The 72,089-nt window shown below is 49.6% G+C and overlaps 2 protein-coding genes across 4 annotated transcripts; one reads left to right on the top strand and one right to left on the bottom strand.

Moving 5' to 3' along the window:
* Positions 1–24,676: 24,676 nt before the first annotated feature.
* LOC144612296 (interferon-induced protein with tetratricopeptide repeats 5-like) lies at positions 24,677–42,413 on the bottom strand. Of its 3 annotated transcripts, XM_078431877.1 has the most exons (4): positions 42,173–42,413; positions 41,839–41,933; positions 36,988–37,511; positions 24,677–27,440 (listed from the first exon to the last, which is right to left on the bottom strand). In XM_078431877.1, the coding sequence occupies exons 3-4, from the start codon at positions 36,999–37,001 to the stop codon at positions 25,973–25,975; spliced, it is 1,482 nt and encodes a 493-aa protein (XP_078288003.1). In that variant the 5' UTR covers positions 37,002–37,511; positions 41,839–41,933; positions 42,173–42,413; the 3' UTR covers positions 24,677–25,972. The 3 variants fall into 3 exon arrangements, with proteins under 3 accessions (XP_078288003.1, XP_078288001.1, XP_078288002.1); XM_078431875.1 differs by lacking the exon at positions 36,988–37,511; XM_078431876.1 differs by lacking the exons at positions 41,839–41,933; positions 42,173–42,413 and having other exon boundaries at positions 36,988–38,507.
* An 8,588-nt stretch (positions 42,414–51,001) lies between these two features.
* LOC144612311 (tumor protein p63-regulated gene 1-like protein) lies at positions 51,002–57,150 on the top strand. Its single transcript, XM_078431890.1, has 5 exons — positions 51,002–51,611; positions 52,198–52,286; positions 53,331–53,507; positions 56,016–56,166; positions 56,956–57,150. The coding sequence occupies exons 1-5, from the start codon at positions 51,375–51,377 to the stop codon at positions 57,148–57,150; spliced, it is 849 nt and encodes a 282-aa protein (XP_078288016.1). The 5' UTR covers positions 51,002–51,374.
* The last annotated feature ends 14,939 nt before the right edge of the window (positions 57,151–72,089 follow it).

The following is a 72,089-nucleotide window of genomic DNA, read 5'->3' as shown; positions in this document are numbered from 1 at the left end:
GTGCTGCTGGACATAAATAATCCCACGTCACACGTTTCCTCTTATTAAATTCCACTGGTTATCATTTCAGTGTTAAACTGAAAATGCTGCAAACATTCAGCAGGTGAGGCAGCACTAGTGGAGAGAGAAGCAAAGCTTTGTTCAAAAACCCTCCATTCGGTGTAGAAAAGGGACCAAAAAAAAAGTTTCAAGCCGTAGAGAAATCGAAGTAATGGATGGCACATGGGGAATATCTCTGATAGGGCAAGACCAGCGTCACCATATGGATCAGTTGCAGGTGAGATCTGGTCAGTGTTTAATGTGACTATAGGGAGAATACACACCAATGGTACAAAGGCTGTGAGATCAGGGCAGTAAGAGAGTGAAAATAAAAAGGGACATGTAAAATCACAAATGCAGGGCATTGGGATATGTCCAGCAGGTCAGCCTGCGCTAATGGAGGGAGGAAATCTGAGCCAACATTGCAGGTCGATGACGTACAGGAGAAATGGCCAGTTCTGGTGCATGCAGAGAATATGAGGGACCTGATGTTGTAGAGTTCAATACTGAGTCCAGCCGACCTCATCATGCTGAGACAGAAGATGAGCAGTTCTGTTGAAGCACGGGCCTCTATATTACAGCGCAGGAGGGCACAGAAAAGGTCAGAGGAGACGGGGAATTAAAATGTTGGGCAACTGGAAACACAGGGTCACCATTGAAAATAGGTGCTCCTCAAACTGATCATTAAATCTGCACATTGTTTTCTCCAGTGTAAGGGAGACCATATTGTTGAAGCCAAGGTATGTGGTGCAACATTCATAGTGTAATGTCCGCAGTTGTTTGGTGCTGACTCGGGTTGAGTGCAGGGTGGTTCAAGGCCATGAAGGCTGGTGGAAGAAACTTCTCTTGGATCCGGAGATCACAATTCTCAGTTTCTTGTACCACCGTCTCAATAATAAGAGATACGAGTGTTGTGGGTGTTTGATGGAGGTAGTTTCCCTCTTAAGGTTTCTAACCCGTTCTAATACGTGACAAGAGGTGTAAATAATACTCCAGACGACATTTAGCCTGGTTCAATGCATGTTTGGGACTACTTTGACAAATTTTCATCCAATTCCTCTCTCTCTCCCTCCCTCAATTCCACTATTCCTCGTGTGACCCTCCTCTCTTCCCTCCCTCCTCCACTCCCCCTCTACCGCCCACCGTCCCTCTCTCCCTCTTTAACCCCTCTATCATCTTCCCTCCGTGTGACCCTCCTGTCCTCCCTCACTCCCCTACTCTCCCACCCTCCTTCCGTGTGCCCCCCCTCCATCCTCCCTCTCCGCTCCCTTTCCCATCCCCGTGAGTGTGTGAGACACAGGACTGTGCGGAGGGTGCTTCACTCTGCGCGTGCGCTTGTATGCGCTCGTGTGAGTGTGTATGTGCATGAGTGAGTGCGTGCGTGTGCTCTTTCACGCGCGTGTGAATGTGCGTGTGTGTGTGCGTGCATGAGTGCGTGCGTGCGCGCTTGTGTGCGCGTGTGAGTGCGTGAGTTCGTGAGTGTGTGCGTGAGTGCGTTTGTATGTGCGTGCGTGCTCGTGCATATGCATGAGTGCGTGCGTGCGCGCTTGTATGCACGTGTGTGCACGTGTGACTGTGTGTGCTTGTGTTTTGCTTCAAAATTAAACAGTCGGTGTGAATGAATGAATGATGCTTCATCATCATTTGTGACATGTCACCGTGACATTCTTTGTTTTGCCTACAATATACAAAATATGCAAAGAGTATAGGGCGCCGACAAAGTTACAATGTGTTCAATGTTGTTGGCAATGGTCCCTCTATGTTCTCGGCGGCGTGTCCTCCACCGACGTCCGGTACCCACCCCGGGCCCATCCGATGTTTCAAGTCGGGACCCTATTTCAGACTTCAGAAGGTCCCTTCTCCGTCCCCTCTTCACAGGGTCCCCCTTGGTTCTCGGCAGCCCACCCACGCCAGGTCTTCCCTTGTTCAAACTGGTGAAAAGAAGGTTTATCAATGCGAAAAATTACCAGATGTTGGTAAGTCTTTGGGGTTGGAAGGACGACGCTGTCTCCTTTTTAATGGGAAGGAACAGCAGATGCTGCTTCACTCCAAACATGCTGAAGTTACTCAGTGGATCAGGCAGCATCTCTGGAGAAACGCAACAGGTGAGGTTTCGGGGAACCTTTTCTTCTGGCACTTTATCGTCTCAAGTTTCTCACCAAATACCCCTCCCCACCTCTATCTTTCAATCTAATGAGGAATTCCAATCCCAAACGTCCATCATTCCTTTTCTCCAGAGATACTGCCTGATCCAGTTCTCCAACATTTTTTGACTGGCTCCTTGCAGTTTGCTGCAAGAACATTATCTTATTTCATCTCCTGATATAGACGTGTCTAAAACCGCGAGGATAATAACTGCATCAAGAGGAAGGAATCTGGAAGCAGTTTATTTCTCATTCTGTCTATTTGTGTTTAGATTGGATAACAATAAACTGGGCGATTTAAGAGTGAAGCTGGTGTCCACAGATCTGAGGAATCCGACTTGTAAAATACAGAAACTGGTGTAAGTACCAGACTGTGAGAGATTATGTTACAGTCACTGGGGGTCTGACACAGAACATTAATAGTTCTGCATCTACACCTCACGCCGCCTTGGCAAGGCCACCAGCATAATCAAGGGCGAGGCTCACCCCGGCCATTTCCTCTTCTCCACTCTCCCATCGGGCAAGGCGTATGAACCTCCAGATTCAGGAACAGTTTCTTCCCTGCCGTTATCAGGCCACTGAACCATCCGACCAACAACTGGAGATCAGTCCTAGGCAACTATCTAGATCATTGGAGACCCTCGGACTATCTTTGACCGGACTTTACTGGACTTTATCTTGCACTAAATGTTATTCCCTTTATCACGTATCTCCCTTTATCACTGTGGATGGCTGGATTGTATCATGTGTTGTCTTTCCGCTGATTGGTCAGCACGAAAAAAGCTTTTCACTGTACCTCTGTGCACGTGACCATAACCTAACATCAACTTGTGGGTGGCGAACACAGCAATTCTCTGAGTTCACCATTTCCGATCTCCCTGAGTTTCTTACTCTCATCTTCCCTCATTTACAGGTTGGAATCCAATGGGCTCTCAGATTCCTCTGATGAGAATCCTGTCTCTGTTCTCAGTACAAGCCACTCACTGAAGGACTTAGATCTTGGTGGTAATAAAGTGAGAGATTCAGGAGTGAAGCTGCTCTTGGTGGCTTTGCGGAGCCCACACTATAAAATGCAGAAACTGGGGTAAGTACCCAACTGTGTGACATGGTACTTACAGTCACTCGGTGCCTGGCACTGAATATTGATATGATCAAGTAACTGTGTTACTGGTTAACACTGGGGATTTACACTGTCTTCTGTCTCTGGGTGTCCCTGGTTCTTTCTGATCCCCTTGTTTGGTGCCAATGGTCTCGGGGATTCTTGCGCCGAGGAACTCGTCTCCGTTCTCAGTGTGATTTCCTCACTGACGGATCTGAGCCTGCGATCAAGCTGCTTCACAGACAAATCAATCCATGCCCTCCGGCACCTCATACTGACCCACCAGAATCTACAGCGGGTCTAGTGAGTGTTTGTAATGCAATGCTTCCATGGTTCAATGGTGCTTTTATTGTCACGAATACAAACTGCAAATGTCCAGTGAAATTATTTTCTTACAAACATTCCAGTAAAGTATTTGCATATCCAAGCACATCCCCGATTCGCAAGTGTAGAGAAGTAGTCCACAGCACCATCATGCAAGAGGCGCCATGTTTTATCGCCATTTCAAAAGTCGAGTCCGCGCTCTGGTTGTGATCAGCGATACCCTTTCCAGGCATGCCCCATCGGGCCTCTAGCCTTCGCCTTTTTGGACATTTGGATCGACCAGAGAACTGAGGTCCCTCTCCTTGCCCATCCACCTTTATTCGCCGGGGTGGGCACCTCCCACAGCCGACATTAGGGGCGCGGTAGGTCAAACGCTGGTTCCCTTTCCTTTCCAACCGGCCTCGCTCCTCGTGTCTGTCGTCGTCGCCGGCTTGATTCTCCAGGGACCAGCAGGCGCCGCCTCGGCGGGCTCCCATTCTAGGCTGTTTACTGTAATAAAATATGCTGCCTGAGAACCATGATCGATCCTAACTACGGATGCTGTCTGTACGGAGTTTGGAGGTTCTCCAAGACACTGTGTGGGGTTTCTCCTGTTTCCAAATATACAGGAGAAGATGTTAGAAATCCAAAGTGCCAAATGTCAACTTGCTCCCGGTGGTGATCGGAGGCTTATGCACTCACCTATGCTCCTCCGATGTTGACAAAGGCTAGGCAGACACGTCATTGGGGTTATCAAGTGGGCACCTACTTTCATCGACGTTTCGCTGATTCGACCCACGACATCTCCAGTAGTCTCAGCAGTGCATTCTGGCGTCCCAGATCGGTCGTCTGATTGAATGGTGCCAGAACAAAACCATTTCTCTGAAATACAGTCAAACCAAAGAGCTGAATGTTGATATTGGAAACATACGGCTGAAGATTTACAAACCTGGCTTCAGCGATGTGTCCCTGTTGGAGTGAGTCAATACCTGCAGGTTCCTGGGCGTGCATATCTCTGAAGATCTGATCAAGATCCAGCACATTGATGCAATCATTAAAAAAATGTCCTCGGACATAGTGATTGACTTCAGGAATTGAAGCGACACACATACCCCAGTTTGCAGTGATGGCGCCGAAGTAAAGATGGTAGAAAACTTCAAGTTCCGAGGAGTCAAAATCGCCAACAAATTCTCCTGGGTCACCCATATTGGAGCAACAAACAAGAAAGCACACCAACGCCTCTACTTCCTTGGAAGCCTTAGGAAGTTAGGCATGTCCCCAACAACTGTCACCAACTTCTCCAGATGCACTGTAGAAAGCTTTTGATCAGGATGCATGACAGGTTGGTTTGGGAATAGCTCCATCCAAGACCGCAAGAAATTGCCGCGAATTGTGGACGTAACCCAGACCATCGCACAAACCAACCTCCCTTCGACTGACTCCATTTATACCTCACACTGCCTCGGCAAGACCAACAGCATCATGAAGATCGAGTTACACCCTGGCCATTCCCTCTTCTCCCCCTCTCCCATCAGGCAAAATGTATAGAGGCGGCACGGTGGCGCAGCGGTAGAGTTGCTGCTTTACAGCGAATGCAGCTCTGGAGACTCAGGTTCGATCCTGACTACGGGTGCTGCACTGTAAGGAGTTTGTACGTTCTCCCCGTGACCTGCGTGGGTTTTCTCCGAGATCTTCGGTTTCCTCCCACACTCCAAAGACGTACAGGTATGTAGGTTAATTGGCTGGGTAAATGTAAAAATTGTCCCTAGTGTGGGTGTAGGATAGTGTTAATGTGCGGGGATCGCTGGGCGGCACGGACTTGGAGGGCCGAAAAGGCCTTTTTCCGGCTGTATATATATGATATGATATGATATGATATGATATGATAAGTGTGAAAACCCTCAGCTCCAGATTCCTTCCCAGCTGCACAGTCCATCCACGATCGGCATTCCCAAGCCTTGTCGCTCTCTAATAAAACAACATTAACAGAAGCATTGGACAATAATTGAAATGAGAAGAAAACGATGTATTGTGTCACAAACATTCCCCGGGTCACGCACTGACCGAACCCCCATCCCATCCTACGCTGCCACGGGAAGGCCAGCAGCATAATCAAGGATGAGTTCTAGCCTGGCCACTCCCTCTTCTCTCCTCTCCCATCAGGCAAAAGGAAGAGAAGCGTGAAAACACGCACCTCCAGATTCACCGCCAGTATCTTCCCAGCTGTTATCAGGCAACTGGTTCATCCAACCACAACCAGAGAGCAGTGCGGAACTACTATCTACCTTTTTGATGTCCCACGGATTATCCATGGTCGGACTTTGCCAGCTTTAAATTGCACTAACGGTTATTTCCTTATCGTGCATCTTTTCACTGGAAATGCGGCTTCACCAGCCACATAACTTCCCAATTTCTACACAATACCCTCACTGATGAAGGCCACGTTCCAAAAGTCTTTTCACCCCCCTATTAAACCGTCACCCCACTTTTGGAGAATTATGTTCTTGCATTTGTAGACCCCTTTGCTCTACAAGATTTATTAAGGCCCTTCCACCCACTCTCCAGGTACTTTCTTCAACAACCGTAGGACATGCATCATCAGGCCCTATACATCCTTCCTCGTCTCCATCCAGGAACCCCGACAGTCCTTTCAGGTGAGGCAGAGATTCACTTGCACCTCCTCCAACGTCATCTACGGTCTTCGTTGCTCTCGGTGTGAACACCTAAATATTGGTGAGACCGAGTACAGTCTGGGCGAGTGATTCTCTGAACACGTATGCTCCGACCGTCTTGGCCTTTACAATATCCCGATTGCCAAACACTTAAACTCCTCTTACCATTCCCACACTGCCCTTGCAGTCCTGGGAATCCTCCGCTGTCAGAGTGAAGCCATACGCAAGTTGAAGGAACAGTACCTCATATGTCGCTGGCTTATCAACCAGCGGAAGGAATTTCTTTTCTTAACTTCAAGTAGCCATCTCCCCCCCCCCCCCGTCGCCAAACTTGTGTCTCTCCGTCCACCCCGCCACCCTCACGGTCCTACTAGTTTCACTGTTCGTATCTCTTCGTTGTCCTCTCCTCCATAGCCAACAATGACCCATCGTGGGCTCCTAGGTTATCAGTGCCGGCTCTGATTTGTTCTGTAGCTTTTTACACCTTTAGTTTCCTTCTTCTATGACTCCCAATCGGAAGAAGGATCTCAACCCGAAACGTCACCTATTCCTGTTCTCCAGAGATGCTGCCTGATCCGCTGAGTTACTACAGCCTTTTGTGTCTATCTTACGTGAATACTCTGCACTGGTTTCACCCCTCAAAATGCAACACCTCACATTTATCTCAACCCATTTTCCATTACTCGACTCACTCGATCAGCCGTTCAAGTCCCGGCTTTAATTATTTTACCTTCAGTCTCTATGATACCTATTTTAATGTCTTCTCGAGCCCTGGCAACGTCCTTGCTAAATCTGTGCATCATTTCCAGCTGACGAGGATATTGTACACGTATTTAGAAATAAACTGGTGAAACAGACGCTGCTGAATTGGCAGTGTCTGAAGGGTGCGGGCAGTCTAAGTGTATCTACTCAATGATGGCCAGCAATTCTGCTCGTAAGACGTACACTGCTGAGTTGGTGATCTAATAGTAGTACCGGGGAAGGTTATACCAGACGGACCACACTCAGGAAGGCGGGTGGACAATGTTACCACGGGAGGGGTATATCAGGCGGACCGCATTCAAGAGGAAGGGTTGAACAACTGATCCCACAGCGGAGTTTGAGTTTAGTTTCAGTTGAGTTTAATTTATTGTCACGTGTACCGAGGTACAGTGAAAAGCTTTTTTTGCGTCCTAACCAGTCAGTGGAAAGATAATATAACAGGTATAACAGAGCTTTATTTGTCATTCGGTACCGAAGTACCGAACGAAACTACATAGCAGTCATAGAAAAAAAGAACACAAGACACATAACCCCAACACAAACGTCCATCACAGTGACTCCAAACACCCCCTCACTGTGATGGACGCAACAAAACTTCCACTCTCTTCCCCACGCCCACGGACAGACAGCTCGTCCCCGACCGACCCGCACAGTCCCCGCGGCCGAATCGCACCGGGCGCTGAAACGTCTCGCGGCCGAACCGGGCGATGACATTACACGATTACATTCGAGCCATCCGCAGTGTGCAGATAAAATATAAAGGGAATACCATGGATAACATTTAGTGCAAGGCAAGGTCCAGCGAAGTCCGATCAAACATAGTCCGAGGGACACCAAAGATATAAATAGCAGTTCAGGACTGCTCTCTAGTCGTTGGTAGGATGTTTCAGTTGCCTGATAACAGCTGGGAACAAACTGTCCCTGAATCTGGAGGTGTGTGTTTTTACACTTCCCTACCTTTTGCCTGATGGGAGAGGAGAGAAGAGGCGGGAGGGGGGGTAAGGGTAGTGTGCGACTTGTCCTTGATTGTGTTGCTGGCCTTGCCGAGGTAGCGTGACGTTTAAATGGAGTCATTGAAAGGGAGGTTGATTTGCGTGATGGTCTGGGCTGCATCCACGATTTCTTGAGGTCTTGTCGTGGTCAAACCATGTCGTGACGCATTCCGCTAGAAGAAACTCAGTCCCACTATAATGTGACCCGGTCTTGGGCAGACTCCGCACTGATCTCAGGAGGGAGCTTACACCAGACCGGTTCCACTACGAAGGGAAATAGGCTGATGGGCGACGAGGCGAACATTATTACACTGACCGCTGTGCACTGCGGAGCGAGATGCAGTGGTTGGTCCAATGGCGCTGTTCACTCCGACTGCCGCGACCACGGAGGGAGACAGGAGGGGGAGGTAAGGTGACGACGAGAGGTGATGATGGGAGGGGAAGAGGAAGCGGAGAGAGGGAGCAGAGGATGGAAAAAAAGAGGAGAGGGGGAGCAGATGAGAGTCGGAGGAGATAAGGAGGTGGGAAGCAGGGAGTGGTTTTGCCGAGTGGGGACAGACGGAGGGGGGGGGGTATAACGAGAGCAGTGAGGAGCGAAGATCAGCGGGGAAGAGGAGGAGGTGAGAGGAGAGGCAGGATGGAGAAGCGGGAGGAGGTGAAAGGGAGTATAGGAGGAGGAAGGAAAGGGGAGGTGGGGCGATTGTGGAAATCGGAACGATTTCGCCGTGACGGGCATGCGGTCATCCGTCCGCACTGACACTTGTAAGATGGTGGATCTGGTGAAAGTGCTGGTGGCCCAAGCGCAGAGACTACGGACGCCTCTGGTTTCCGCTCAGGCCGAGGATTTAGTCATGGCCCGAATCACTGATGTGACCGGATATTTCACCGCGCTCATCACCTGCTCCCTGAACTTGGACTGGGTCACCGCGTAAATAAATGTGTTCGTGCAGCAGTTGAGATCACTCAGCAAAGTCCCGACATAGTTAAAGATCCATTCAGAATCAGTCCGATATATTCCCCTTCCAGCGATCTGATAACAGAAGAAGTTTACAATAGCCGTCAGCCACAGGAGGATGAAGCTGCCGGAGATGGTGAAGAGTAAAACCATAGACCTCCTCCTACTCTCCATCTCCGGGTCACTGCGGTTCTCCTGCTTGCTCTGACCCCTCAGCCCCTTACGGACCCGACTTGCCACTAAAATGTGCCGGACTGTCAGAGCATTGAGTAGCAGGATCACAGCGAAAGGGAGGAGCGGAGTTAACACCGTATCAAACCAGTCATATGCCACCCAGCCCGGTTCAGTGAAATAACTGGCTTTCACTAGACAGAACCACGGTACATTGTCGAATATACGTGATGGTTCCATAATGAAGTAGAAGGGGATGTTTTTCAGACAGAGCAGAACACCAATTGTTGCGAGAAGCAAGGCAGCAGTTTTCTTGGTACAATATTTTGTTTTCAGTTTCTGGCAACAAATTGCGACAAACCGGTCAAAGGTGAAAGCGACGGTGAACCAGACAGAACAATGTATCGCGACAGACTTCAGTACAAAGCCAACACTGCACACCGGGGTAAAGGACAGGAAATTCCACGGAAAGTAATGAACTCTGATCCTATAGAAAATGACCTTTGTGAAGATGGTGAGTAGATCGGCCGCTGCCATGGCCACCAGGTAGCGAGTGGTGCAGGTGGAGAGGCCGCACTTTCCCCGGGACAGGATCACAATCGCCAACAAATTCACTGCAAAGAGAAAAGAGAACGGACATTGGGCGTCACTGAACACGTTCTCTGGGACTGAACACCGGCTCGATTACCTGCTAAACAATCTGGAATATTGGAGTGGGTGCGAAGTACAACTTTTATCGGTCTCAATTTCAGGTGGCACATCAGTAGAGTTGCTGCCTCACAGCGCCAGAGATCCGGGTTCGATCCTCACTAAGGGTGCTGTCACGACGTCGTTTATACGTTCTCCTGTGATCGCGTGGGTTTTCGACGGGTGCTCCAGCTTCCTCCCACAATCCAAAGACGCACACGTTTGTAGGTTAATTGTCTTTGGTAAAAATGTAAATTTTCCTTTGTTTATAGGAAAGTGCGGGGTTATCGGTGGTCGGCGCGGACTCGCTGGGTCCAAGGGCCTGTTTTCGCGCTGCATCTCTAAACTAATCCCATTATCTCTGTACAGAAGGAAAGCAAGACGTTACGCCTAAACTATTACCGTCCAGTGGCCTTGACATCCATCATCATGAAATGTTTTCAGAGGCTAGTTATGGAAAGGATTAAATCCAGTCTACCCAGCGATCTTGGCCCACTACAGTTCGCCTACCCACAACACGTCCATGGCCTATCGGCCATCACTCATGCTCCACACTCATCCCTTAAAAAAGTAGATAAGAGAAACACCAACGTCAGACTCCTATTCATAGACTACAACTCTGCACTTAATACCCTTTTACAATCCAAGCGTATCACCAAATTCGTTGAACTTGTTGTCAGCAAACAACTCAGCAATTGGACCCTCGACTTCGCGATCAATAGACCCCAATCAGTGAGGATAGGGAACATTTCAACCTATCTGATAATCCTCATGGATGTGTTCTCACCCCTTTCTGAACTCCTTGTACACACACATCTGTGCAGCCATGTGCAAATCTAATTCAACTTTCAAATTCGTAGACAAGGCCACCGGATGTTGCGTACCGAATGTGAAATTGTGATAAGATGGAATACCGGAAGGAGATATACAACCTTGTGTCCTGGTGTCGAGCCAACATCCTTTATCTCAATGTCAGCAAGACAAAGGAGATAGTGCTCGACTTCGGAAAGCAAAGCGTATACATACGACAGGTTGCATTCATGGTGCCGAAGTGGAGATGGTTGAAAACTCATATTCCTTGGAGTCAATATCACCAACAACTTCTCCTGGACCACCCACATTGAAGCAACGGCCAAGAACGCACACCAACTTCCTTAGAAGGCTGAGGTAGTTCGGCATGCCGGCTACAACTCTTATTAACGTCTGCTGATAGATGCACCATAGAAAGCATCTTAACAGGATGCATTACAGCTTAGTTTCGGAGTAACTCCATCCAAGGCTGCAGGAAATTGCAGCCAATTGTGGACGCAGCCTAGACCATCGCACAAAGCAACCCCCTTCCATTGACTCCATTTATATTTCACGCTGCCGCGGCAAGGCTAGCAGCATAATCAAGGATGAGTCACGTCCTGGCCACTCCCTCTTCTCCTCTCTCCTATCAGGCAAAATTTATAGAAGTGTGGAAACACACATTTCCAGATTCAGGGACAGTTTCTTCCCAGCTGTTATCAGACTACTGAATCATCCTCCAACAGCCGGACTGCAGCCCTGAACTACAATGTACCACATTGGTGACCCTCAGACTATCTTTGATCGGAGTTACACTCAAGGTTATTCCCTTATCATGTATCTGTAAATGGCTCGATTGTAATCGTGAATTGCCTTTTGCTGTCTGGATAGCATTAAACAAAAGCTTTTCACTGTACCTTGGTATACGTGACAATAAACTAAACTGAATTGAACTAAACTGAACTCAGACACAGTTCTAACTCTGTCCATCTTACCTACTTCAGGGGAGGGAAAAAAAGAGACGATGGGCTAGCTAAATGTCGGGAGAGAACGAGCAGCCAGCCGCTGCCATAGGTTGAATGGTCTTTACAATCGTTAATCCTGCTCACAAACTCCATCGTGGCCGAATTTATAGACTTAACTGTGACCCGTTTAGTTTAACCAGGATCTGGGAACTCAGCATCTGACGAGATCGAGGAAGTTTCCATAGGGAAGGGAGGGATAGGACATTATCCAACTGCCCCATTACTTAAATCATTCCACAGCGAGTTGAGCTCGGTAACAAAACATACTGGTACATGCGCGGGCACTAGTCCAGGTGCACAGATACAGATTATGACCTTTGGGCAGTGAAATCCGACTGTGACAGGCCCCATCTCTAAACGCATCCGTACGTCGGGGTGTTCACTCTGATTAACAACTGAAAAATTAACTCCACAATGTAATCCCCACCCCATCCCCTCACGAACTCCCCCCCCCACCCCCCCCCCCCCGAACACACCACTTTCGTACCAGTTACACATTCCCGGAGAGCTGTCTCTCCCGATCTCTGGGACAACTCTCGTTAATGCTTTGGACATTAGAGGTACAGCGTGGAAACATGTCCTCCTGCCCACCGGATCAACGCCGACCACCGATCACCCCGGCCACTAACACTATCCAACACACTCGGGAGATTTTTTTAAATTTGTACCAACCAGTTAACCTACAACCCTGTACGTCCTTGGAGTATGGGAGGAAATCGGTACATCCGGAGTAAACCTACGCGGTTCCAGGGGAACGTACAAACTCCGTACCGACAGTACCGTCAGGGCAGGATCGAACCCGGGTTTCCGGCGCTGTAAGGCAGCAACTCCAACGCTGTGCCGCCGATAGGCAAGGACAATATTCTAGTGGATTCCCAGAATGTGGGGAAAAAATGTTTAATTCCGGCTGTCCGCAAATACGAAAATCGCAGTGTTAAATCAGAATATGTAACTGAGAGCATTGAATTTTTATTTTTGTACAACGACTATCAATCGGGAGGTTTGTAACATGACCATAATCAGCTTAACGTCAGTAAATACAAGGAGTTATAAAACTTGAATTATTTTACATACTTACCAGGAACTCCAATAAAGGCGATGATCACATACAAGACAGTTTCCACATAGAGGTAGTCGGCCCACATCTTCTCTATATAGATACGTATAGAGATGTGTGCTGCAGGGAATCACCTGGATGCAATTTTGAGGCAGAACATTCGCGGAGATTTTTATACCATTTACCATTTCCACTGGGGCAGCGAGGTTTCAACAGAGTTAATAATAGACATTGTAAAATTATTCCCCAACCGATTACATCAGGCAAGTCAAATTTTCCGCGGTGACAGGTTGCGATTGGTTCGGAGAATTGAGCAGAAACTGCAAAATTTGGGAATTGTGGAGAGGCAGAAGGATGTAAATTAGTAGCAAGGGAGATTATGTTTCATACTCTATTTGACCCAACCCTTCCCTTCATGCTGTTTGGCTGATTCCCTTCAATGAGCCTCTCTCGGCAAGGCAATTCCAATTACCACGGAACACCACAGGTGCTTCCCGTTGCCCACATTGAAGATGAACTGTGCGACCTCTGTCCACAGGTTGAGGAATTATTGCAACAGATCGCCTCAGCCTGAAATGACGACCCCCCCTTCCCCCCTTCCCCCCCTTCCCCCCCTTCCCCCCCTTCCCCCCTTCCCCCCTTCCCCCCCTTCCCCCCTTCCCCCCTTCCCCCCCTTCCTTTTCTGCACCGATCTTGCTAAGATGGCGCGTTCCAGTCCAGTCGCCGTCGCGGTAGCTCTGCGGGAACTGTGCGTTTTAAACTGGTATGTTTACTTTAAAATGATCCCTAAGTGCTCTAGCGTGTGCTAGCACTTAGCAGTAAACCAATGTACGACCGGGAAACGCTCGTAAAATTAAACTCGAGCGCAACCGGAGCACTATTAAACAATATACTACTCACCGATATATCAACGTGGCCGATAGAGATCATCAAAGGAGCGCACCGCGGCAGCAGCAGTGGGAGGCGGGTCCGTGGGAAAGTCGGAAAAAACATCGAGGGAAGCGAGGGGGGATTCGGAACAGGCTGAGAACCCAAGCCTTACGTCCACCTCCGCCCAACATACTTCTGGCCAACGTCCAGTCCCTGGAGAACAAGCTGGATGACCTCAGGGCACGGATCAGATTCCAGCGGGACATAAAGAACTGTAACATCCTTTGTCTGACCGAAACATGGCTGACCCCGCTGGTGCCTGACCAGGTGATCTGCCCATCCGAGTCCTTCACTGTTTTCCGGGCGGACAGAACGGAAAAATCCGGGAAATCCAAGGGCGGAGGAGTCTGCTTCTTGACCAATAATAACTGGTGCAATCCTGGAAATATTAAGACACTTTCTCGTTCCTGCTCGCCGGACCTGGAACATCTGACTATCTCATGCCGACCATTCTACCTACCCCGGGAGTTGAGCTCGGTGATCATCACAACCGTCTATAATCCCACCGCATGCGGACACCGACGTGGCACTGTCCACCCTACACGATGTGTTGTGTCGACACCAAAACAAGAACCCCGATGCGGCTGTGGTGGTGGCTGGAGATTTCAATAGGGGAAATCTCAAAAAGGTCATGCCCAACTTCTACCAACACATCACGTGTGCCACCAGGGGGGAAAGAAGTTTGGACCACTGCTACACGCCGTTCAGGAAAGGCTACAAGGCCGTTTCTCTCCCTCCTTTTGGAAAATCTTACCACGCTGCCATTTTCCTGCTGCCGGAGTATAAACATCGGATAGTACGGGAAACAGCAGCGACGAGGAAGTAAGTCAAGTCAAGTCAAGTCAAATTTATTTGTCACATACACATACTCGATGTGCAGTGAAATGAAAGTGGCAATGCCTGCGGGTTGTGCACAAAAATAATTACAGTTACAATAAATAAAGTTAATAAGTTACTAAACATAGCACCAAAAGTGTCGACAAAAATTTAGTCTCTGGGGTTATCAAAGTTGACAGTCCTGATGGCCTGTGGGAAGAAGCTCCGTCTCATCCTCTCCGTTTTCACAGCGTGACAGCGGAGGCGTTTGCCTGACCGTAGCATCTGGAACAGTCCGTTACTGGGGTGGCAGGGGTCCCTCATGATCTTGCTTGCTCTGGATCTGCACCTCCTGATGTATAGGTCCTGCAGGGGGACGAGTGTAGTTCCCATGGTGCGTTCTGCCGAACGCACTACTCTCTGCAGGGCCATCCTGTCCTGGGCAGAGCTGTTCCCAAACCAGACTGTAATGTTGCCGGACAGGATGCTCTCTACAGCCCCAGAGTAGAAGCAATGAAGGATCCTCAGCGACACTCTAAATTTCCTCAGTTGTCTAAGGTGGTAAAGGCGCTGCTTAGCCTTACCCACCAGTGCGGCAATGTGCGTTGCCCACGTCAGATCCTCTGCGATGCGGACTCCCAAGTATTTGAAACTGCTCACCCTATCCACAATAGACCCATTTATCTCCAGTGGCGTGTACGTCCTTGGATGTTTAGCCCTTCTGAAGTCCACAATCAGCTCCTTTGTTTTAGTGACATTCAAGAGGAGGCTATTGTCCTGACACCAGAGTGCCAGATCAGCCACCTCCTCCCGGTAGGCCTTCTCATCGTTGTTGGAGATCCGGCCCACCACCACAGTGTCATCAGCAAACTTGATGATGGAGTTTGAGCTGAACCTGGCCCTACAGTCATGTGTGTACAGGGAGTACAATAGGGGGCTAAGGACGCAGCCCTGGGGGGATCCTATGTTCAGGGTGAGGGAGCTAGATGTGTGTTCCCCCATCCTGACCACTTGGGGCCTGGCAGTGAGAAAGTCCAGGACCCAGGCACACAGAGGGGTGCTAAGCCCCAGTTCCAGCAGCTTCTCAACCAGTCTGCTGGGGACTATTGTGTTGAATGCTGAACTAAAGTCAATGAACAGCATCCTCACATAGCCCCCCTGGCTGTCCAGATGAGAGAGAGCGGTGTGTAGAACCTGGGAGACCGCATCATCCGTGGACCTGTTCGGACGGTATGCGAACTGTAGTGGGTCCATGTTGCGAGGAAGGAGGGCGCAGATGTGCTTCTTGACTAGCCTCTCCAAGCATTTCATGACAACCGAGGTGAGGGCCACCGGTCGGTAGTCATTTAAACACGCTGGAGAGGCATTCTTTGGCACCGGTACAATGATGGATCTTTTGAAGCATGCAGGGACCACGGACTTTGCCAAGGAGAGGTTGAATATTGTGGTGAGCACTGGAGCAAGCTGAGGTCTGACCATTCAGAGGCCATGCTGCAAGATGCACTGAGCGATGTCGACTGGAATATGTTCCAAGCAATTTCCAGAGACGTCAGTGAGTTTGCGGAAGTGGTTACGGACTTCATTGCAATAGCCGATAACATCGTCCCCACGGTAAGGGTTAGTATCTTTCCTAATCAAAAACCCTGGGTGGACAGGTTTATTCGTGTTGCCTTGAATGCTCGCACCGCTGCTTACAACTCTGGCCTGGCATCTGGCAATATGGATGATAACAAGGTACCGACTGCGAAGGGTTATGAAGGACGCAAAAAGCAGGTACAGGGACAGGATGGAGATGCAGAAGGACACCAGACGCCTTTGGCAGGGGCTACGGACTATAACTAACTCCCGGTGCAGACCCCCCTCAACCGGAAGTGCCGGCACCTCGTTACCTGATGACTTGAACTCCTGTGCACTATTTGAGATGGGCAACATTACCCCTAGCTTGCCGTCTAAAAACAACACTGCCAGCGTGCTGGCTAGTGAGGCTGGAGGGGGATCCACCGCTGGGGATGAGCACACATTCTCGGTGTCCGAGCACGACGTGAGGAGGGGTCTGATGCGTGTGAACATGAGGAAAGCTGGAGGCCCAGATGGTATATCTGGGCGAGTACTAAAATCTTATGCCACTCAGCTTACTCCAGTGCTCACCACAATATTCAATCTCTCCTTGGCCAAGTCCGTGGTCCCTGCATGCTTCAAAAGATCCTTCATCGTATCAGTGCCAAAGAATGCCTCTCCAGCTTGTTTGAATGACTACCGACCGGTGGCCCTCACCTCGGTGGTCATGAAATGCTTCGAGAGGCTAATCAAGAACCACATCTGTGCCTTCCTCCCTCGCAATATGGACCCGCTTCAGTTGAAATATCGTCTGAACAGGTCCACGGATGATGCGGTCTCCCAGGTTCTGCACACCGCTCTCTCTCATATTGACAGCCTGAAGGGGGGCTATGTGAGGATGCTGTTCATTAACTTTAGTTCAGCTTTCAATACAATAGGCCCCATCAGACTTGCTGAGAAGCTGCTGAAACTGGGGCTTAACACTCCCCTGTGTGCCTGGGTCCTGGACTTTCACACCGCCAGGCCCCAAGTGGTCAAGATGGGAAGACATACATCTAACCCCCTCACCCTAAACACAGGATCCCCCCAGGGTTGCTTGCTTAGCCCCCTACTGTACTCCCTATACACACATGACTGTGTGGCCAGGTTCAGCTCCAACTCCATCATCAAGTTTGCTGATGACACTGTGGTGGTGGGCCTGAACTCCGATAACGATGAGAAGGCCTACCAGGAGGAGGTGGCTGATCTGGCACGGGTGTCAGGACAGCAGCCTCCTCTTGTATGTCACAAAAACTAAGGAGCTGATTGTGGAGTTTAGAAGGGCTCAACATCCAAGGACGTTCACGCCACTGGAGATAAATGGGTCTACTGTGGATAGGGTGAGCAGCTTTAAATACCTGGGAGTCCACATCACAGAGGATCTGACATGGACAACACACATTGCCGCACTGGTGAGTAAGGCAATGCCTTTACCATCTCAGACATCTGAGGAAATTCAGAGTCTCTCTGAGGATCCTTCAGTGCTTCTACTCTGGGGCTGTAGGAAGCATCTTGTCCGGCAACATCTCAATCTGGTTTGGGAACAGCTCTGCCCAGGACAGGAAGGCTCTGCGGAGAGTCGGCTGAACGCACTATGGGAACTACACTCGTCCCCCTGCAGGTCCTATACATCAGGAGGTGCAAATCCAGAGCCAACAACATTATGGGGGACCCCTACCACACCAGCAATGGACTGTTCCAGCTGCTACGGTCAGGCAACGTCTCCGCCGTCACGCTGTGAAAATAGTGAGGATGAGACGGAATTTCTTCCCACAGCCCATCGGGACGGTTAACTCTTACATCACCAGGGACTAATTTACTGTATACATTTATTTTTTGTGTTGGGTCTTTAAAAAAATAAATCTATTCTGTGTTGTAGTTTTAGCACAATCCGCAGGCATTGCCACTTTCATTTCACTGCACATCTTGTATGTGTACGTGACAAATAAAGTAGACCTGGCTTGACTTGACTTGTTGTGCCATATGTGAAATCTCAACAACTTCACAAAGAAATTCGACACAACATAAATTACTAATTATTCTCCTAAACCAGACCTCGATCATGCAAAAACACTAAGTACACAGAGTAACGACAGTAGTACAGACAGTCATAGTAATGCGGTGCTGAGATAGAATAGTGATTGGGGTTGTGCAGGGTGGTTCGTGAACCTGCTATCTGATGGGGAGAACCTGTTCTTGAACTAGGACGTACGGTTACTCAGTCTCTTAAACATTCTTGCCGATGCCACCAGCCCTTTACTTTTGTAAATTGGTTTTGTCTCTAAATCGGAAAATATACAAAATTGCACGATACTTCCACAATATAATAACGACTGCCATCAAAATCACATAGAGTGGGTCCAGAGTGAAATATTCTTTCATTGCATTAGCTGCCAGATCTTTTTTGCAAAAGTGCAATTAATTATGGGTCATAGAAATTTTTAAAAAACAAAGAAACGGAGAAATTGAACTTTTTAAGATTCTGCAGAGACCCGGCGCGAAGCGCAACCATTCCTTCCACAGATGCTGCCTGACCCACTGAGTTCTTCCTGATACCAGCTTCTGCAGTTTCTTATGTCTTTAGTGTCTTCGTTTTCCTTTAGATTTTCTTCTATTTCCTGATCAAGATAACTTACTTTTGAGAGTTGATTTGTTTAACGATTTGCAAATTTTAGAAAAACAACATTTTTTATAATTAGCTTGCAGTTTTCACTTGAGATTTTTAAATATCTGCTTTATGTTACTAGCTTTACTTCTTTAGTTTAGAGATACAGCGCGGAAACAGGCCCTTCGGCCCACCGGGTCTGCGCTGACCAGCGAACCCTGCACGTTAACACTATCCTACACCCTCTAGGGACATTTTTTTAACATTCACCAAGCCAATTAACCTACAAACCTGTACGTCTTTGGAATGTGGGAGGAAACCGAAGAGCTCAGAGAGAACACACGCAGGTCACAGGGGAACATACAAACTCCGTACAGACAGCACCCATAGTCCGCTGCAGTTCGCATAGCAGACTCGCATCGGGGTGGAGGACGTCATCGTCTACCTGCGGAACAGAGCTCTTTCACACCTGCAGAAGCCGGACAGCACTGTGCGAATCATGTTCTTTGATTTCTCCAGTGAATTCAACACCATCCAGCCAGGGCTTCTGGGGGGCAAGCTGGAGCGCACGGGAGTGGATCACCACCTCACCGCCTGGATTTTGGACTACCTCACCAACTGACCACAGTATGTGAGGACAAAGTGGACTGCAGTACTGGGGTTCCGCAGGGAACAGTGCTAGCGCCATTCTTGTTCACCCTGTACACTGCGGACTTCAGGCACAGCTCTGCAGACTCCCATCTACAGAAGGTCTCTGATGACTCTGCCATCATCGGCCTCATCATGCGCGACGAGGACAGGGCGTACAGATAACTGATCAAGGAGTTTGTGGACTGGTGCCAGCGGAACTGCCTCCGAATCAACGCGGGGAAAACCAGGGAGATGGTGGTAGATTTCCGCAGGCGCAGCCATGTCCCCCCGACGCCGGTGAACATCCAGGGAATAGACATCGAGAGGGTGGATTCTTATATGTACCTTGGTGTCTACCTCAACAATAAACTGGACTGGACTGAAAACACCGATGCACAATACAGAAAGTGCCAGAGCAGACTTCATCTGCTAAGGAGACTCAGGTGCTTTGGAGTGCAGGGGGCACTCCTAAGGACCAGCACGGTGGTGGCATCGGCCATTTTCTATGGAGTGGTCTGCTGGAGCAGCAGCATCTCAGCAGCGGAAGGGAAGAGACTCGACAAGCTGGTCAGGAAGGCCAACTCTGTCCTGGGTTGCCCCTTCGACTCAGTGCAGGTGGTGGGAGAGTGGACGATGATGGCAAAACTAACATCGATGCTGGACAACAACTCCCACCCCATGCAGGACACTGTCACTGCACTGAGTAGCTTCTTCAGTGACAGACTCCTTCACCCCAAGTGCGTGAAGGAGAGATATAGGAGGTCCTTTCTTCCCGCTGCTGTGAGACTGCACAACCAGCACTGCTCCCAGCAGACCAATCAACAATAACCGCTAAGAACACACAGAAAACTGATGACAATTTATGTATCTTTTGCGATCTCTTGCATTCTTGCTATCCACTTTGCTGCTGTAACACTGTAAATTTCCGCAGTGTGGGACGAATAAAGGAATATAATGTAGTCGGGATCGAACCCGGGTCTCCGGCGCTGCATTCGTTGTAAGGCAACAACTCTACCGCTGCGCCACCGTGACCGTAGATTTGATTTTGTCCCTCAATCGAAAAATATAAAAAATTGTTCGATAATAATAATGACTGCCTTCATAAGCACATATGCCTGATTAAAAAGAACAATTAAAACGTGGAAAGAAAGCGAGGAAATATATTCTTCTTTAAACGTCTACGCACGTGTGCGCACGTTCAAAGAGGAAAAAGTTGGACTTTTGACACAGGAACGCAGGTTTCATTATTGTACTGTTCACAGAAACATAGAATAAAAACCACTGAAAATTACGCCATTTGATCCATCGAGTTTGCGGCTTCTCGATAAAAGAGGAGCTCATTCATTCTCACACCGCCACGGTTTTATAGATTTGCATTATTTCTACTGTATTTCTGTTATTCAATGATGTTACCGAGGTATAAAGGATTATAGATAAATAGGATGTTCACGGTCCTTTTCACAGAGTAGGGATACTAAAACTTAATGGCATAGGGTTAGGTTGAGAGGGGACAGATTTGGGAGGCAGTTCGGGGGCAAACCATTCACTCATATGATACTTCTTATCTGTAATGTATTGCCAGAGGACGCAATGGAAGCGAAAACAATAAAACGCTCAAAAATCATCTGTACGGATGAGGATTGGAAGGGGTTACAAATAAATAGACGAAATCCCTTAAAATTGGTCTAACCCAGAACGACAAGTTTGTCGGCATGGACAAGACGGGATGAAAGGTTTTCTATACAGTGTCACTCTGCGACACGATGACTTTGTTCGCCTCTTGTAGTCCAAAGCAGAACTTATCTGTACCGTATCTGCATTGAGGTCATTCCAGAATACAACCATGCGTAGATGAAGGGATTAAAAGTAACATTAGCAAAGTTGCAGATGACGCAAAGCTGGATGGCAGATTGAACAGTGAGGAGGATGCTATGAGGATGCAAGGTGACTCGGACAGGTTGGGTGAGTGGACAGGTGCCTGGCAGATGTAGTTTATTGTGGATGAATGTGAGGTCATCCACTTTGGCGGCAAGGACAAGAAGGCTGATTATTATCTGAATGGGATCAAGTTAGGAAAAGGAGAAGTACAACGAGATCTGGGTGGACTTCTTCATTAGTCACGGAAAATAAACATGCAGGTAGAGCAGGCAGTGAAGAAAGCCAATGGCATGTTGGCTTTCATTGCGAGCGGATTTGAGTTTGGGAGCAAGGAGTTCTACTGCTGTTGTAGAGGGTCCAGGTGAGACCACACCTGGAGTATTGTGTGCAATTTTGGTCTCCAAATTTCAGGAAGGACACTCTTGCTATTGAGGGAGTGCAGCGCAGGTTCACGAGGTTAATTCCTGGGACGGCGCGACTGTGATATGTTGAAAGAATGGAGCGACTGGGCTTGTGGACAATGGAATTTAGAAGGATGAGCAGGAATCTTATTGAAACATATAACATTATTAAGGGATTGGACACGCTGGAGGCAGGAAATATGTTCCCGATGTTGGGGAATCCAGAACCAGGGTCCACGGTTTAAGAATAAGGGATAGGCCATTTAGAACGGAGATGAGGAAGAACTTTTTCACCCAGAGAGTTGTGAACCTGTGGAATTCTCTGCCTGAGAAGGCAGTGGAGGCCAATTTTCCGGATGCTTTCAAGAGAGAGTTAGATTGAGCTCTTAAAGATAGTAGAGTCAATGGATGTGGGGAGAAGGCAGGAACGGGGTACCGATTGTGGATGATCAGCCATGATCACAGTGAATGGCGGTGCTGGCGCGAAGGGCAGAATGGCCTACTCCTGCACCTATTGTCGATTGTCTGTTGTTGCCTTGTGATTTTTTTTCACATCGCTCTCAATGCCCTTCTCCTTTATTGTATCCTTATGACCGAAGCGCTGATACTTTCATGTGTAAGTCTCTACTAATAGAACACAGAATTGTAGACCAACTCCGCAACGTGGTCTCACAGTTTTGGTGACGCTTGCTCCCACGTTTACAGTTCCCTCTTCCTCTGCAGCCATTTATTGTAAGTTGACTCTCTGTCCCCATTATTAATATAGATGAAGACAAGTAGTGTCCCCCCCTCCCCGCCCCCCCCCCCCAACACCGATCCCCCGGGAAGTTGGGGACTCTCCTTTTCTTCAACTGTAATAATATATCTATATTCACACATAGATTTCGGTTTAAGTTTATTATCAGAATGTCTACCAAGGAACAGTGGAAAGCTGTGTTTCGCATGTTATCCAAACAGATCAGATAAACTATGCATAAACACAATCAAGTGAAACTCAAGTATAATATGTAAAGAAAATGCGATGATACAGAGTGGGGAATATAGATCTCAGCATAGAAGCGCCTTAGTTCCAAAGAATAAATCTACTATCAACGATGGGAGACAGATTCCAACAAGGGGACATAACTTCAGAATTAAGGGACAAAAGTTTAGGGGTAACATGAGGGGTAACTTCTTTACTCAGAGGGTGGTGGCTGTATGGAATGAGCTTCCGGTGGAGGTGGTGGAGGCTGGCTCGATTTTATTATTTAAGAGTAAATTGGATAGGTATATGGATGGGAGGGGATTGGAGGGTTATGGTCTGAGAGCAGGTAGATGAGACTAGGTCAGAGAAAGTGGTCGGCATGGACTGGTAGGGCGGAACGGGCCTGTTTCCGTGCTGTAATTGTTTTCTGGTTTTATGGTTAAATGGGATTGCGGGGGGCTCGAACTGTACCCTGGCTCATTCAGAAACCTGATATCAGAAGGGATTAAACTGTTCCCTAACCTGGCGGTGCGCGGTTGCAAACTTCAAAACATTCTCCCCACCGGGAGCATGGATAAGAAGAAATGGCCGGGTGGGACATGCCTTTGATTATTTTGGCTGCTTTTTCAAGGCAGTGTGAAATGTAAATGGATGTAATGCTGGGGAGTCCGGCAGTGTGATGGAGTGGGCTATATCTACAACTCACTGCAATTTCTTGTTCTCATGGGCAGAAGTGTTTCCAAACCACGCTGAGATGCAACCTGACAAGACGCTCTCAATTGTGCATTTGCAAAAAGTTCAAAGAGTCACTGGAGCCATGCTGAACTCTCAGGTCTGCTCGGGTAATTGAGGCGTTGATGTGCCTTCCTGGCTTCCACGACAGATCGTAGGTAATATTAACATCAGGGGGATCAAGGTCCCAACCATGTCCACGTGCACCATTGATGCTGTTTAGGCTTTGTACTCCACCTTGCTTCCTAAAGTCAATAACGAGCTCATTTGTCTACCTTCCCTTGAGCGAGATGATATTGTCCTGGCACATTCTTTATCTCCCTCCTCTACTCCGTCTCGTCGTTTTTGATGACTCGGCCCACCTCAGAGGTGTCGTCGCGATCACTACATCATGCACTTAATTAGCATGCCCCTTAGCAAATCATTTGTATGATTTCTCTACTTCAACATCTAAATCACCCGTTTCCTTTTCCCCTGACTCAGTCTGAAGAAGGTTCTTGACGAGAACGCCACCTGTTCTTTTTCTCCACAGATGCTGTTATTCCAGGTTTTGGGGTCGATAACAGTTCTGTTCGTTGATGTCGGTGTATCCAACTTTGTTTTGTCTTTATCTGTAATATGGATCACAGCACCTGTCTGGTGTTTTTTTTGTATCTTTCTGTCTCTTGTTGATTTGATGTCACCTCTATGTTCTGCATCTTTTAACTCATTTGGCTTGACATCTGGTGACATTACAGACTGTGTGTATTGTGGTAGTGTTGGTGTTGTACTCCACGTTGTCGATGTGGTTGCAGGTGTGGTGGGGGTTGATGGTGGTGATGACAAACTTCTCTGGTTCACCAGGTCAGGTGTTGGTTGGATGTGACCCCTGTTTCTTCTTAACTGCGTCCCAGTCTCCGTCTCAACGATGTACGATCTGGGAGTCTCAGCTCTTCCCATAACATTTGCAGGTGTCCATATTTTCAGAACAGAATCCTGGACATGAACATGCTGTCCTCTCAGCAGTTCTGGCAATGCTTTGGCATGTCTGTTGAAAGACTGACTTCCTTCCACTTGAGCATCCGTCAGTTGATGTCGTACTTCCACCTGGTCTTGTGGAGGGTGTATTGGTTGTTTTGTACTTTTTGCCATTCAGTAGCTCTGCTGGTGACTCCACGTCAGCTCTCAGTGGTGTTGCTCTAAGTGACGACAAGGCGTGGTTTGGATCTTCCCTTGGCTCTCGGCATTTGATGAGCATTATCTTCACTGTCTTTCTAAGAACCCGCGTCCCCTCGGATAGCGCGGTAAAACTGTGGTGATGATGAACCCATATTCTTCTGCAACTCCTTGAATTATTTCGAAGCAAACAGGCTCCTATTATCACAAATCACCTTCTGACATATCCCTTGATCAGCAAACAGTATCCGTACAGCTGTAGACATTGTTGATGCCCTCAGGTCTTTCATGTTTCTGATGAATGGAATCTTTGCGTAGTAGCAGGCTACAATCAAGTACCATTCTTGGATGGAGGTGAACAAATCTATATGCAAGGTATGCCATAGCATTGGTGGAGTCTAATTGGGTATCATTTCTTCTTTCGATTGTGTTTACCTTTATTTCTGGCGTAGAGCACATTCAGACACCATCCTTTCTATTTCTTTGTATTAAAACACAACACAAAGATCGGGAAAGACAATCGACTTTATTTAAGAGCGCCAAATACAGTGATCACTGGGAGCAATTTATGAGATTGCTCAACGAACAAAGATTCATCGACTTATGTACAGAATTTTCCTTTGATGTTTTGTTTATTCCAGAAGGCACTTCAGGACTTTTACTTCTTCCAAACAAATATACATCATGCACCTCTGAAAGACACAGCAGAGTAAACGCAGCCCAATTCCACCCCATTACAGGTAAGCAAACAACCTGTTATTCTATTGACCTTATTTTATTGTTTTACCATTGCCATTTGTCCTTTGGCAACAGAGAACAGAATTGCACGTGACAAGTTAATAACAGATTGAATCAGTTATAAATATTTAAGTTTGAACATTTGAGTCTTCGGTAACTGATTAAAGCATATTTAACACTCGTGGGTCGTATTCAGACTCAGCCCTGTACACCACTACAACCATGTTATATTTTGTATTGCCTTGAAGTCTATCTTCAAGATAAAGAACTTTGTGGCGGAGTTCTCTTTTAATAATTCTATCTATTGAAATGGCTTCCACAGGCTTCTCATTCTGTAACTGTTCACGCTATCTAGATCGCATGATTTAACTATGTCATGCACTAAGTTAGCATGTTACAACCCAGTTTCAATTGTAGCGATAACGGTCATGTTAATAAAGATGGATGTAATATGAATATTGCATGATTTGAAGGTGACAATGTCCAAGTTGAACATCAGAACACAACATGTGTTGTGTTCCTCATTGTACCTTGGACAGAGGTAAAAGTCTCCATTGTTTTATAGTGTCACAAGTAAGCACTTTGGATTAGTCAGTGTGCTGTGTGCCATGCACTTTCTCTCTCTCTATCTCTTTCTCCCTCTCTATGTAGCAAAAGTGTCACTATTATTGAAAGATCCACATAGGTTGGATTGTATTAACACAAGGTTATCTTAAAAAATTGCACATTCATGAGTGCAGTTCCAATTTGGAGAAGGTGAGAACAGAATATAATTAGAGAAACAAACACCCCACTCATACTTTTCTTGGTTTAGGTGAAATTGTTGCATCTTTTAATGTTCATGATGGTCTTCAAACGAAAGGCGTAATTCACATAGAGCACTGAGATATTCTTCATTGCTGGGATCGAATTCCAAGGCCTTTTCAAAGTATTCAATAGCTTTAGACTTGTCCCCGTCCATCTGATACATTAACCCTTTGACACCAAGTGCCTTGCTGTCATGTGGATCCCTGCAAAGTGTCCTTTCTACCCACTTGTCCAAATTTTCATAACACATTTTCCACGCTTTGGAGTTATTTTTAATCTTCAGTCCTTTCTGGAATAATTTGACAGCATTTGAATCAGCCCTTCTCTTCTGCAGTTGAAATAAGCCAGCCTGTAAACATATTCTCTGCATATTATCTGGACGAATACCCTCTAACTCCAGCAGTTTGCTGTAGACCTCCCCTGCTTTGGAATTCTCTCCATTTCTTAGACAGATGTCCGCATAATCTAGTTGTGATTTAATAGCTGTCCTTGGACGGTGTTCAAATGCCTTTCCAAAGTGATGCTTGCAATTTTCGATCAACAACTTTTTCTGTTGAAATTCAAGATATTGTGGATCAGAGCTCAATCTATTTTTCAACAGTTCAAGCAGTTGCACTCTATAGCACATACCTATTTGGTCGTGTAGGACGCTGTTGTGTGGAGTGATTCCTAATGCTTTTTTCAGCAGCTCAATTGCCTTTTCCACAGCTTGTTCTAGTCTGTAAAATTTTGCCGCATTACGAAGCACTTTTGGAACATCAGGGCTTTTCTGTACGGCTCGTTCAACTAATTCATTTGCTTCCTCCTTTTGCTTGATCTCTTGCAGTTTTAGGGCCAACATCACCATGGCCAAAGATTCATCTGGATCAAGCTCCAGCACACGTCTCAAATGCTTCACGCACTGACTCCTTGTGCATTTCTCTGGGGTTCCAGGAATTGGTTCCAGACGATACAGAGCAGTTGCGTAGCCCATGATCCAGTCTGTGTTATTGGGATCTTCCTCCAGAGCTTTCTCAAAACATTCCATAGCCTCTTCATAGTATTGAGCTGCCGATCTCAACAATGACCATCCCTTCTCCCCATACACTTCAGGTATCATTGCTGTGTAGCGGGGGCCATCAGTGAGCGGTTTACAGATCATCTCCAGCTTGTCGAGGTAGGACTGGGCCTCGGTCAGTTGTCCCATGTGGTAATGCACCCAGGCGTAGTTTCCATAGGTGATGATGCTTCTTCTTTCAAATGCATCTTTGTGGTTCTCCCTCAGAATCTTTTCAGCTTCCTTTAAATTTTCAAAAGCTTCTTCATAGTTGCCCTGCAGGCAGTTTACAAAAGCAAATTGGTTGCAGGACCTGGCCTTATACTTCAAATTCAGATCTATAGAATCTTGTAATCTGTACATCATATCATCCAGGTCAATGGTATCCTTCTGTGGGGCCCACGTGAAGTGACACTGAAGCTGATCGAGCTTCTCCTTTAAATCCCTCACTGTTTTGCTGTAAGAGAAGAAAACACATGAAAATCGGTCGCAGCCAACCTCCAACGCTTCAGAAATAGTCAGCAGATCAGACATGCTAGAGACGCTTTTCTCATATGCTTCTCTCTTAAATGCCTCTATCATATCTGCTTCAACCACCAACCCTGGCAGTACATTTCAATCTCTCATCACCTTCAATATAAAAATAATTGGCCAACACATCTCCTTCAAATCTTGCCCCTTGCACATTAAACATATGCTCTTTAGTATTTGATTTTTCCATCCCGAGAAAAAGGTACTGACTGTTTTTCCTGTATATGCCTCTCATAAATTGATATAATTATATTTGGACTCCCCAAAGCCTCTGGCATTCCAGAGAAAACAATCCAAGTCTGTCCAAATGCTCCTTATAATTAATATCCCCTGATCCGTTCAACATTCTGGGACACCTCATCTGCACATTTTTAAAGCCTCCATATCCTTACTGTAATGGAGTGACGAGAATTGTATGCAAAATTTCAAATAAAAAGTCCAATAAAGCTGCAACATCCTCGTAAACCTTTTCTGAACCCTTTCAAGCTTGAAAATATCTTTCCTACAACAAGGTGCCCAGAACTGAACGCAATTTTCTAAATGCGGCCAGGACTAGAGGGTCTGAGCTAAAGGGACTGTTTGAGTCGGCTGGGACTCTATTCCTTGGAGAGCAGGAGGATGAGAGGTGATCTCACAGAGGTGTATAAAATCATGAGAGGAATAGATCGGGTAGATGCACAGAGTCTTTTGCCCAGGGTAGGTGTATCGAGAACCAGAGAACATAGGTTTAAGGTGGAAGGGAAAAGATTTAATAGGAATCTGAGCGGTGACCTATTCACACAAATGGAGGTGGGTGTGTGGAACAAACTGCCAGAGGACATAGTTGAGGTAGGGACTATCCCAACTATTAAGAAACAGTCAGACAGGTACATAGAAAGGACAGGTTTGGAGGGACATGGGCCAAAAACGGGCAGGTGGGATTGGTGTGGCTGGGATATGTTGGCCAGTGTGGGCAAGTTGGGCAGATGGGCCTGTTTCCACGCTGTATCACTCGATGAGATTCAACAAAGGAAATATGTCCTTAAACATTATAACATCCAATTCTTACCAGCCATGCAGGATGAAGAACCATTTACTCCATGGCCGAAGGAGACACAATGTTCTTTAAACCACTACTTTGAAATATTGTACTGTGATGCAGTGAAATTCTAGAAAGGTGAATCCAGCAGAGTAGAAGCAGGAGCATGGATTCCAAAAGGAAATTTAAAAATCTATAACAGAATTTGAACCTTGAGTTGCAACTTCATCTTTAGGGGTCCATGCTGCACAATTTACTGATGCTAATGTTGAACACTGGTGAATGTAGTTGAACCACTTCTGATCAGCACTGACTTCAATTATGTCACAAATGTAGTTCAAAGGCATCTCCTCATCTGGTCAACTACTGTAGGTTAAACACACAGAGGGAAACTAATTCTGCACTTGTCCACGGGGAAAGTTACACATGAATTACTATTGAAACAGTGTGTGGTGTGGTTGGAGCACTGTGACAGTCCAGTCTATCTCAGTGTGACTCTTGATCGATCTCTGACCGACAAAGCTTAAAGGAAAAGTTAGTTCCAGAAATGCTCTTCTTAGCAAGTTGAGTACCTCAAAATGGGGAGCAAATTCTAAAATCATTCGATCAACACCTCTGGGTCTCTGCTTCTCCACTGCCAAGTATGCGTGCGCAGTATGGGAGCGCTCAGCTCATCCAAGGAAGGTTGATCCTGTGCTAAACACAAGCTGTCGCTGCATCAGTGGATTCATGAAACCTACCAAAACTGACAGCATCTACCTACTCTCTGGCATTGCACCTCCTGGAATCAGAAGAGCTACAGCCAGTCAAAAAAGAATGCCTCAGACAATCAGAGGATGAAAGGCGCCCCCAACATGACCACCCTTTGCTACTCAGCGTTTGAAATAACGCAGAAGTTTCCTCTCATCTGTCCATCCCCTGGACTGTAGTGCATCGTCCAGAAGGCTCAAAGTCTGGGAGGAGAGACTCAAGAAATCCCCGGAAGACTTTCACATGGCAATCGATCCCTCTGAGAAACTCCCACCAGGTTCCGACCAACCGTGGATAACCTGGTGCAGTCTCAACACACTGCGGACAGGCATGGGGAGGAACTAATTGAACATGCTGAAGTGGTGATATACTGAAGATGCGGCAAACTGCGAATGCGGACGGGGCCTCCAGACCATGGAACATCTCCTGAGCTGTGACATGCTGCATGACACATGCACTGTGAAGGATCTTGCAGAGGCCAACGACGTGGCACTAAAATTTGCTCACTATTGGCAAACAGTTGTGTGATGACACGAATAAAAAAACTATTGAAACGGCTATTAGTACAGGTGTTACACTTCTCTGGACATACTGCAAGGCACTTACACAGCTGTGGCAAGAAATTAGCTGATGAACAGGTGGAACAAACTGTCAGGATGGATATTGTCACATCGGAGAGTATAGCACAAGAACAGGTCCTTCAGTCCACAATTTTTGTTTTGAACATAATGCCAAGTCAAACACTTATCTGTCTGCAAATGATCCATATCCCTCCCTATGCTACAAATCTTTAAAGCATGTAAACTTCCCAAAATCAGTGGTGGGATTTGAACTCTTGCATCAATAGTCCGGTAATACTCCCAGCTTCTTACACCATAACATGAATGACTGAATGAATGAATAAGTTTATTGGCCAAGTATGCAAGGAATGTACCTTGGTGCTCCGCTCACAAATGACAACACAAACATACAGTTAACAATTAACAATTAACAGACCCTCAATAAAGACATAAGCCAACCTCCCTCCTCAGTCCTTTTACGAGGGTGAGGAATGCTGTCAAAAGATACAACAGGATATAAATCAGCTGCATAAATGGGCAAAGAAATGGCAGGAAGGAACTGCAGGTGCTGGTTTATACCAAAGACTGTTTCCGGCTGTATATATATGATATGATATGATATGATAAACACAAAGTGCCAGAGTAACTCAGTGGGACAGGCAACATCTCTGGAGAGAAGGGATGGGTGACGTGCAGGCTCGACGATTGTTTCATATGTTTAGCTGAACACTTCTGCTCAGTCTGTCTAAATGTACCTGTTTCAAAAGACAATTTAACTCCCCCTCCCATTCCCACACTGACCTTTCTGTCCTGGGCCTCCTCCACTGTCAGAGTGAAGCCCAGCGCAAATTGGAGGAACAGCACCTCAATATTTCGCTTGGGCAGCTTACACCCCAGTGGTATGAATATTAACCTCTCTAACTTCACGTCCATCTACCATTTCTTTGAAAATAGACACAAAATGCTGGAGTAACTCAGCAGGACTGGCAGCATCTCTGCATAGAAGGCATAGGCGACTTTTCAGGTCGAGACACCTCTTCACCCCTTGCTTTCCCTCTCTCTGCATCCCTCTCCATCCCTCTCCCTTCCTACTTCTCTGACCAGACTGTCCCTGATTAAATGGTTTCTCGGTATACTACGTTGTGACCTTCTCCTGGCCAACAATGATCTATTCTACATTTTCCTTGACCTGCATCTCATTTGATGTCTTGTTTACACACCTTACCCTTCCTTATCTCTGTTTCTCCCTCTCCCCTAACTCTCAGTCTGAAGAGGTGTCTCAACCCGAAACGTCGCCCATGCCTTCTATCCAGAGATGCTGCCAGTCCTGCTGAGTTACTCCAGCATTTTGTGTCTATCTTCAAAGAAATGGTAGATGGAATTTAACACAGGTAATGGCTAGACCCTGAACAGCATTGATGTGCAGACGGATGTTGGAGTCCAAGTTCAAAGCTCATTGAAGGTGGCAGCACAAATGAATATGATGGTAAAGTAGGAGTATGGTATGCTTGCCTTCATTGCTAGGGGCCATGAATATAAGAGTCAGGAAGTCATGATGCAGCTCTATAGGACATTTGTTAGGCTGCATTTGGAGAATTGCGTGCAGATCTGGTCGCTCCATTACAGGAAAGATGTGCAGGTTTTGGAGAGGGTGCAGAGGTTTAACAGAATGATGCCTGCATTACACAGTTTCAGATGCAGTGAGAAGTTGGATAAACTTGGATTGCATTTTCGGGAACGCCAGTAGTTGAGGGGAGACTTGATAGAAATATATCAAGCTAGGAGAGCCATAGATAGGGTAGAACCTTTTGCACAGGGTGAAAATGTCCAAACCTACAGGACATAACTATAAGGTCAGAAGGAGAAAATTTAATGCAGATGTGCGAGGAAAGGTTTTTTTACATTGAGATGAGTGGGGGTGTGGAACGCATTGCCAGGGGTGATGGTTGAGCCAGTTATGATAGTGGTGTTGAAGATGTTTTTAGACAGGCATAAGTCCAGGTAATAATGGGATATAGATCATGTGCAGGCAGATGAGATCAGTTCATTGTGGGCTGAAGGGCTTGCTCCTATGCTGTACTGTCCTATGTTCTGTGGCATCAGTCATGATGCCAGATCATTAAAGAATACTTTGGCACACGCTGCAAGGTGAACTCACCCGAGAAGCTTTATTTCCAGAAACAAAACAAAAGGGTATAGAACTAACCCCACAGTTTCCTCTTCTCCTTCCCCTCTGCACTCCAGGGTTAATAAGGGTTTGTTCAGTAGGATGGGGGTAGTTGGTCCAATGACACTTAATTGGACTTCACTTTTTCTCATTCGCTTGTGGCCGGGAGATGAGGGGACCTTAATGGGGACATGAAATCCCATTCTCCCTCCTTAGCGATAATCCCAGGATTTGTAGCAGGTCCTCCCAAAGGGCAGGAGAGGATAACAACATTCTCAAGATGTGCTTCCACTATTGCCCTGCATTTTCACTCTTGTCTAGCGCTGTGCTCACTACAAGCTCTGAGTTTCAACCTGCATTGTTGTCCCTCAAACCCTTAGGGGTTCAGGACTCCTGGGGTTCCATGCGTCTTTCTCCGAAGCAGCACGTTCATCATGAAGCTGCAAGATTTCTGCCTCGAGATTCTTCAGCTTCTTTTCATTCTTCTTAGAGTGAAGATCTCCTCCCTGGAAATACAAGCCTCTCCCAGCTCAAAGGTAGACACAAAATGCTGGTGTAACTCAGTGGGATAGGCAGCATCTCTGGAGAGAAGGAATGAGTGACTTTTCAGGACCCTTCTTCAGACACGCCTCTCCCAGCTCACATTGGTGGTCTTTCATCTGTGCCTGAAGACTACAAAGTTGTTTAAATGTCTTATCACAACTTTTATTCACAGCCTCAATTTGTGCTTCCAGACCTTTGAGGTCCATCTCCAGCTTCTTCCTTGTACACACTGCTTCCATTCATCCTCCAGCTCTGCTTCAAACTCACAAACCTGTCTAACCAACATTCTCTTCTCTTCATTCTGCTTATCTCTGGCCTGTGGGTCCCACAGATACACTGGGTGCAAACCAGACTCCCAGGGTTTCTACTCGAAGAACGTGAGGTTTGGACCTTCCTGTGGCTGTTGAACAGGTGATCCAATCCTGAGTCACATAACAAGGAGTGGAACCAGGAGTCTTTAACCACCCCTACAGTGAGTGACCAGCTGTGGTGCTTCATGGCAATACATATACAGGCAGCTGGAACTTGGCGTATATCACCATGCACATGTCAGTGGGAGAATCTCAGATACCTATTTGCCTGTAGGTAACAGTTCTAGCCGGACCAGAGTAATGTAACTGGTCAAGTCTAATAAAGCTAATGTAGGTTGGCCATTAGAGGGTGTACATTCAGGGTGGTTGTCCTTTCTTCTGGCCCCCATGGATGGTGCAACATGCCAGCCATAATTTGGATTGGGTCAAGGGGTGTCCTGTGTCTGCAGACTTTGGCTCGTCTTCGAGGTCTGGTTATGGGAGGCACTTCTGCCATCTCCTCCTTCCTGAGCCAGTCAGCGCCCCACCTCCCTCCAGGGTGGAGTCAGGGTTTTGCTCATGCAGGGACCCGAAGCCAGGGCTCATAGAGTTTGGACTCATTCAACACAGACAATAATCTCCTCATAGGTTTGGGGGGCCTGCTGTGCCACTGAACACCAGCTGGCCCTAGATAATGATCCATTACCACACAATCCACAGATCTGTCCCTGCATTGTGTGAGGAGGCAGTGCACTCTTGCCCACATTCTCCAGTAATGTGGTTTCTGTCATGACTCCGGATCAATAATGAACGCACACGCATAGGCACAGACATACGAACAGGCACAGGGACATGCACACCACGGGCACACGCACACCACAGCACACAGGTGAACTCATCCAATGGGCTTTATTTCTAGAGACAAAGCGAGATGATATCTAGAACCATTCCTGTGGCTTCATCCCCTCTGAGCTGCGTGGTTTGTAAGGGGAAGTTCAGCAGGACTGGGTTAATTGGACAAATGATCCTGAATTGGACATGGATGTGGCTCATTTGCTCGTGGCCAGGAGAGTAGGTGGACCTTAAAGGGGACGTGTTATTACAGTTCTAAGTGGGTGGTGGAGAGAAAGAATTAGGGGATTAAAAGAGACCTGGAAAAACTGGTTTACTCCAGAGGACAAAAGTGGTTACACCTGCCCTGAAGTGCAACCATCCATAAACAACATACCATTAGCAAAAATAAGGGTAATAAACAATGTTACACCTTACTTTTTAATGTACAATTTGTATACATATAAATTTCCCCAGGTCGCAATGGAAACCCTACGAGGACGGGCCCAACGGGCCCACTTGTATTCCTCTAAAACTGTCCTATCCATGTACCTGTCTAAATGTTTCTTAAACTATGTGATAGTACTAGCCTCAACTTCCTCCTGCGGCAGCTCGTCCCATCCCCCACCTCCCTTTGCATAAACAGTTACGCCTCAGGTTCCTCTTAAATATTTCCCCCCTTCACTTTAAACCTATGTCCTCTGCTGCTCGATTCTGCTAATCTAGGCAAGAGACTCTGTGCATTTACCTGAACTATTCCTCTCATGATTTTGTACACCTCTATAAGACCATCCTCATCCACCTGTGCTTCAAGGAATAGAAGCCTCGCCTGCTCAACCTGTCCCTGTAGCTCCGGTCCTCAATTCCGAGCAACATCCTTGTATATCTTCTCTGCACCCTTTCCTGCTTGAAACCATTTTTTCAACAACATGGTGCCCAAAACTGAACACAATACTCTGTGTCTGTCTTTGGTGTAAACCAGCCTCTGTCGTTCCTTCCTCCACTCTAAATGTGGCCTCACCTACGTCTTATATAAATGTAACATGACCTCACAACTTCTGTACTCAATACTCTGATGAAGGCCTTTCTTGACACCCCATCTATCTGTGATGCCATTTTCAACTAACGATGTACCTGCACTCTGAGATCCATGTGCTTGACAACACTTCCCAGAGCCCTACCATTCACTGTGTAGGTCCTGCCCTTATTAGTCTTTCCAAAATGCAACATCTCACACTTCTCTGTTTCAAATTCCATCAAACATTCCTCAGCTCACCCGCCCAAATGATCAAGATCTTGCTGCAAATTTTGACAACTATCTTCACTTACTTCAATACGACCCACCTTAGTGTCATCTGAAAACTTCCTAATCATGCTTTGCACGTTCTTATCAAAATCATTGATGGAAATGACAAACGAAAAATGGGCCCAACAACGAACCTTGAGGCACACCACTAGTCACAAGACTGGTCACTGACCTTGTTCTTGTTATATTTCTCTTTTGATATTATGTTATGGTTCAGTGTTGTTTTACACACCAAATGTTTTAAGCAGAGACAGCTGCATTTACCACAGAAATTGCATTATCCTGCACAAATGCCCTCACGCTTAACATCTTAGAAGAGACTCGATCCAGAGGTGTGCAAACAATGTTAATTTAAATGGCACCAAATGACCTCTAACTCTTGGTCATATTGGGACTAATATACTTGAACTCTGAATCCTTGCTCTGGCAAGGATTATTCTCATCCAGATTCCCATCCCTTCCACCCCATCAGCCAGCATATCCAACAAATCATCCTCCAACATTTCGGTCACCTCCAACGGCACCCCACTACTGGCCACATCTTCCCATCCCCTTCCCTTTCTGCGTTCCGCAAAGACCGTTCCCTCCGTAACTCCCTGGTCCACTCGTCCCTTCCTACCCAAACCACCTCATCCCCGGGAACTTTCCCCTGCAACCGGAAGAGATGCAACACGTGTCCCTTTACCTCCCCCCTCAACTCCATCCAAGGAACCAAACAGTCGTTCCAGGTGAGACAGAAGTTCACCTACACCTCCTCCAACCTCATCTATTGTACCCACTGCTCTTGGTGCCAAATTCTTTACATCGGCGAAACCAAACGCAGGCTCGGCGATCGTTTTGCTCAACACCTTCGCTCAGTCCGCCTTAACCAACCTGATCTCCCGGTGGCTGAGCACTTCAACTCCCCATCCCACTCCCAGTCTGATCTTTCTGTCATGGGCCTCCTCTAGTGCCATAGTGGGGCCCACTGGAAATTGGGGGAACAGCACCTCATATTTCGCTTGGGCAGCTTGCAGCCCAGCGGTATGAACATTGACTTCTCCAACTTTAGATAGTTCCTCTGTCCCTCTCTTCCCCTCCCCTTCCCAGTTCTCCCTCTATCTTCCTGTCTCCACCTATATCCTTCCTTTGTTCCGCCCCCCTGACATCAGTCTGAAGAAGGGTCTCGCCCCGAAACGTCACCCATTCCTTCTCTTCTGAGATGCTGCCTGACCTGCTGAGTTACTCCAGCATTTTGTGACACCTTGGACAGGATAGTTTAGAGGGATATGGGCCAAATGCAGGCAAGTGGGACTAGTGTAGATGGGACATATTGGTCGGCGGGGGTAAGATAGGCCAAGAGCCTATTTTCACGCTGTATACCTCCATGACTCTATGACACCTGGGGAAAACCCAAGCTGTCACAGGGAGAACATAGAAACACTGTATAGACAGCACCCATGGTCAGGAATGAACCCTTGTCTCCCGCGCTGTGAAGCAGCAACACTACCACTGCGCTACTCTAAATTGAGACGTTCAATTTGCACTCTCTTTCCTTTCACCTTCTGCACTCCCTGTTGTAGTCGGGAATGGTAGACACAAAATGCTGGCCTAACTCAGCAGGACAGGCAGCATCTCTGGTGAGAAGGAATGGTTTGATTGTCTTTAAGTAGATATACTTGATGGTCAGCATGAAGATGGTGGATCGAAAGGCCTACTTTGTCCATATGACAACTGGTACACATATGTAACCACAATGACAGAGAAAGTATTACACTTGCAAGAAGTCTGAATAACAAAAACATTTGCTTTCTGAAGACTGGCTGCAATTTCGCCAGATAGGAGATAAGATACTTTTCTATAATGAAAGTTCATCAGCTTAAAATAACCTTCTTTCTACACGTCCAGCCACTTAATGACATATCTCTAAACATTTAGTACCAATTACATGTAATACATTACACATACTTTCAAACAAACAATGATTAACACATAAACTTTATACAGAAGGAATTACAGAGTTCTGTACCTCATTGTGTTCATTAGATACAAAGCTCTTTGAATTTCTTTTCACAGCTTTAGCTGCACTTTTGATGTGGAGTCGATTGAGAAGGGTGTTGCAGGCAATGATTTACTGAAAGTCATTTCCTGATGATGAATAGAAACTTAACCTCGAAAGTGAAACTAGCTTCCCCAAGAAATGATGACGATGATATTCCAGTGTGCCGGAGGCTGAACTGCCTGGATCCAATTACAAGCCCAGAGCAGGTTAGCAACTGTCACTGCATTCATCAGACCCGGCCTGATTGGGTGATCTTTTCTCTGCCTACTTATCATGTCTGGTAGGCATAACATTGAAAATAGGTGCAGAAGGAGGCCATTCAGCCCTTCGATCCAGCACCGCCATTCATTGTGATCATGGTTGTTCATCCAGATTCAGTAACCCGTGCCTGCCTTCTCCCCATATCCATTGAGTCCGCTAGCCCCAAGCGGTCTCTCATTTAAATTCATCCAGTGGATACACCTGGAGCTCTATATATAGGATTTGAACCGCTATGTAAGAAAACACATTTCCATTAGAGTCCAAGAGATTCACTTGCCAAATTCCTGGGCATTTCTCATACAATTATGTTCAGAAGGAGGAGCCAGCGCTTCCCTCGCAGCTGCGGCTTGCCTGCAGTCCGTTTGTCTTTTGTGTTTTATGTTGTTTTTGTTTTAATTGTAGTTTAGATACGATGTAGTGTTTGTGGTTGTGTGTTATGATGATGGGGGGGGGGGGGAGGTGGGAACTGTAAAAGTGTCTCTCCCGAACGGAGACCCGACCTTTGTTTTCTGTGTAGTGTCTCCGTTCCCGCTGCGGCCTACCACCGGCCATGCACCTGGAGCTGGCGGGCTCCACCTACCACCGGCCATGCACCTGGAGCTGGCGGCCTCCGGCTGGGACCACCTGGGCTCTGGTTCACAGAGCCCGCGGCCCGGACTCACCACCTGCCGCGCTGGCTGCCTTCGGATGCTGCGGGAGTGCTGCGACTCGTCTCCGGAGGCTTCGGCGCGGGCAGCCTGGATGTCGGAAGCCCGCAGGGTGGGGGCCGACATCGGGAGCTCCGGCAGCGGCAGCGACAGCGTCTTCGCCCGCCCCGAATCACGGGGCTTGGGTCGGCCCGCCGCGGACCTTTAACCATCCGGCGCGGCGCTTCAATGTCGAGAGCCCCAACCGCCCCGATGTGGCAACTCCAACAGCCTGACCGTGGGAGAAGACGGCAGGGGAAGAGAAAAAGACATTCTGGCCTTCCATCACAGTGAGGAGGTGACTGGAGGAGACTCACTGTGATGGATGTTTCTTTTTGTTTGGTGTTGGTTTATGATTGTATGTGTTATTGCATATTTTTATTGCTTATTTTTATTGGTCTTATTGTTGAACTGCGGGTGATTTTTCATTTCACTGCACATTTATGTGTATGTGACAAATAAATTGACTATTGACTACTAATGCCTCTTTTTCACAAAATCTTTTTTTCGTTCTTGCAAAATGTGTGTGTGATTTGTATATAATTAATGTTTATCTTTGCTGCTCGAGTCCATGTACCTATGATGCTGCTCACCGTACATATGCGTATGACAATACAGTCGACCTGACCTGATCTGGGATGAGATGGTTGTCCTGACACGAGCAACTAAACAAGACCTGCATTCTTTGATATAGTGGAAAAGTCATCAAAAATAACCAGGGGGCAGGTATATGCCGCTGGGAATTTTGGGGACAGAGGCGCACGCTAAAAAGGGAAATCAGGAGGAAAAAGGGAACAGGAGCGAGCTCTGGCCAATAACATTAAGGACAATCCCAAGAGATTTTATGCACATTAACAGAAAAAGGGTAGCCAGAGAGAAAATGAGACCCCTTTGGAATCCCTTTGGATGAGCAAGATCTTCAATTAGTATTTTGCCTCTGTTTTTACCATGGATAAACACATCAGGACCAGCGAACTTGTGACAGTCAACAGAAGTGTCTGAGACCAGTTAGTATCATGGTCATGGAAGTACAGAATCTCCAAACACATGACGTTATTGCAGATGGGTGACAGTGTGATCTGCGAGGAGGATACTATGAGGCTGCAGGGTGACTTGGATTGGTTGGGTGAGTGGGAAGATACATGGCAGATGCAGTACAATGTGGATAAATGTGAGGTTATCCACTTTGGTGGCAAGAAAAGGAAGGCAGATTATTATCTGTACGGTTCCAGATTAGGAAAAGGGGAGGAGCAACGAGACCTGGGTGCTTGCACATCAGTAACTGAAAGTAAGCATGCAGGTATAGCAGACAGTGAAGAAAGCTAATGACATGCTGGCCTTCATGGTGAGAGGATTTGAGTATAGGAGCAACTGCCTACTGGTGAGGCCGCACCTGGAGTATTGTGCGCAATTTTGGTCTCCAAATTTGGGGAAGGACATTATTGTCATTGAGGGAGTACAGCGCAGGTTTATTCCCGGGATGGATGGCAGGACTGACCCGATGAAAGAATGGGTCGACTAGGCTTGTATTCACTGAAATTTAGGATGAGAGGGGATCTTGTAGAAGCAGTTTAATGTAGATAAGTATGAGGTTATTCACTTTGGAAGTAAGAATAGAAAGGCAGATTATTATCTGAATGGTGTCAAGTTAGGAGGAGGGGGAGTTCAACGAGATCTGGGTGTCCTAGTGCATCAGTCAATGAAAGGAAGCATGCAGGTACAGCAGGCAGTGAAGAAAGCCAATGGAATGTTGGCCTTCGTAACAAGAGGAGTTGAGTATAGGAGCAAAGAGGTCCTTCTACAGTTGTACCGGGCCCTGGTGAGACCGCACCTGGAGTACTGTGTGCAGTTTTGGTCTCCAAATTTGAGGAAGGATATTCTTACTATGGAGGGCATGCAGCGTAGGTTCACTAGGTTAATTCCCGGAATGGCGGGACTGTCGTATGTTGAAAGGCTGGAGCGATTGGGCTTGTATACACTGGAATTTAGAAGGATGAGGGGGGATCTTATTGAAACATATAAGATAATTAGGGGATTGGACACATTAGAGGCAGGAAACATGTTCCCAATCTTGGGGGAGTCCAGAACAAGGGGCCACAGTTTAAGAATAAGGGGTAGGCCATTTAGAACGGAGATGAGGAAGAACTTTTTCTGTCAGAGAGTGGTGAAGGTGTGGAATTCTCTGCCTCAGAAGGCAGTGGGGGCCAGTTCGTTGGATGCTTTCAAGAGAAAGCTGGATAGAGCTCTTAAGGATAGCGGAGTGAGGGGGTATGGGGAGAAGGCAGGAACGGGGTACTGATTGAGAGTGATCAGCCATGATCGCATTGAATGGCGGTGCTGGCTCGAAGGGCTGAATGGCCTACTCCTGCACCTATTGTCTATTGTCTATTGTCTAAAGGATTGGACAGGCTAAATGCATGAAAAATGTTCCCGATGTTGGGGGAGTCCAGAACCAGGGGTCCCAGTTTAAGAATAAGGGGTTGTGATGAGTAGTGAATCAATGGAATTCTCTGCCACAGAAGGCAGTGGAGGACAATTAACTGGTTGTTTTCAAGAGCGAGTTGGATTTACCTCTTTGGTCTAAAGGTATCAAGGGATATGGGAAAAAAGCAGAAATGGGGTACTGATTTTAGATGATCAGCCACGATCATATTGAATGGTGGTGCTGGCTTGAAGGCCGAATGGTCTACTCCTGCACCTATTTTTCTATGTTTCTAAGATAGACCAATCTCCTGAGCCTCATCAGTTGTGTCTGAGGAAACTAGGGAGGAAATTGCAGGTGCCCTGGATGCGATCTATGAGTCACGATTAAATACGGGTGACATGCCGCAGTTGGGGAGGGGGACATAGTTCCTTGAAAATGGCATCACAGGTAGATAGGATGGTCAGGAAGGCTTTCAACACATTGGCCTTCATCAGTCAGAACATTGAGTATTAGAGTTGGGAGGTATTGTTACAGTTAAACAAGACATTGGTGAGGCCAGATTTAGAGGATTGTGTTCAGCTTTGGTCACCCTGTTATAGGAAAGATGTTGTTAAGCTAGAACAGGGGCAGAAAGGATTTACACGGATGTTGCCTGGACTTGAGGGCCTGAGCTTTAGAGAGAGGTTAAGCTGGCTAGAACCTTATTTCTTGGAGCACTGAAGTATTAGGGGTGATCTTATAGAGCTGCATCAGATCATGAGCGGAATGGACAGGGTAAATGCACAGGTTTATGGTGAGGGGGGAACAATTAATAGGAACACAAGAGGCAGGTTGGGCCAAAGCACCTGTTTACGACACTATAGGAGTTCATGAGATACATGTATAGGAAGGGTTCAGAAGGCAATGGGCCAAATGTAGGAAAATGGGCCTAGCCCAAAATGGCATCCTAGTCAGCATTGACAAGTTGGCCCATAGGACCTGTTTCCATGCTGTATCGGATTATAAATCTACGGTTACAGTTACACCATAATGGGGTAGCCATTGAAAGCTTATTGTGTTGTGCATGAAGCTCTTCAGAGAGAGCATGGTGAATTATCCACCATGGAGGGTGGTAGAGGTGAAATCAGTGGAGGCAAGGAAGAGCAATATTGATTTTTCAAAGATTGGGGAATTGAGAGCTACGAGCAGTACACACAGGAAAGGAATTGAGGCCTGCGGCAGATTAGTCATGATCATATGAAGGAGAAAGATAACCTACTCCTGCCTTTTTGGTGTTTTTACATTAAAGGATAGAGTGGCTTGATGATTCCAGAGCAAAGGGTATCAGAATATTGTAGACAGGACTGGAGGATTTAAAATCAGACAGTTAAAGTGGATGATGATATCTCACTGGGAACCAAGGCCAGAGGGAACACATACACTCTCCGAGTCCCAGCTCCCTCTCACCTCAGCTTTGCTTGCATCTGTTGCTCAATGTTCCCTGTGGTTCTTCACCAGATGTTCTCTGTCTCTGACACAGAGAGTCTCAGTCCGTTAGCTTTCTGTAACAAATGCAACATCAATCAAAGACTGATTGGGCAACTAGATCTAAATGCCAAAAATAGACATATTGTTCTGGAATCTGGAGTACAGAAACAGGCATTTTGGCCCAACTCATCCATTCTGACCAACTTGCCTGATCTAACAGGTCACACTCGCCTGCACCTGCCCAATACTCCTCCAAATCTTTCCACTCCATGTCCCCATCCAAATAGGTTTTCAATTTTGTAATCGTACTCACCTCTGCCATGTTCCTCTGGCAACTTGTTCCCTCAAAACCTCTTGAAATTTTCCCCTCTCACATTAAACAATGCACCCAAGTTTCATACACTCCTTCCCTGGGGAAAAGTATGTGCAGTTCACCTTATCGATGCCTCTTCTGATTTAATAAACCAGTACAACATCACCTCTTGGACCTTACTCTCCACAGAAAGCAGTCACCGCCTCTCCATATTCCATATTCCTCAAACCCTCCAGTCCTGGTAACATTTCATCAATCTATTTCCACCTTTTCCAGTTTACTGACACCCTTCCCTTAGCAGGGCAAGCAGAACTGAACATTTCTCCAGGTGTGGTCTCCCCAATGTCATACATTAGAACAAGATGTCTTGGAGCAGAGCAGACCCAGATCACCTCAGGCAGTGCAGCATCTCCTGGAGCTTTAATGGGCAAGGCGTATACCGTGAATGACCCAGAGCTGGACATAAAAAGAGCCCATTCACACTCAATGTGGACCTATTGGGTTGTCTGTGTTCCCTCCACCGCCCCAGCCTCATATCAGATCCCCCGCTCTGTCTTCCCCTCCCCAGTTCCAAACACACTCCAATTTAATATGTTCCTTTATTCGTCCCACACCAGGGTAGTTTACAATTTACCTTCCTCATGCACTCCTCCCCATGCCCTCTCCCCGTCAACTTCCCCATGCCCCTCCCCAGTACTCTTCCCCCACCACACTCCCCGTGCACCACCATACCCCCCGCCCCTTCCCCATCGAATCTGCCCATGCCCCTCCACCATCCCCTTCCCCATCTACTCTCCCCCATGCCTTCCTCACCGACTCCCGTCCACCTCTCCCCACTACACTTCCCCTCCACAACTGCCCTTCCCCATACTTGTCTCCAATGCCCCCTCACCATCTACCTTCCCCACTGCCCCCTCCCCTCACTGCCGACCCTCCCCTGTACCCCTCTCCCCATCTATCCCATGCACCCCACCCTCCCCGTGTCCTCCTTCCATCTCCCCCTTCCCCTCTCCGCCTCCCCTGTCCATCCACCGTCTACCCTCCCGCCCGGGCCCCGCAACCCCGTCTCCCCCACACCCCGCGCTCCCTCTGTCTCCCCCACACCCCGCGCTCCCTCTGTCCCCCCCACAACCCGCGCTCCCTCTGTCCCCCCCACACCCCGCGCTCCCTCTGTCTCCCCCACACCCCGCGCTCCCTCTGTCTCCCCCACACCCCGCGCTCCCTCTGTCTCCCCCGCGCTCCCTCTGTCTCCCCCACACCCCGCGCTCCCTCTGTCTCCCCCACACCCCGCGCTCCCTCTGTCTCCCCCACACCCCGCGCTCCCTCTGTCTCCTCCTTGTGCGGCGGCGACGCTCCCTCCCTCGGGCGCTCCCTCCCTCGGCGACCGTTAAACCCAAAGGTACTAGAGGAACAAGATGGACCACTCCGCAGAAAGCACCTCCACTGAAGTGTAGTTCGCAATGGAACGTAACGTCCGCCATTTTAGTAAGCAAACCCGGCCGTTCGGTCTGCCTCTCGCAGTGTAATCAGTGTTTTGGGGAACAGTATGTGTGATGATACCATTAAAATGCAGAATATGTCTCATCTATCATTTCACAGATTTGTGTTATTTTTCTTTTTAAACGTTTCTGCAGGTTTCTGCCTACTAAAATGGCGCCATGACATTCTACTGTTCTCAGGGCCGAGTGGTCCATCTTGTTCCTCTAGTATCTTTGGTTAAACCGTCTCCACGCGTGGCCACCTGATCCATGACGTCTACGCGGGAACAGCAGTGGCTGACCATCGATTGCTCGGTACGAACGTCAATCAAGGAGGGGCGGGTTCTATCCGGGAGTCTCCGCCCTCGGGGGCGGGGCGGTGCGGGAGTGAGGAGAGGCCAGAGATAACAGAGCGGAGCGAGGTGGACCACTCCGTCGGAATCGCCGCTTCTGAAGTGTTTTACGCAATGGAGCGGAACGTCCGCCATTTTAGTAAGCAAAAGCAGCCGCCCGTTCTGCCTCTCGCAGTGTAATCAATGTTGTGGGGTAACAGTATGTGTGATGATACCATTTAAATGCAGAATATATCTCATCCATTAATTCACATTTTTTTGTTATTTTTCTTTTTAAATGATTTCCCCCCGGTTAGTTTCTCTGATTTTATTCTTTCTTACTATTTCTGCCTATTTCCCACCGATCCTTCCTCCCCAGCCCCCTCTTTTGTGCAGTTTCCCTTGTATTGCTCTAACACACTCTCTCCACAAATCATTTAAAGTTTGTGGGTTAGAGGCAAGATAGAGATAAATAGATCTCAAAGTTCCTTCTCATGGATCAGAAGCAACTTTGATTTAAAGCAACACTATTTCTCTCTTCATCTTATTTTTCACATGATGTTCCTAAACCATAAAGACAATTCGACCTATGGTTTATGCATATGTATATATATATATATGCATACACACACACACATATATATCTAGTTTCTTTCTTGTGATTTCCTCTATATATATATATATAATCAGTAATGCACACACCTCTCTCGAACATGGTTCCCTCTATCATGATCACTGTTCTCTCACATACATTTCATTTGGGCCTACCCATACACATTCACAATCAGTGACATCAAACTTACTTCCAGAAATCCTAATATTGTGAATAAAATAACAATGAACACATGTCAAGATATTTTTTCATTCTATATTAGTGGAATGAAATGTAATGAATACATACCTACACTGATACAGATGTGCTCGCTTTAGACGTGAATAATGGACAGTGCATTCAGAAAGTATTGAGACCCCTTCACCTTTTCCACATTTTGCTACATTACAGCCTTGTTTTAAAATGGATTCAATCGTTTTTTTAATAGAAACATAGAAAATCTGATTTTTGAATATGCCATTCAGCCCTTCTAGCTAGCACCGCCGGTCATTGTATTCATGGCTGATCATCCACAATCAGTAAACTGTGCCCAACTTCTCCCCATATCCCTTGATTTCACGAGCACCCAGAGCTCGATCTAACTCTCTCTTAAATTCATCCAGTGATTTGGCCTCTACTGCCCTCTGTGGCAGAGTATTCCACAAGTTCACAACTCTCTGGGTGAAAAAGTTCCTTCTCACCTCAGTTTTAAATGGCCTCCCCTTAATTCTAAGACTGTGGCCCCTGGCTCTGGACTCCCCCAACATTGGGAACATTTTTCCTGCATCTAGCTTGTCCAGTCCTTTACAATTTTATATGTCTCAACAAGATCCCCTCTCATCCTTCTAAACTCCCAGTGAATACAAGCCTAGTCTTTTCAAACTTTCCTCATGTGACAGTCCCGCCATCCCAGGGATCAATCTCGTGAACCTACACTGCACTGCCTCAATTACAAAGATGCCCTTCCTCAAATTATGAGACCAAAACTGTACACAGTACTGCAGATGTGGTCTTACCAGGGCCATATACAACTGCAGAAGAACCTTTTTACTCCTATACTGAAATCCTCTAGTTATGAAGGCCAACATGCCATTAGCTTTCTTCACTGCGTGCTGTACCTGCACGCCAACTTTCAGTGACTGGTGCAACAAGGACACCCAGGTCATCAATCTTCACATTATACCCCATAATAAAAAAGCGAAAACCTCTCCCATTCTTCTCTGCAGACCCTCTCAAGCTCTGTCAGGTTGGACGAGGAGCGTCGATACACAACTATTTTCAGGTCCCTTCGGAGAAGTTCGATCGGATTCAAGTCTGGGCTTTGACTGGGCCACTCAAAGACATTCACAGACTTGTCACAAAGCCACTACTGCATTGTTTTGGCTGTGTGCTTAGAGCCGTTGCTCTGTTCATCTTCCCCGCAATCCTGACTAGTCTCCCAGTTCCTGCCACTGAGAAACATCCCCACATCCTGATGCTGCCTCCACCATGCTTCACCGTAGGTATGGTATTGGCCAGGTGATGAGCGGTGCCGCTTGGCATTCAGGTCAAATAGTTCAATCTTGGTTTCATTAGACCAAAGAATCTTGTTTCTCATGATCTGAGAGACCTTTAGGTTCCTTTTGACAACTCCAAGCGGGCTATCATGTGCCTTTTACTGAGGAGTGGTTTCAGTCTGGCCACGCTACCATAAAGGCCGGATTGGTGGAGTGCTGCAGATATTGTTGTCCTTCTGGAAGGTTCTTCCATCTTCACAGAGGAATTCTGGAGCTCTGTCAGAGTGACCATCAGGTTCTTGATCACCTCCCTGACCAAGGCCCTTCTCCCCGATTGCTCAGTTTGGCCGAGTGGCCAGCTCTATGAAAAGTCCTGGTTCTTCCAAAATGTTTCCATTTAAGAATGACGGAGGCCACTGCACTCTTCGGGACCTGCCATGCTGTGGAAATTGTTTTATACCCTTCCCCAGATCTGTGTCTCGACACAATCCTGCCTCAGAGGTCTACGGACAATTCCTTCGTCTTCATGGGTTGGTTTTTGCTCGGACATGCACTGCCAACTGTGGGACCTTATGTGGACAGGTGTGTACCTTTCCAAATCATTTCCAATCAATTTAGTTTACCACTGGTGGACTCCAATCAAGTTGTAGAAACATCTCAAGGATAATCAATGGAAACAGGATGAACATAAGCTCAATTTTGAGTGTCATACCAAGGTCTGAATATTTATGTAAATGTGATATTTCAGTTATTTATTTTAAATTACTTTGCAAAGATTTCTAAACACCTGTTATCACTTTTTTATTATGGGGTATTGTGTGTAGATTGATGATTAAAAAAATAAGGCTATAACGTAGCAAAATGTGGAAAAAGGGAAGGGGTCTGAATACTTTCTGAATGCACTGTACATTGCTACCATAGTTTAGTTTTGAATTTAACATATAATTGAGGAGGTCTGTGCAATAATAACCCTTACTTTTGTGAAAAATTATTTACATGCATTAATAGGATCCTTACCCTACAACCTGTAAAAATTTAATGTCTAAATTCAACCGATAAGTTGGTCAAATAACATAGGCACCTTGTTTTGTTTTGTGATTTATGGATTTTTAAAATGTGAATATCTCATAAGGACGCATTTGTGGGTTAGCAGTATATTGCACCAACACACTCAATTTTAAATCATCCAAAAATGAACTTCATAAACATCGATAACACTTCTTATTTCTGTCATTCATGGTAAGATTTGCATCATTTTGTGTGCGAGATATACAGGGTTGCACTGTTTCACATATCGTAACTGTTTCTCGTGACATTTATTACGAGAGGACTAGAATATATAAACAGGAATGTAAGGATGAGATTTGATAAGGCACTGGTCAGACCGCATCTGGAGTATTATAAGCAATTTTCCCCCATATATGAGGAAGGATGTGCTGGAGAGTCCAGAGGCGGATAAAGAGAATGATCCCAAGATTGATTGATTACAATACGGGAATGTTTGACGGCACTGGGCCTGTACTCAGAGGAGTTTAGAAGGATGCGGGGAGTTGGGAGGATGTAAAGAGGACGGCGTTGAAACGTACCGAGAAGTGAATGACCTTGACAGGGTGGATGTGGAGAGGATGTTGCCACTCGTGGAGTGTCTAAGATCAGAGGCCAACAGCCGCAGAATAAAAGGCCATGCATTCCTCTCCATCTATCCTCCTCAATGCCCACTCCCCGTTTACACTTACCCATACCCCTCCCCGGGAAAGCTCTTTCCTTTCCCGTGCCCAAATTCCCAGCTTACCACTCCTGGTGCCCTTCCACCATGCCCCTTCCCCATCTACTCTCCTCTTGCCCTTCCACCATTCCCCCTTCCACATCTACTCTCCCCTTGCCTTCCACCTTGCCCCCTCCCATCTTCTCTCCCCATGCAATCCTCCCCAACTCCCCTCCACCTTCTCTCCCCGACTACAAGTCCCCTTCCCCATACTCCTCTCTCCTATGCCCCTCACCATCTACCTAACACAATGCCCCCTTCCCTCACTGACTACCCCCCTGTATACCTCTCCCCATCTATCCGGTACCCGACCCTCCGCGTGCCCACCTACCATCTCGCCCTTACCCTCGCCGCCTCCCCTCTCCATCTACCATCTTTTCTCCCCATTCCTCCAATCGTTCCATCTCCCCCTCACCTCCTCCCCATTCCATCTACCGTCTATCCTCCAGCCCGTGCCCCTCAACCACGTGTTTTCTATATTGTGTATACAACTTTCTGGTGAATTATCGACACACACTCTTGAAAACCTTTCACTTTTACCCTGACAATATTACATGCCAGCGAGAGTGTTTTATTGCCATATGCCCCGAAACAGCGAATATGCACCGGCGGCACGGTTGCGCAGCGGTAGAGTTGCTGCCTTACAGCGAATGCAGCGCCGGAGACTCAGGTTCGATCCTGACTACGGGCGCCGTCTGTACGGAGTTTGTACGATCCACTCCCGTGCGCTCCAGCTTGCCCCCCAGAAGCCCTGGCTGGATGGTGTTGAATTCACTGGAGAAATCAAAGAACATGATTCGCACAGTGCTGTCCGGCTTCTGCAGGTGTGAAAGAGCTCTGTTCCGCAGGTAGATGATGACGTCCTCCACCCCGATGCGAGTCTGCTATGCGAACTGCAGCGGACTATGGGTGCTGTCTGTACGGAGTTTGTATGTTCCCTGTGACCTGCGTGGGTTTTCTCCGAGATCTTCGGTTTCCTCCCACACTCCAAAGACGTACAGGTTTGTAGGTTAATTGACAGGGTAAATGTAAAAATTGTCCCTAGTGTGTGTAGGATAGTGTTAATGTGCGGGGATCGCTGGGCGGCGCGGACTCGGTGGGCCGAAGAGCCTGTTTCCGCGCTGTATCTCTAAATCTAAAAAAAAAAAAATCTAAAATCTAAACAGAAGAATGAAAAGTCACCCATTCCTTCTCTCCAGTATCTTCAGTTTAAAACAACATTTGCAGTTCCTTGGTAGATACAAAATGCTGGAGTACCTCAGCGGGACAGGCAACATCTCTGGAGAGAAGGAATGGGTGATGCTTCAGGTTGAGACCTTTCTTCAAACAGAATTTGCAGTTCCTTCCTCCACACTGAAATTGTACCGTAGCACAACAGCAGAGTAAACATTCTACCCTATAAACACCATAATAAACACCAAAAAAGGTTTATATATATGAGCCTTTTTATATATGGATATAAAGTATACACACGCACACACTCATATATATATAAACATAGTTTTTATCTAAATTTTATATTATAAACAATAACGGTGTGATCAGCATGGTTTTGTACGTGAGAGATTGTGTCTGATGTATTTGATTGAGTTTTTTGAAGTATCCAAAAAGGTTGACAAGGGCAAGGCCATAGACATTTTCTCTATGGACTTTAGCAAGGCATTTGAAAACGTTCATGATAGTCTGTTCTGGAACGTTAGATCACATGGGATCCAAGGGGAGCTTGTAAACTGGATGTGGAATTGGCTTCATGGAAGGAAGCAGAGCACAGAGGTGGCAGAATGATTTTCACACCGAAGGCCTTGTCTAGTGCTGTGCTTCAGGGTTCGGTGCTGGGCCGATTGTTGTACAATGTGAGGCATGATTAGTAAGTTTGCAAATGACACTGAACTGGATTGTGTCATAAAAGTGAAGATGGTTATTAAAATCACTGCAGGATCTTGATCAGCTGGGCAAGTTGGTTGAGGAATGGCTAATGGAGTTTAATGCAGATAAGTACAAGTAGGTGATTTTTGGGAAGTCAAACAGGCCAGGACCTTCACAGTGAATGTACGGCAATGTTGTAGAGCAGAGAGATTGCAGAGTACAGGCACGTAGCTCCCTGAAAGTGGCATCACAGGTGGATAGGGTGATAAAGGAGGCTTTCGACACATTGGCCTTCACAGTATTGAGTGGAGAAGTTGGGACATTATGAGAAGACGCTACTGCACCTGAATCTGGAATATTGCGTTCAGTTTTGGTCACACTGCTGCAGAAAGGATATTATTAAGCTAGAAAAAGTTCAGAGATTTCTCAGTATGCTGCCAGGACCAGAGGCACTCAGCTATAGGGAGATTATTTATTCACAAAATGCTGGAGTAACTTAGCAGGTCAGGCAGCATCTCAGGAGAGAAGGAATGGGTGACGTTTCGGGTCGAGACCTTCAGACTGCTATAGGGAGAGGTTGGGCAGATTAAGACTTTATTCCATGGATCACAGGGCAGAGGAGTGATCCAATTATATTCCAGAGAGTCATGAGGTGAATGCACAGTCTTTTAGCCAGACTACTCACTGTAACACTGATACACCCCACACCCCTCACTGTAACACTGATACACCCCACACCCCTCACTGTAACACTGATACACCCCACACCCCTCACTGTAACACTGATACACCCCTCACTGTAACTCCAATACACCCCTCACTGTAACACTGATACACCCCACACTGTAACACTGATACACCCCACACCCCTCACTGTAACACTGATACACCCCTCACTGTAACACTGATACACCCCACACCATCACTGTAACACTGATACATCCCACACCATCACTGTAACACTGATACATCCCACACCATCACTGTAACACTGATACACCCCACACTGCAACACTGATACACCCCACACCCCTCACTGTAACACTGATACACCCCTCACTGTAACACTGATACACCCCACACCATCACTGTAACACTGATACACCCCACACTGTAAGACTCTTGTATCAGTAACACATATTTTCTCTGTTGTTCTGCTCTGGGTTATTTCCCTGTTCAGTGTCGGCTGTTTCCTGGCAACTGGACCCAGTTTTTCTACATTTCCGGTGGTTGGGTGTTGTGATCGAGGCTGCAGCCTCTCACCAGTTTCCTGGTTTATCTCAGCGGTGGAGTGTCGACCTCAGTTGTTGTGTTACGGAGACCTGGCCACCCCTGACCCTGTACCTGACCCTTGACATCATCCTAACCCTGACCCTTCCTGCACCCTGACCCTGACTCCTCCCAAACCCCCTCCTGTCCCATATCCTGACCCTTCCTCACCCCTGACCCTGTGACCCTGACCCACCGTGACCCCTGTCCCTGACCCACCGTGACCAACTGTGACCCTGACCCACTGTGTCCCTGACCCACCGTGACCCCTGCCCCTGACAGCTCACACCCGGAGTTTGCTGCTTCGCTCCGGCCTGGACTGGAGCTGATCCCGTCCCGGAGCCCCGCGAATCCCTCACCGTCCCTTCCCCGATTCAGGAGGAGCAGGGGTTCCCCTGCCGGCCATGGGAGATCAGCTGGAGCCCAGCGTTCCTTCGCCGCGACTGGAACCCGACGCCACCTTTACCCCGGGGTCAGTAGAGCACCTGACCCCTGACCCAGGAGTGGAACAGTGCGTGACCCCTATAACCCCTGCTGACCTCTCCCGACTGTATCCCCCTCTCCCACGGGGGGAGTTCTCCCCCTCTGTCCTCCCCCCGTCCTCGGGCCAGAGCCACCGGGATGAATTCTTTGCTCTGCGGGTGAGTGTGGGCTGCGCGGTGGCTGGGAGATGGGTCTGGGATACTGCTGGGCATCTGGGCATCACCTCCTGGGGTCAGCGAGGGAAGGACAGGCCTGGTCTCTCCCCCTGGTGGTTGTGGTCAGAGAGAGGGCAGAGGTTTCATCTATCCGTCTGTCTCACAGTGAAGGGTCACAGTCTCCGTCTCACCTCTGTCTCTCTGTTGGATGGAAATCATCTCTCTCTCTCTCTCCCCCTCTCCCTCTGTCTCTCTCTCTGCCTCTCTCTCTGTCTCTGTCTCTCTCTCTGTCTCCCATGGCCACTATTTCTCCCTCTCTCCCCAGTGGAGGGTCAGTTTTATTCTCTCCCGGCAGAGGGTTGCAGTCTCTGTCTCTCCCTCTCTCTCGCCAGTGGACTGTCAGTCCCTGTCTCTCCCCAGTGGGGGGGGGTCACAGTCCATGTCTCTCCCCAGTGGACGGTCACAGTCCCTGTCTCTCCCCAGTGGGGGGGTCACAGTCCCTCTCTCTCCCCAGTGGGGGGGGGGGTGTCACAGTCCCCGTCTCTCCCCAGTGGACATAAACCATCTCTCTCTCACTGTGTCTCCACAGCCAGGTGTGTTGCAAGCAGCGATCAGCGAGACGGAGAGAACACTGGGGGATGAAGACGGGAAAGTGCAGGGAGCCTGGCTCCTCACAGAGTGAGAGACCCCGGATCAGTGGAGCGGCGGGGGGAGAGGGGAGAGGGGGGGTGCCCAGCTTCTGCCGGAGTGAGACGTCAGTGGAGAGGGTGCAAGGGAGCAGGGGGTGGGAGATGAGGAGGGGAGGTGTGAGGGAAAAGGGGAGAGGAGACCGTTTCCGAGACCCAGGCAGGGTGTGGGAGAGGATAGGGAGGTGCGGATAGAGGGACAGAAAGGGGAACTGGGGAGAGAGAGGGGAACGGGGGAGAGAGAGGGGAACATGGGAGGGAGAGGTGAACAGGGGGGAGAGAGGGGAACTGGGGAGAGAGAGGGGAACTGGGGGAGAGAGGGGAATGGGGAGAGAAAGGGGAACATGGGAGAGAGAGGGGAACTGGGGAGAGAGAGGGGAACATGGGAGGGAGGTGAACAGGGGGGAGAGAGGGGAACTGGGAAGAGAGAGGGGAACTGGGGGAGAGAGGGGAATGGGGAGAGAAAGGGGAACATGGGAGAGAGAGGGGAACTGGGGAGAGAGAGGGGAACTGGGAGGAGAGAGGCAATCCTACAGCTTGACTGACCCCTGACCCACAGGCGCAGATGTTGGTCAGGGGTGAGGCTGTGGGTGAGGGAGGGTGGGGGTGAGGCTGTGGGTGAGACAGGGGGGTATGGGTGGGGGATGGTGTGGGTGTGGGTGAGACGGGTGTGTGGGTGAGAGGGTGGGGGTGTGGGTGAGGGAGGGTTGGGCTGTGGGTGAGGAAGGGGGGAGTGGGTGAGGGAGGGTGGGGCTATGGGTGAGACAGGGGGGTGTGGGTGAGGGTGTGGGTGAAGAAGGGGGGGTGTGGGTGAGGGATGGTGTGGGTGTGGGTGAGACGGGTGTGTGGGTGAGAGGGTGGGGGTGTGGGTGAGGGAGGGTTGGGCTGTGGGTGAGGAAGGGGGGAGTGGGTGAGGGAGGGTGAGTCTGTAACGGGAGGGTGGGGGGAGGGTGGGGACAGACGCTCCCTTTGGGAAGCCCCGTTGCCAGGGAGCAGGAGTGAGTGAGTGCATCTCCCCATCTCCTGCCCCACTCAGGGTGGACCACTGGAACCGGGAGAGCGAGAAACTGGTGCTGCTGACCCCACGAGTCCTGCTGGTGTCTCATTACGACTTTGTGGGCCTGTCCTGTCACCTGCTTCTGCGAATCCCCCTGCACTACATCGACAGCATCACTGTCGGCCCCTTCCACTTCCCCTCAACCTCCCTCAGCAGGTGAGTCAACACTGGGCGGCCATGGTGGAGCAGCACTAGAGTTGCTGCCTCCCTCTCCCTCTCCCCCTCCACCCCCCTCCCTCTCCCTCTCCCCTCCCTACGGCTGCTGTCTGTATGGAGTTTGTATGTTCTTCTCGTCACCTGCGTGAGTTTTCTCCGGGATCTCTGGTTTCCTCCCACACTCCAAAGACGTACAGGTTTATAGGCTAATTAGCTTGGTACATGTGTAAAAATTGTCCCTTGTGTGTGTAGGATGGTGGTTATGTGAGGGAAGTGCTGGTCGGCGCGGACTCGATGGGCCGAAGGGCCTCTTTCTGCACTGAATCTCTAAACAAAACGAAACACTGGGCTCCCCACACCGCCCCCTCCCCCACCCTGGGGGAACCTCACCCCCCCCCTCCCCCTCCCTGGGGGAACCTCACCCCCCTCCCCCACCCTGAGGGAACCTCACCACCCCCCCTCCCCCACCATGGGGAAACCTCACCCCCCCTCCCCCACCCTGGGGGAACTTCACCCCCCCTCCCCCTCCCTGGGGGAAACTCACCCCCCCTCCCCCACCCTGGGGGAACCCTCACCCAGTGTCGACACCGCACTCTTGGACTCCCCTCACCCCCCCTCCCCCACCCTGGGGGAACCCTCACCCAGTGCCGACACCACCCTCCATTCCCCACCCCCCACTCCTGGACCCCCCTCACCCAGTCCCTCCACCCCCTCATATCCCACCCCCCCACTTCTCATGCAGTCCCTGCATATCCACCCGTGCACCAAACCCCTCCCCTCCACTCTCCGAGACAACTCTTACCCATTCCCTACAGCCCCCATATCCCGCCACCACCCCCATAACCAACTCTCCACTCCTAGATCCCTCTCACCCAGTCCTACCCACCCCTCCATTCCCCACTCTCCACTCCCTCTCACCCAGTCTCTACACCCCCCCCATATCTCACCCCCCCACTCCTAGACCATCCTCACCCAGCACCAAACCACCCCATATCCCCCACTACACCCATCCTCAGCCAGCCCAGACACATCCCATATCCCACTCTCTCCCACTCCAAGCCACCCCCACTCAACCCCGCCCACTTTTACACCCTCAACTCACCCACTCCCACTCCTGCAAACCCCCATACCAGTTCACCCGGCTTCCCTTTACCCCCCTACACCTCGTCCCCACCCCTGCACCCTCCATACCCCACACACCCTCCCTCCCACCCCCACTCCTCAACATCCCTCAGCCCCTCCCACTCCTACACCCCGATATCACCCCCCCACTGCGAGACACACCCTCCCTCCCATCCCCCCACCCCCACACACCTGCCCTCACCCACCTCCCCAATGCCCCACATACACCGCACTTACCCTCTCCCCTCCCCCACTCCTAGACAGCCCTCATCCCCTCCCACACCTACACCCCACATCTCACTCCCCCTCACCCTCACGCCTAGACACCCCCACACACACTGTCCCTCCCACCTCCACTCCGAGACACACCCACACCTCCCTCCTAAACCCACTCCTAGACACCCCCCACCCACACCCCCTCACCCACAAACTCCCTCACCCCCCCCTCACCCACAACCCACACCCCCTCACCCACAACCCACTCCCACCCCCCCTCACCCACATCCCCTCACCCACACTCCCTCACCCACAACCTCCACCCACACCCCCTCGCCCACATCCCCTCACCCTCACCCCCTCACCCACACCCCCTCACCCACACCATCACCCTAACCCCCCTCAAAAAAAAACCCACCCACACCCCCTCACCAACAGCCCCCTCATCCAGACCCTAAACTCACCCCCTCACCCCTCACCAACACACCCCCCTCACCCACCTACTCATCACCCACACACCCCCTCACCCACACAGACTTCACCCACCCCCCTCACCCATCCCCTCACCCACACACCATCACCCACACACCCTCACCCACCTACACCTCACCCACCTACCCCTCACTCACACACCCCCCCTCACTCACCCATCACTCAGTCCCTGCCACAGACCAGGTTAGGGTGGGGAGTGTATGGGGACCCCTGGAGTGGGGAGGGGGGGTTGGAGTATGGGGGGATCGGTGGGAGTGTGTGGGGGCTCAGTGTGGGGAGGGGGGGTTGGAGTATGGGGGGATAGGAGTGGGAGAGGTTGAGTGGGCAGAGGCTCAGTGTGGGGAGAGGGTGGCTGAGGAGATGTATGTGGGTGTCTGAGACTTGGGGTGTGTGGGACGGTGGGATATGGGGGTGGTTCGGACTGGGGGTGGGTTATGTTGGGTGTAGACGTGGGAGGGTATGAGTGGGGGGTGTCTCGGTGTGGGGAGTGGATGAGGGCTCAGTGGGTTATGGGGGTGTCTCGGAATATGGAAGGGGTGCAGGTTTGTAAGTGTGGTGTGTGTGGTGTGTTTGTGCGTGCACGTGTGTGTGTGTGTGGTGTGTGTGCGTGTGTGCACGTGTGTGTGTGTGCGTGTGTGTGAGCGGGTGTGAACTCACCGCCCTGTCCTTTGAGCCCAGGCGCTGTGGGCGGGGGCTGCGGCTGGGATGGGACAAACTGCGGGAGCCGTCGTTCCTTTCCCGCTGGAACCCCTGGGCTCGGGATCTGCCGTCCATCATCCTGACAGAACACCCCGGGGTAGAGAGTGGGCACCTCTCACCCCCCTGCACGGTGAGTGGGGAGACTGGGGGGGGGGGGGGGCGAGACACTGGTTGGGGGGCAGGGTAAACTGGTGGGAGGCACTGGTGGGGAAACTGTGGGAGTGAGGGGAGACCGTGGGGGGGGAGAGACTGTGGGGGTGAGGGGAGACTGTGGGGGTGACACTGGGGGGGGGGGACTGGGGGTGAGAGATGGGGAGAGACTGGGGGGAGACTAGGGAGGAGACTGTGGGGGGGGGACTGGGGTGGGGAGACTGTGGGGGGGACATCTACCTGTGTCTCTCTCTACCTGTGCCTGTGTGTGTGTGTGTATGTCTGTGTGAGTGTCTGTAGTCTCGCATCTCCCAGCACATGGGTGTGTGTGTGTGTGTGTACATGCTCCTCTAGTTTCTCTCCCCGTGTGTGTGTGTGTGAGTGTATGTGAGTGTGTGTGCCTATATGTGTACGAGCCCCTCTCCAGTCACCCCGTGTGCGTTTGTGTGCGCGTGTATATGTGTGTGTACATGTTTGTGCATGCATTTGTGTGTAGGTGTGTACTTTTGTGCGTGCATGTACATCCCCCTCACCAGTCTCTCTTCCTGTGTGTGTGTGTGTGTGTGTCCGTGCTGTTGTCTCACTCCCCCTCTCCCCTGTATCTCTCCCCGTGCTGCTGTCTCACTCCCCCTCTCCCCTGTATCTCTCCCCATGCTGCTGTCTCACTCCCCCTCTCCCTGTATCTCTCCGCGTGCTGTTGTCTCACTCGCCCTCTCCCCTGTATCTCTCCCCGTGCTGCTGTCTCACTCCCCCTCTCTCCTGCCCACAGTTGGGGTCTTTCCGCACGGAGCTGACCCGGGGGATGGGGATGGCCCACCGGGAGCAGCCCCTCGCCGGCCGAGCCAACGGGCCGCTGCTGCTGGAGAAACCCATCCAGATGGAGACGGTCCTGGGCCTGGTGTCTGCCCTCAGCAACTGGGCGCAGCTGGGCTACGCCAAACCTCGCCGCCTGCTCTCCTTCTAGTGGAGCCGTGAGCTGGCAGCGTGGGAGCCAGCAGCCCGCGGCCAACACCCACACACACTGATCCAAGCCTCACCATCCCAGCGGCCGCAATGGCAGAGGGGTGGCGGCAGAGACACGGAGAGGGGGGGTGGGGGGGAGGGAGGAAGAGCGTGTGTCGGGATCAGCAGACCACTGATAGAAACAAAATAAATACATCAAAGCCTGAAAATTCCAGCATCATTGAAGGGAGACGGAAGGACGTGGGAGGGGGAAGAGAGAGGGGAATGTTGGATACGGGGAGGGTGGCGTTGGGAGTGGGAGAGAGGGAGAACCGAGAGGCAGGGTTAGCCGGGGAGAGAGGTGGCTGTGGGAGGGGGAGAGAGGGGTGGTGTGAGAGAGGAGGAGAGGGCGGGCTGGATAGAAGGAGACAGGGAAAGCGGCAGTGGTGAAGGATTGGAGTGAGATGGCAGTGTGTGAGAGGGAAAAAAGGGGGAGAACAGGAGACTGGGGTCAGAGGGGAAGGAGGGAGTCTGAGGGGAGGGAGGGAGTCTGAGGGGAGGGAGAGAGTCTGAGGGGAGGGAGCCTGAGGGGAGGGAGGGAGTCTGAGGGGAGGGGGGGAGTCTGAGGGGAGGGAGAGAGTCTGAGGGGAGGGGTGGAGTCTGAGGGGAGGGAGAGAGTCTGAGGGGAGGGAGGGTCTGAGGGGAGGGAGGGAGTCTGAGGGGAGGGAGGGAGTCTGCGGGGAGGGAGAGAGTCTGAGGGGAGGGAGGGTGTCTGAGGGGAGGGGGGGAGTCTGAGGGGAGGGAGAGAGTCTGAGGGGAGGGAGAGAGTCTGAGGGGAGGGAGGGAGTCTGAGGGGAGGGAGGGAGTCTGAGGGGAGGGAGAGAGTCTGAGGGGAGGGAGGGAGTCTGAGGGGAGGGAGGGAGTCTGAGGGGAGGGAGAGAGTCTGAGGGGAGGGGGGGCTCAGGGCGCGTCACCACACCTGAAGGCTGCTGCACAATCAGTTCCTGCCTCACATTTATTGCTCAGCACAAATGACCAAAGTTGGTCACCTATTTACCTCTTGCCACCGTCGAGATGGGAGTGATATTTCCAAACGTGGTGACTGTAGAAATGCCAGCTTTGATTCAACGTATCCCTGCTACCTCTGAGACCTCGTTCCGTACGCGCATCGCCCTCTGAATGTAAAGTCTTCCCATCAGGTTGCTTGTAAATCTTGTCCCTCTCACCAGAAACCCGTGACCTCTGGTTTTTGACTCCCCGTCCTGGGTAAAAGACTCTGTGCATTCATCCGATCTGCCACTTACACGCCTTTATAAGCACCACTCAGCTTACTGATCTCCAAGGAATAAAGTCCTCATCTCTCCCCATAGCTGGGCCCATGTAAGGAAATACACGGAGAAGGTCATAGGGTTATAAGTGATACGAGTTAAATTAGGCCATTCGGCCCATCCATTCTACTCCGCCTTTCAATCGTGGCTGATCTATCCCTCTCGGTCACCCCCATTCTCCTGGCTTCTCCCCGGAAACTCTGAAACCCGAAAATATCAAAAATCTATCTATCTCTGCCTTAACAATATCCACTGACGGCCTCCATAGCATTCTGTGGAAGAGTTCCACAGATTCATCACCCACGAAGGAGAAAATAAATTTCTCCTTATCTCCTTCCAAAAGGAATGTTCTTTAATTCTGAGGCTACGACCTCTGGTGGTAGAATCGAGCACTAGTGGAAACATCCTCCCCACATCCATCCAAGCCTTTCACTATACTTTATGTTTCAAGGAGCCCCCCCCCGCCACCGATTTGACTTGCACAAGGAGTCCCAAGTCTATTTGCACCTCTGATTTCTGGATTCTCTCCCCATGTAGCAAATAATCTACGCCTTGTTCCTACGACCAAAATGCATGACGCCACACTTTGCTACAATGGGGGTTAACCACAAATGAACTGTTGGACAAATGTGAGGAAAAGGTGAGGAGTGGGCACAGGAGAGAGAACACAATAAAACACCTGGTATTATATCGCGGACCCTATCACTGGCCGGACATCTGCAATACAGGAGTAGACAATAGGCAATAGGTGCAGGAGTAGGCCATTCAGCCCTTCGAGTAACACATAATCAACTCAGAAGTCTCAGACGACATCCGTCTAGGGAGAAAAAAAGTAATGTCAGAAGTAAATCATCTTATCAAAGTTCGTTCTATATACCCAGCACCCTCTTTGTGTCAAGCCTTCCCTTCAGGTTCCTTCTAAATCTTGCCCCTCTCACCTTAAACCTGAGGTGTTATTTTTGAATATTCATCCTGGGTAAACGACTCTGCAATCATCCTATCTATTCGTCCCATGATTTTACACACCTTCATATCATCACCCCTCAGCTTCCTTCGCTCCAGGAAATAAAGTCCTCACCTCTTCCAACAGCTTGGACACATAAGAAAAGAGTAGCACACCCCTGCTGTAACTACTGATGGTGATACCACATGTGGAGAAAGGTGCAGAGACTGAACCCAGAGTCATAGTCATACAGCAGAGAAACTGGCCCAGCAACTCTGTGTCAATGCTATCCAAATACTGAATCACATTTACGAGCACTTGGTCCACAGTGTATTATGCCTTGGCCCTCTCTCTTTCAAAGAAGGTGATGCTTATCTTTGAAGCGATGTAGCGTCAGAAGTCGAGATTCAGCCTCCCATCAAGTGGCTTTGAAACAACCAACAATTGACCAGATCCTCTCCTCTGTGCAGTTGGGAACAACAAGTGAATTGTTGATATGTGGGAATTTGCAAGGAAAGACATGCAGAGTATTAAACAACGGGTATGTGGATGATTACGTTCGGATCAGAAGAGCAGATTGTGAATGCACCTCGGAGTGACTAAATGCGATGTACTTTACACTCACAGATATACCTGAATCTTGAGTACCGTCCACCCAGAAAACGGTGGTGCGCATTCATTCATTATAAACAGGGTTGGATGAAGTTCCTTGTGGACAAGAGGGAACTGAAGACTAATGTGACCAGGAATGGAAATGAACAGTTTGATAATTGTGAGAATAAACGTGTGAACAGGCGTGAGCTTGTCACTGTGCGTTGAAGCTGTGTGTGCCTTTGTCCACAGTGGGGGGGGGGGGGGGAGGGGTATCTCCAAACTCCAGGACCTATGAATGTGCTCCACCCTCTGCTACTGCTTCCTCGGCTCTATGGCCCCTGGACCACAGTCATTGATGATAGGTGACACCATTGTTTATTTGGTTTAAAGATATAGCGCGGAAACAGGCCCTTCGGCCCCACCTTGTCCGCACCGACCAGCGATCCCCGCACGTTAACGATATCATAGAAACATAGAAAATAGGTGCAGGAGTAGGCCATTCGGCCCTTCGAGCCTGCACCGCCATTCAATATGATCATGGCTGATCATCCAGCTCAGTAACCTGTACCTGCCTTCTCTCCATACCCCCTGATCCCTTTAGCCACAAGGGCCACATCTAACTCCCTCTTAAATATAGCCAATGAACTGGCCTCAACTACCTTCTGTGGCAGAGAATTCCACAGATTCACCACTCTGTGTGAAGAAATGTTTTCTCATCTCGATCCTAAAAGACTTCCCCCTTATCCTTAAGCTGTGACCCCTGGTTCTGGACTCCCCCAACATCGGGAACAATCTTCCCGCATCTAGCCTCTCCAACCCCTTAAGAATTTTATATGTTTCTATAAGATCCCCCCTCAGTCTTCTAAATTCCAGCGAGTACAAGCCTAGTCTATCCAGTCTTTCTTCATATGAAAGTCCCGCCATCCGAGGGATCAATCTGGTGAACCTTCTCTGTACTCCCTCTAAGGCAAGAACGTCTTTCCTCAGATTAGGAGACCAAAACTGCACACAATACTCCAGGTGCGGTCTCACCAATGCCCTGTACAACTGCAGTAGAACCTGTAAAAGGACGTCCCTCGTACGCAGAGTCTTTTACTGAATATGTTTATTAATTGCACTACACACATTACGCCCTAGCTGTCCGTGGTCATCACCGGAACTAGAGAGCGAGCTGGAGGTGGGGAAGCTACAATTATACAAGAGACCATGGGGAGTGGTTAGTAGTGGTGAGGTCACTATGTTAAAGGAACATGCACTGATCTACATCCTTCCTCTTGGAAACAAGAGCGACCACGGCTCATACGCTAGACTTAAACTATAAGCAGGGAGCAGATAGAATGCAGCACAACACAGACTACTCGTACCCACCGTACCGGACAGGCGGCTTGACCAGTCGCCCAGAGCGGGTGCGCAACCCCCCATCCCCTTCGGCCGAAGGAAGAGCAGGGACGGGTGCGGGTACCGAGGCAGGGGAACCAGGGGAAGGAGGAGAACGGGGCGGCGATACCCGCAAACGCGCAGGCGAAGGAGGTGAAGGGGGCTGGGGCGTGCCGGGCACAGACAGCCGAGACGGCGAAGGTTGGGGCACGCGAGGATGGACGGGAGCAGGAGGCACATCAGGCACCGGGGACTGGACGGGAGGTGAATACGGGACCGCGGGAGGCGGTGCAGGCTCGTTGACCAGCATCAGGTGCTGGCGGGTACGACGGTACACGGTGCCCTCGTAATTAACCAGGTACGACCGTGGAGAGTCAGCATTGCCGACGACCACGGCCAGCCGGTGGTGACCCGAGGCGGACTCCATCCGGACAACCTGGCCAGCGAACAGAGGGGGAAGGGGACGGGACGATTTGTCAAAGGAGCGCTTCTGAATGACTTGCTTTTCGATGATGCGCTCCTTGACAGCGGCAGGGCTGCGAGCCGTTGGTTTCAGGGATTGCTGGGAGACGGGGATGGGGGGTCTAGTGGTGCGGGACATGAGGCGCTGGGCAGGGGAACCGAGCGCGGGGTCCCGGGAGATGTTGCGGAGGTTGAGGAGGGCAAGGTACAAATCAGAACTGGCATGCCGACAACGTTCCATCAGTTCCTTCGCGCTGCGGACAGCGCGCTCTGCAAGTCCATTGCTTTGCGGGTACTCGGGGCTGCTGGTGATGTGGCGAAAGTTCCACAGGGTGGCGAAAGCGGCAAACTCCGCGCTGGTAAACTGGCTCCCGTTGTCGGACTGGAGAGATACCGGGGAACCAAAGGTAGAGAAGTGGCGGCGAAGCTTCCCGATGACGGCAGCAGACGTGAGGGACGGCAGCAGTTCCACCTCGAACCAGCTGGAGTAGGAGTCCACCAGGACCAGGTAGTGTTTGCCACGCCACTCGAAAATGTCGGCGGCAACAGCCATCCACGGCAACTCGGGAGCCGGCTGCTGCAGGAGAGGCTGGCGCTGCTGATGAGGTAGTAGGCGGTTGCAGGCAGCGCAGGCGGATACCCTGTCCCGGATGTCCCGAACCATGCCAGGCCAGTAAAATTGTGCTTGGGCCTGGGATAAAGTGGCCTCCACCCCGGGGTGTCCGTTGTGGGCAGTCTGAAAGTAGTGATCTCGCAGCGCGGCCGGCACCACGACCTTGTGACCCTTCACCACCACGCCCGCGTGCAGCACCAGTTCATCCCGAACCAGGAAGTAGGGCACGGCACCAGCCGGCAGGGAAGACCGTCGGTCAGGCCAGCCACGGCGGATGACGCTCTCAAGCTGTTGCAGGGCAGGATCAGCGGCAGTGTGTGTGACCAGGGACTGCATCTGCCAAGATGGAACGATGTTGACGTTCAACACCATCAGGTCAGCCGATTCGTACGGATGGCGGGAAATGGAAGGTAGTGGGGCACGGGACAAAGTGTCTGCCACGAACATCTCCTTGCCCTTGCGGTACACGATATCGAAGGTAAAGCGCTGAAGCTGCAGCATCATTCGCTGCAAACGGGACGAGGCTGCGTGGATGGGCTTTTTCAAAATAGAGACCAGCGGTTGGTGGTCAGTTTCGATGGTGAAGGTGTTGCCCAGAACGTAGTCTTTGAATTTGGAGCACGCGAATACCACGGCAAGGAGCTCTTTTTCAATCTGGGCGTAGCCCTGTTCAGCAGGGGTCATTGTGCGAGAGGCATAGGAGACGGGCAGCTGCCGGTCGTCATAGAGCTGCAGGCAGGCAGCACCAAGGCCGAACCGAGATGCATCGCAGGTGAGGACGATTGGCCTGTTCAGGTCGAAAAACTGCAAAGTGGGGGTCCGTGCGAGTCTGGACTTCAGGGCCACGAAGGTCGACTGGTGGTGCGGGAGCCAGACCCAGGCATTGTCCTTCTTGATCAGCTCCCTCAGGGGGGCACTCAGTTCGCTGAGGTCGGGTATGAACTTGCCTAAGTAGTTGACCATGCCCAGAAAGCGCTGCAGGCCGGGCACGTCAGTGGGGGCGGGCATTTCGGTGATCGCCGCCGTCTTCTCGGGGTCTGGTTTCAGGCCCCCCGCCGTGAAAACATGGCCAACGTAGGTGACTTCCTCAACGCGGAATCGACACTTCCGTTGATTAAGTTTGAGATTGATCTCACGAGCCCTGTCCAGGACTTGGCGGAGGTGTCGGTCTTGCTCAGCGACGTCCCTCCCGTACACCAGGATGTCATCCACAATGATGGCGCACGGCAACCCGGCAAACAGCTGCTCCATTGTACGCTGGAAAACCTCGCTTGCTGAGTTGATCCCAAAAGGCATGCGGAGGAAACGGAACCTGCCAAAAGGTGTGCTGAAGGTGGTCAGGAAGGAGGACCGTGCATCCAAAGGGATCTGCCAAAAGGAGCTCTTGGCATCTAGGACCGAGAAAACTGTGGCTGGACCGACCTGTGCCGCGACGTCCTCCACCGTCCGCATGGGGTAGTGCGGGCGCTTGATAGCCAGGTTCAGGTCTTTTGGGTTGATGCAGATCCTGATCTCGCTCGCATCTTTCTTGGCAGCGACCACCATGGTGGAGACCCACTGGGTGGGGGCACTCACCTCCTTGAGGATGCCCATGTCCACCATGCCACGTAGTGTGGACTCCACGCGGCCCTTCATGGCAAAAGACACACGGTGGGCCGGTCTAACCACCGGGTTGACTCCCGGGTCAACAACGACCTTGTAGGCACAGGGCAGCTTCCCCAGGACGTCATCAAATCGGTCGGGATACTCGATCAGGGGGTCCATGGGGGCCTGCACCAGGTGGATGTCGCGGTGGAATGAAACCAAGCCAAAGTCCTGGCATGCACGGGCGCCCAGCAGGGTGACGTTGTCAGATGCTAGCAGGAGGAACGTGAGGGGCCGAGAGGTCTCCAGAACAGTACAGATAACCGTTGCCTTCCCCACGGCAACCAGAACACCTCCCCCATAGGCATGAAGGCGGGAGTCGTCAGGAGTAATCCTCTCCCCCGAGCTTATCTGCTCGAAGAGGCCAACAGACATAACATTTGCAAAAGCACCAGTATCGACCTTCGCAGGGAAGGAGTGTCCATTGACAGTAACATGCACGGAAGGATCCGTTATCAACGCAGGTGCACCCAAAAGCGAAAACACTGTATCTGGATCGGGGAGTTCCTCGTGTTGGTACAGGGAACCGGTTGCGCTATCACTGTTCGCAAGGTTGTTTAGACTCCTTCTAGGAGCAGGGACAGGTCTCCCACGAGAACGACAAGCTGCAGAAAAGTGGTTCAGTTTCCCGCAGGAATTACAAGTTTTGCCCTGCGCTGGGCAAACGTTAAACTGGTGTGACGAGAAGTTGCAGTTTGGGCATCGGCGAGGGGTGACCGTAGTGGGCGCGGAGGGGGCGACCCTGGCCGGCGGGGCATTTAGCCGCCGGCGGCCGGTGAAATTTATGTCATGGGACGCCGGCCGAGATACTGAGGCAACAGCAGAGGCCATGCGTGCGGCATGCACGGCGTCCTTTAGCGACAGGTCAGGCTTCATCAGGAGCTCGTCACGCAGCTTTGAGTTTAGGAGGCCGTTGACCAGGACGTCCCTGATCATCTCGTCGGGTGTGATCGCTTCAAGGCGGCACCGCCGAGCCATATGCCTCAAAGAAGCAATGAAGGCGTCAACGTGCTCCCCCGGAGTCTGACGACGCGTGAAAAAGTTAAAACGCTCAAGAATGTTATTGGTGGGTATATCACACAGGGCAGTGAACTTGGCCATGAGACATACCGGGTCGTTGCGGTCCTCCGGAGGGACGAAATCGAACGAAGCATAGCGTTCCATTGCCTCCGGACCAGCCAGGTTGAGGAGCAGGTGAGCCCGTACTGCAGAAGTTGCATCAGGATGGGCAATCGCGATATAGTGTTCGTAGTCCCGCTGGAAGACAGTCCAGCGGTGCACTATGTCCCCATCAAAAACGAGCGTGTCCGGACGACGACACGAGGGAGCCATGGCAAAGTGGAAGGAGGGGACACAACTGGGAGGAACAAATAATAAAATAAAAACCGATAAACAGGAGACGCAAGTCTACCGCTCTGACACCATGTAAAAGGACGTCCCTCGTACGCAGAGTCTTTTACTGAATATCTTTATTAATTGCACTACACACATTACGCCCTAGCTGTCCGTGGTCATCACCGGAACTAGAGAGCGAGCTGGAGGTGGGGAAGCTACAATTATACAAGAGACCATGGGGAGTGGTTAGTAGTGGTGAGGTCACTATGTTAAAGGAACATGCACTGATCTACAGAACCTCCCTGCTCCGAAACTCAAATCCTCTTGCTATGAATGCCAACATACCATTCGCTTTCTTCACTGCCTGCTCCACCTGCACGCTTGCTTTCAATGACTGGTGCACCATGACACCCAGGTCACGTTGTATCTCCCCCTCTCCTAATCGGTCACCATTCAGGTAATACTCTGCTTTCATGTTCTTGCCTCCAAAGTGGATAACCTCACATTTATCCACATTATATTGCATCTGCCATGCATTTGCCCACTCGCCCAATCTATCCATTCGCTCTGCAGCCTCCTAGCATCCTCCTCGCAGCTAACACTGCCACCCAGCTTCGTGTCATCCGCAAACCTTGAGATGTTGCATTCAATTCCCTCGTCCAAATCATTAATATACACTGTAAATAACTGGGGTCCCAGCACTGAGCCTTGCGGTACCCCACTAGTCACTGCCTACCATTCCGAAAAGGACCCGTTTATTCCTACTCTTTGCTTCCTGTCTGCCAACCAATTTTCTATCCGCCTCAACACTGAACCCTCAATACCGTGTGCTTTAAGTTTGTACACCAATCTCCTATGTGGGACCTTGTCGAAGGCCTTCTGAAAGTCCAGATACAACACATCGACTGGTTCTCCCTTATCCACTCTACTAGTTACATCCTCGAAAAATTCTATAAGATTCGTCAGACATGATTTGCCTTTTGTAAATCCATGCTGACTTTGTCCGATGATTTCACCACTTTCCAAATGTGATGCTATCACATCTTTAATAACTGACTATAGCATTTTCCCCACTACCGATGTTTGACTAACTGGTCTATCATTCCCCGTTTTCTCTCTCCCTCCCTTTTTAAAAAGTGGGGTTACATTAGCTACCCTCCAGTCAATAGACAATAGACAATAGGTGCAGGAGTAGGCCATTCAGCCCTTCGAGCCAGCACCGCCATTCAATGCGATCGTGGCTGATCACTCTCAATCAGTACCCCGTTCCTGCCTTCTCCCCATACCCCCTCACTCCGCTATCCTTAAGAGCTCTATCCAGCTCTCTCTTGAAAGCATCCAACGAACTGGCCTCCACTGCCTTCTGAGGCAGAGAATTCCACTCCTTCGCCACTCTCTGACTGAAAAAGTTCTTCCTTATCTCCGTTCTAAATGGCCTACCCCTTATTCTTAAACTGTGGCCCCTTGTTCTGGACTCCCCCAACATTGGGAACATGTTTCCTGCATCTAATGTGTCCAATCCCCTAATTATCTTATATGTTTCAATAAGATCCCCCCTCATCCTTCTAAATTCCAGTGTATACAAGCTTAATTGCTCCAGCCTTTCAACATACGACAGTCCCGCCATTCCGGGAATCAACCTAGTGAACCTACGCTGCACGCCCTCAATAGCAAGAATATCCTTCCTCAAATTTGGAGACCAAAACTGCACACAGTACTCCAGGTGCGGTCTCACCAGGGCCCGGCACAACTGTAGAAGGACCTCTTTGCTCCTATACTCAACTCCTCTTGTTACGAAGGCCAACATTCCATTGGCTTTCTTCACTGCCTACTGTACCTGCATGCTTCCTTTCAGTGACTGATGCACTAGGACACCCAGATCTCGTTGAACATCCCCTCTTCCTAACTTGACACCATTCAGATAATAATCTGCCTTTCTATTCTTACTTCCAAAGTGAATAACCTCACACTTATCTACATTAAACTGCATCTGCCATGTATCCGCCCACTCACACAACCTGTCCAAGTCACCCTGCAGCCTTATTGCATCTTCCTCACAATTCACACTACCCCCCAGCTTAGTATCATCTGCAAATTTGCTAATGGTACTTTTAATCCCTTCATCTAAGTCATTGATGTATATCGTAAATAGCTGGGGTCCCAGCACCGAACCTTGCGGTACCCCACTGGTCACTGCCTGCCATTCCGAAAGGGACCCATTTATCGCCACTCTTTGCTTTCTGTCTGTCAACCAATTTTCTATCCATGTCAGTACCCTACCCCCAATACCATGTGCTCTAATTTTGCCCACTAATCTCCTATGTGGGACCTTGTCGAAGGCTTTCTGAAAGTCGAGGTACGCCACATCCACTGACTCTCCCCTGTCAATTTTCCTAGTTACATCCTCAAAAAATTCCAGTAGATTTGTCAAGCATGATTTCCCCTTCGTAAATCCATGCTGACTCGGAATGATCCTGTTACCGCTATCCAAATGCTCAGCAATTTCGTCTTTTATAATTGACTCCAGCATCTTCCCCACCACTGATGTCAGACTAACTGGTTTATAATTACCCGTTTTCTCTCTCCCTCCTTTCTTAAAAAGTGGGATAACATTTGCTATCCTCCAATCCACAGTAACTGATCCTGAATCTATAGAACATTGAAAAATGATCTCCAATGCTTCCACTATTTCTAGAGCCACCTCCTTAAGTACCCTGGGATGCAGACCATCAGGCCCTGGGGATTTATCAGCCTTCAGTTCCTCCATCACCCTAGGTTTTCCAGCCCCTATAACATTTGGGAGATTGTGTGTATCCTCCTCAGTAAACACAGTCCTCAGGAACTACTCCAGAATCTAAAAAGTTGTGAAAAATTATCACTAATGCATCCACTATTTCTGAGGCTACTTCCTTAAGCACTCTGGGATGCAGCCTATCTGGCCCTGGGGATTTATCTGCCTTTAATCCATTTAATTTACCTAACACCACTTCCCGACTAACCTGGATTTCCCTCAGTTCCTCCATCTCATTAGACCCCCGGTCCTCCGCTATATCCGGTGGACTGTTTATGTCTTCCTTAGTGAAGACAGAACCAAAGTAGTTGTTCAATTGGTCTGCCATCTCCTTGTTCCCTATGATCAATTCACCTGTTTCCGACTGCAAGGGACCTACATTTGTCTTAACTAATCTTTTTCTCTTCACATATCTATAAAAGCTTTTGCAGTCAGTTTTTATGTTCCTTGCCAGTTTTCCCTCATAATCTATTTTCCCTTTCCTAGTTAAGCCCTTTGTCCTCCTCTGCTGGACTCTGAATTTCTCCCAGTCCTCTGGTATGCTACTTTTTCTGGCTAATCTGTATGCTTCATCTTTTGTTTTAATACTATCCTTGATTTCCCTTGTTAGCCACGGATGCACTACCTTTCCTGGTTTGTTCTTTTGCCAAACTAGGATGAACACTTGCTGTAGTTCATCCATGCAACCTTTAAATGCCTTCCATTGCATGTCCACTGTCAACCCTTTCAGCATCAATTGCCAGTCTATCTTGGACAAGATACCCTCAAAGTTACCTTTCTTTAAGTTCAGAACATTTGTTTCTGTATTGACTTTGTCACTCTCCATCCTAATGAAGAACTCCACCATATTATGATCACTCTTGCCCAAGGGGCCTCGCACAACAAGACTGCTAACTAACCCTTCCTCATTACTCAATACCCAGTCTAGAATGGCCTGCTCTCTCGTTGGTTCCTCGACATGTTGGTTTAGAAAACCATCTCGCAAACATTCCAAGAAATCCTCCTCCTAAGCACCCCTGCCAATTTGGTTCACCCAATCTATATGTAGATTGAAGTCACCCATTATAACTGCTGCACCTTTATTGTACGCATTTCTAATTTCCTGTTTGATGCCATCCCCAACCTCACTACTGCTGTTAGGTGGCCTGTACACAACTCCCACTAGCGTTTTCTGCCCCTTAATGTTTCGCAGCTCTACCCATATCGATTCCACATCCTCCAAGCTAATGTCCTTCCTTTCCACTGCTTTAATCTCCTCTCTAACCAGCAACGCTACCCCACCTCCTTTTCCTTTCTGTCTATCCCGCCTGAATATAGAATATCCCTGGATGTTGAGCTCCCAGCCTTGGTCACCCTGGAGCCATGTCTCCGTAATCCCAACTATATCATAATCATTAATAACTATCTCCACATTTAATTCATCCACCTTATTACGTATACTCCTTGCATTGAGACACAAAGCCTTCAGGCTTGTTTTTACAACACTCTTACCCCTTATACAATTATGTTAAGAAGTGGCCCTTTTGATTTTTGCCCTGGATTTGTCTGCCTGCCACTTTTACTTTTCAGCTTGCTACCTATTGCTTCTACCCTCATTTTACACCCCTCTGTCTCTCTGCTCATGCTCCCATCCCCCTGCCACATTAGTTTAAATCCTCCCAGACAGCACTAGCGAACACTCCCCCAAGGACATTGGTTCCATTCCAGCTCAGGTGCAGACCGTCCTGTTTGTACTGGTCCCACCTCTCCCAGAACTGGTTCTAATGTCCTAGAAATTTGAATCCCTCGCCCTTGCACCATTTTTCAAGCCACGTATTCATCTGAAATATCCTCTTATTCCTACGCTGACTAGCACTTGGCACTGGTAGTAATCCATAGATTACTATCTTTGAGGTCCTACTTTTAAGTTTATCTCCTAGCTCCCTAAATTCACCTTGTAGGACCTCATCCCATTTTTTACCTATATCGTTGGTGCCAATGTGCACCACGACAACTGTTCACACTCCCCCTCCAGAATGTTCTGCAGCCGCTCGGACCCTTGCACCAGGGAGGCAACATACCATCCTGGAGTCTCGTTTGCGGCCGCAGAAACGCCTATCTATTCCCCTTATAATTGAATCCCCTATTACTATAGCCCTTCCACTCTTTTGCCTCCCTTCTTTTGCCGCAGAGCCACCCACGGTGCCATGAACTTCGCTGCTGCTGCCTTCCCCTGATGAGCCATCTCCCCCAACAGTATCCAAAATGGCATATCTGTTTAGGAGGGAGATGACCGCAGGGGACTCCTGCACTACCTGCCTACTGCTACGCTGGCGAGTGGCCACCCGTCTCCTTTCTGTCCGCTTATCTTTTACCTGCGGTGTGGCCAACTCACTGTACGTGCTATTCACGACTTTCTCAGCATCGTGGATGCTCCAGTATGAGTCCAACCGCAGCTCCAACCATTCAATGCGGTCTGCCAGGAGCTGCAGCTGGACTTCCTGCACATGTAGTCATCAGGGACACCGACAATATCCCTGATCTCCCACATGTTGCAGGATGAGCATTCCACAGGGCCGATCTCACCTGACATGTCTTACCCCCAAATTAAATCAACTCACTCACACTTTAAAAAATCTTAATCCTTTAAACTGTACCTTTACTAAAAAGCACTGTACCCTTAACTCACTGAACCCTTAACTCACTGAACCCTGAACTCACTGAACCCTGAACTAAAAATACGAACAAAAAGCAGAAATACAAACCCGGGGTTACGCCCAATCAGCGGCTTCCTCCAGACCACTTATTTTGAAGTGAGTGGAACGTTTTTACACCGCTCCTGGGCCCCGCCCACACGGCGCTCCAACCGCTCCTGGGACCCGCCCACACGCCGCTCCAACCGCTCCTGGGCCCCGCCCACACGCCGCTCCAACAGCTCCTGGGCCCCGCCCACACGCCGCTCCAAACGCTCCTGGGCCCCGCCCACGCGCCGCTCCAACCGCTCCTGGGCCCCGCCCACACGCCGCTCCAACCGCTCCTGGGCCCCGCCCACACGCCGCTAAAACCGCCTCCAACCGCTCCTGAGCCCCGCCCACACGCCGCTCCAACCGCTTCCAACCGCTCCTGGGCCCCGCCCACACGCCGCTCGCACCGCTCCTGGGCCCGCCCACACGCCGCTCCAACCGCTTCTGGGCCCCGCCCACACGCCGCTCCAACCGCTTCTGGGCCCCGCCCACACGCCGCACCAACCGCTCCTGGGCCCCGCCCACACGCCGCTCCAACCGCTCCTGGGCCCCACCCACACGCCGCTCCAACCGCTCCTGGGCCCCGCCCACACGCCGCTCCAACCGCTACTGGGCCCCGCCCACACGCCGCTCCATGCGCCTCCAACCGCTACTGGGCCCCGCCCACACGCCGCATCTACCGCTCCTGGGCCCCGCCCACACGCCGCTCCAACCGCTCCTGGGCCCCGCCCACACGCCGCTCCAACCACTCCTGGGCCCCGCCCACACGCCGCTCCAACCGCTCCTGGGTCCCGCCCACACGCCGCTCCAACCGCTCCTGAGCCCCGCCCACACGCCGCTCCAACCGCCTCCTACCGCTCATGGGCCCGGCCCACACGCCGCTCCAACCGCTCCTGGGCCCCGCCCACACGCCGCTCCAACCACTGCTGGGCCCCGCCCACACGCCGCTCCAACCGCTCCCGGGCCCCGCCCACCGCCGCTCCAACCGCTCCTGGGCCCCGCCCACACGTCGCTCCAACCGCTCCTGGGCCCCGCCCATACGTCGCTCCAACCGCTCCTGGGCCCCGCCCACACGTCGCTCCAACCGCTCCTGGGCCTCTGTGAAAACAAAGCCCGGCGCTCGGTTTTTAAACCTACCGCCCGGAAGCTGC

The sequence above is a fragment of the Rhinoraja longicauda genome, chromosome 44 (genome assembly GCF_053455715.1).
Source record: "Rhinoraja longicauda isolate Sanriku21f chromosome 44, sRhiLon1.1, whole genome shotgun sequence".
NCBI lineage: Eukaryota > Metazoa > Chordata > Chondrichthyes > Rajiformes > Arhynchobatidae > Rhinoraja > Rhinoraja longicauda.
The sequence above is the reverse complement of the archived record's forward strand: the minus strand, read 5'-3'. Positions and strand labels throughout refer to the sequence as shown.

Bases quoted from the DNA above. Each gene is read 5' to 3' on its own strand.
- LOC144612311 (XM_078431890.1), top strand. From the start codon at position 51,375: ATGGGAGATCAGCTGGAGCCCAGCGTTCCTTCGCCGCGACTGGAACCC. The intron at 51,612-52,197 runs GTGAGTGTGGGC...GTGTCTCCACAG, and splicing joins ATGAATTCTTTGCTCTGCGG to CCAGGTGTGTTGCAAGCAGC. The intron at 52,287-53,330 runs GTGAGAGACCCC...TGCCCCACTCAG, and splicing joins GGAGCCTGGCTCCTCACAGA to GGTGGACCACTGGAACCGGG.